This window comes from Parasteatoda tepidariorum, chromosome 4 (assembly GCF_982258835.1).
Source record: "Parasteatoda tepidariorum strain Cologne lab strain chromosome 4, Ptep-v5.0, whole genome shotgun sequence".
NCBI lineage: Eukaryota > Metazoa > Arthropoda > Arachnida > Araneae > Theridiidae > Parasteatoda > Parasteatoda tepidariorum.
Genome location: NC_141758.1, coordinates 99,809,566 through 99,881,654, shown reverse-complemented (window position 1 = coordinate 99,881,654; position 72,089 = coordinate 99,809,566). Strand labels below are relative to the sequence as shown.

General features: G+C 28.6%; 1 protein-coding gene across 9 annotated transcripts; it reads right to left on the bottom strand.

Moving 5' to 3' along the window:
* Positions 1-15,615: 15,615 nt before the first annotated feature.
* LOC107449699 (uncharacterized) lies at positions 15,616-55,127 on the bottom strand. Of its 9 annotated transcripts, none has more exons than XR_015433223.1 (9): positions 54,853-55,127; positions 53,439-53,601; positions 51,620-51,747; positions 44,407-44,528; positions 42,557-42,651; positions 35,651-35,734; positions 31,067-31,331; positions 29,941-30,113; positions 15,616-15,843 (listed from the first exon to the last, which is right to left on the bottom strand). XR_015433223.1 is itself a non-coding variant. In XM_087161817.1 (7 exons), exons 5-7 carry the CDS (start codon positions 35,679-35,681, stop codon positions 30,074-30,076), a joined length of 336 nt encoding a protein of 111 aa, XP_087017943.1. In that variant the 5' UTR covers positions 35,682-35,734; positions 42,506-42,651; positions 44,407-44,528; positions 51,620-51,747; positions 53,439-55,080; the 3' UTR covers positions 29,936-30,073. The 9 variants fall into 9 exon arrangements, 1 of the variants encoding a protein (XP_087017943.1); XR_015433220.1 differs by having other exon boundaries at positions 42,506-42,651; positions 54,853-55,080; XR_015433221.1 differs by lacking the exon at positions 53,439-53,601 and adding an exon at positions 53,265-53,407 and having other exon boundaries at positions 42,506-42,651; positions 54,853-55,078.
* Between the last annotated feature and the right edge of the window lie 16,962 nt (positions 55,128-72,089).

Below are 72,089 nucleotides of genomic sequence, written 5' to 3'. Positions count from 1 at the left end.
AATAACTAATACTTAATAATACTTTTTTGTATTCAATAAAATAAATATTTTTTTTGATCCCCTTAATAATTATTTTGCATTTCACCTACCTAAATAAAAAATAATAAAAAAACTCCCATAACTATTTTAACTCAAAAAGTCGATATGATTGACAATAGGTAATGCAATCCGAACGACAATTAAGAATATAAAAAAAAAAAACAATCTCAAGGAATACAGTCAGGTGAGAGAGAGAGATAAAGGTATATTTTATGAAAAGAAATGGAAATAGAGATGATTGTGAAAGGTTCTTCTTGTATCACTTCTTCTTCGTTAAAATTTGTCTTCCGGTTCGTCGCTCTTCTCTCCTGAAACTCAAACAAAAAGGGACTCTTTAAAAATGCATGACGAACCTCCCCCACCCCATCCCCTCTGCCCCTCCTCCCCATTAGAGATGGCCAAACATCAGACAACAGAGACCGAGATTTTCCATTTCTAACTCCTCTCACTCGTTTTACATTTATAACGCTTTAAACAAACTTCCAACTGACTTTTCTTTTCGCATTCCTTTCTAGCGAATCGATCACCCTTCGTTTATGAGACTTTTCCAACTCTAACAACACTTTTTTTTTTCTTTCCAACTCCCCCTTATTTTCCCGGTTTTATTCCAGTAGGTGCGCTATTCATATCCACCTGCTGCTGGAATATTTAAAATTGCGAACAAGATCTTCCAAATGAACTTTAAGTTAGATATTATGGCACGCAAAAGCTTTTATTCGCATTTTAAAATGTTCTTTTTTTTCCCTACGTCGACCGTATCCGCCATTTTCGTTTTAGTTGCCCAGAACAAAAGTAATATTCGTGGTTGTCAATTGTCAAGAAATTAGTATTGTTCAGAGATGGGCGAACTGACAAGTGGTTAAAGTTCATAGCCACTCTTACAGAGCCTAGTCGAAAATGGCTACTTTACAGGGTACTGGTGTACCCCTCCAGAGGAAATAATTATAGGCTTATTAGGGGGTACACAATGTGGTCCTATACTGCGAAGGCAATTCTGAAGATAGTCATGTTCATCAATAAATCTGAAAAATTGAACAAAATAATATTTGAAGATATATAGCAATTTAAAATATTTGAAATTATGCACAGTATAACTCGCTTATAACTTCCCCTGATTTAACGAGAACCCGCCGTAGCAACAAGTTTACCTTGGGCCCCAATTAGGTTCAAAATTGGCTCTATATTGTTCCTATAAGAACGTGCACCGAGGGACCAATATTGGGATGTCTAGATTTTTTAATATTGGTCCTAGAATGCCCTATATAGAGCCTACATTGGCCAATATAGGACCTACATAGGCTAAATAATGGATATAAAATATCGGGTGAATCTGACAATTCTATATAGAACCGATATTGGTTGCAAAGTAGCTGTAAAATGTCAGAGGAATCGGAAAATTGTATGAAGAGCCAATATCGGAAAAATAGAGGACCTTTGAATCCTTACTAGTGAGCCAATATTCATGAATATTGGCTCATGAAATAATTTCATGAATATTGACTCATGAAATAATTTCATGAATATTCAGGAAATTATTGGGTCAATATTCATGAATATTGGCCCAAGTTATTTTGCTGCTGGGGGGGGGGGGATTTAACAAAGAAATCGGAAATCGACACAGAAATCACTGATGGATTTTGAAAATCAATATAAAAAAAGGTACGAAAAGCGATAAAAATGCATGGTATGCGACATTATGTTTAGGAAATAAGCAATATTTCATCTCACCAAATTGCACATTTAGTTAAACTTCTCGCCAATAGGTGGCGCTACAGAATAGATTTGAATTCTGTGTACCAGGTTGTGACTCACCAAAACTGTAAAAATTCACTGTTCTAAAGTATAAAAAGTTATCAAAATCCTTCACTAGCGTTCGCTAATTATGTGGGGAAATAACGACTAGAGATGGATTCAATTTCTCTGTAGCTCTCGCATGCCTGCGGCGTCATCTATTGGCAGGAAGTTTACTTAATTTGCAATTCATTAAGATGAAATTCCTTGTTTCCCAAGCATAATTCCACAAAGCATACATTTTTAACGAGCTCTTTTTTATTGATTTTAAAAAATCCGTCAGTTTCAGCGGACCATTATTTGTGTGATTCATAAAATTTCAACTAATTCGAGCCAATTTAATCTTTTCTTAAAAAAAAATTCCTTTTTGATGTCGATGTTTCTTGGGCCGTGAATCTTCTGCGAAGAATAATGCAGCAAAAAGACTGTTGAAAGCAAATTTACTGCTCTTTTCCACTGTACAGAAGTAAAAAATATATGAAGTAAGTATTGTATTAATAATTTAGTAAATAAGTTTGAACTTTATGATTTTTTTTCACATACCCGTTTTTTGACAAACACTTGGAGGAAACTAGCAAGAATTGCTATTCATTCCGTTTGTTATAAGCTAGTTCGATTGTATATCAGCAGCACTTTCACTTTAAGTAATTAGGTACTTAAATTGAAAAATAATAGTCTATCATGAGCAAATAGAATACTTCTGTTTTTCATTAAGTAAAAAATACCCTGATCAGCCAATTAATCTACAATTAAATCCTGTAATATTGCTCAATTCCTATCTTTTAATTTTCTAAACTATAAAGGAACAACTTACTTCTAAATTTGTCCATTTGCTAAAAAGGAGACTATATTAATTTAGAAACCTTCATGGAACTTGCCTGACTAATTTACAATTTAAAGTACAGAAAAAGAGAGTTGAGGTAAACCTTGAATTAACAAGAAAATTCATATGCTAAAAATGTTTTTTTCTTCTTCCTAATATTAAAATGCAAACAAATCAAGGCAGTTCAAATAATTGCAGTGGGGAAGAATTCCTGCAATAATGTGTTTGCATTTTGATATTTTAAAAGCATTTGAAGCTTTCTAACTAGGTTGACCAGAACTCACTTTTCATGTACTTTTTTGTAGTTGTTGCCACAGGCCATTAAGGCAAGGGGTGTGATTGTTCTTGCTTTCCAGTGGCGCCATCTATGGCCAAGAATTCGACTTCTGCTTCACCCATATATCATACATCCATTCATTCATCCACTGATTGTCTTTTTGATCTGAACCAGAGAAAAATCAATTTCCAATTCAGTTCCCCCAGAGGTATAATTTGTTATGGGAACATGAAGGGTTTTGTAACCTGACAGATTTCATGTACCCCAATCACCATTTACAATGCAGGGAGTTCTTCCTCCTGCTGGATTCGAACTCCTGTTCTCACGAACATAAGGCCAGCACCCTTCCAACCAGGCTATCCCAGCCCTTATATACTTTAAATAACTTATATTGGCGGTAGAGGAAGGGTTCCTCCTCTTAACCAATAGAGTTTTAAACAAAGAGAAGTGAATAACTGAAGTGGCAAGATTCATGGCACAGTAACATAGCGAGAAATAGACGCAATCATCAATGTGGGGCATGAAATAAACGTGTCCATTAGGACAGGGTGGTAAAATTTTGCTGTAACGGGATATGGCAACAGAAGATTGACTAAAGTACCTTTAGTAACAGCACGATATCATGGCACACTCTTATTCTGGGCTTGTGATGATATTGGTTGGACCCTAGAACATTAGAAAACTGTTGCTTGAAGAGATGAATCACGACTTCAGGTGGTCAGTGCTGATTAGAGAATTCGAGTGTGGCACAGACACGACGAAGCCATGAACTCAGGCTGTCAACAATGCAATGTGCAATCTGGTGGCGGTTAAATAATGGTGGTTGCTTTTTCATGGCTGTCTTATGATACGATTGTACCGATCATTGACTGGAAATGGTTACGTTCAGATACTTATAGACCACTTGCAGTCCTTGATGTACCAAAACAACGATTAAATTTTTACAGACGAGAATGCGCCGTGTCGACGTACCTTAATAATTCGTGATTGGTTTGCAGAACATTCTGGACTATTCCAGCGAATGATTTGGCTGCCTAGATCATCCGACATGAATCCCATCAAACATTTATGAGATATAATCTAAAGATCAGTTCGGGCACGAAATCCTGCACCTGCAACACTTTCGCAGTGATGGATAAAACAGCTTTATTGTTTTTACGCGGTTTGCACTTGTCTACGTTCATGTATCAATTATTTCAATTATGCGATATATAATGTAAATTTGACGATTGGATAAATTAGACGATATATTACAGTATATATTACAGACGATATATTTTGTAGAACATTCATTATATCAGGCATTATATTGTAATAATTAGATCAAATTATTAGACGCACTGTAGTTTTTTAATAATTATGTTTTGCGTACAATACTTTTATATTTAAACACAAATGTAATGGGTTTTAATTCAGGAGATATTTTTACATACTTCCTATTTGTATTTATTTTTAACGTATAGCATTACAATATTAACCAATTGATATACGAGCGTAAACAAGTACAAACCGGTTTCAGCAGCGCAAAAATGAATTAGAAAATTAAAAATCTTAAATCGATAATAATTTCCGTGATGGACTTATCATAAAGAAGCGGTTCCCAGTACAACACCGAAAGCAACCATCACTGGCTGTGTTCAGTAAGCGAGTGGGTGACCACTTTGATCAGTCTGCGTAGGAGCCGAGGGTGCACGGTACCGGTCCTCGTTAAACTGTTTTACCCTTAAAGTGCTCGACTTCGTGCGCAGGTCGTCGGGCTAACGAAGCAGGGGAGCCATCCCCTCTACAGAGAATCAAAATTACAATGACATGTCTTCGGATCATCCTCGGGAATGTTTCTCAGACCGTCGCCAATAGCTCAATGCGTATATAGCTCTAGTCTAGTGCGAAGTAAATAAAGCACCTATCTAAATCTATAATAATGAAATGAAGAGTTTGTCTGAGCGTGAGTGATGCGTGTCTGCGTAAACAGTCGAAATTTCCATATCACTAACCCACAATCAATTTTAGAAAATTCATATACAACAACAGAAAATTTGCGAAGTCAATACTAACTAGTTTTATATCCTCGGAGGACTGCTGAATTTGAGTAAAAAATGCGTATAGCAGTCACTGTTTTATAAAGATTTACTGATTTTAGTGCAAACTTTGGCAATAGGGTGTAAATTTTTACCTAAGTGTTTGTTTGTTTATTTTTTTAAAACATATTTTTAATATGTTACATGTGCAAAATTTTGGTTTTTGTCGCAAATCAAAGCAAAATATGTATCACAACTTCGAACAATTTGTATTTGACAGTAAATTAAAAAGTATAAATTATATACATAATCTCAAAATTAATTGTTAATTCCAAATAAAATTTTGTCAAATTTATTATGCGTTTACCATAACAAAAAGTAAGGTCTTACCCATGTCGTGTTAAAAACCGTTTTTGAAATCAAAAACCCAACCCTGGTTTTCTTTAAAAACTCTAAACTTTAACTTTCAATTCGATTCAGGGCGTTGAGCTCAAATTTAATGTAATTATATTTCTCCTATTATAGTATATTTTCAATTTTTTTTAGGCATCAGTCCTTATGCATACTTTCTTCATGTGGGGTTAATATATTATAATATTCTTATTTGTAAAAATGGCATTTCAATTTCAAGAAGTTTATATTTATTAAACTCAAATACAATAAACTTTTTGTTGCCAAATATCAATAATGATTATTTTAGTTTTTAACTCAAATTTTTATTTCTCTAATCATATTATTATGCTTTAAATGAAAATATCATAGAATTTATAAGAATAATACAAATTTTTAATAGCGAGAGGTTAGTCATCTCCTGCTATTGTCAACAGTGGTTAAAAGCATTAAACTTAGATAAATTGCATGTTTGTGCGTTCACATATAATGCCTAGAAAAATTAAGTCTTAAGAACCCCGAGGCTGAATTGCGGCGACATTCTCGTCGAACGTTACAGAGTTTTTGCAGAAAATTTTTAATTTGGAAAGGAAAAAAAATTCCCTTTTGCATAATTTTTCGAAATGCTTTTTCTGCAAAAAATTTTTTCTTTCAAAAATGTCTTGCTTGCGCGTCAGGGAGGAAATAAATAATCATTATTTTTTTCAATTCTCATTTGAGATTTGAGCTTCAGCTGGAATTTAAAATTAATAATATAAAATTTTAAAAAAGATCAGAAATCGCGAAATTTTAAAAGATAGTTCGATCTAGAAATGACGTTCTTTCTTACATTTTTTCTTCTTCTTTTCTAAAGAACACCATGTTTTATATTTTAATGAATTATGACTGAGTGATTATTTTGTTACAAATTCAGATTTGTAGCAAATGAGCATCGCGGTACATAAGTCGCTTTCTTTTTAAATTTAGTTGAAATGAAATCGATTCAATATTTTTAATATGATATGACTCACATGAAAAATTTAAATCTCGCATTTGAGTCTTCATCGCTCACAACTTGCGACGATTCCATCTCAAATTTATACGTTTTGATAATTTTTTTGTGGCAATTATTGCTATTAATTTTCATTTAGTTTCTTAAAATCCCAATAAAATTAATTACTCAGTTATTAATATTTACGGGACTTTTTTTAATACTGACGTTGTTACAACAAGTGAAATTTAAATCGAGCATTCGAGCAGGAAATCACTCCTTGTTACACTCGGTTCGCACCGATATCATCGTTAATCCATGCGGTGTTGCAATCGTTTGTTCAACAGTGATAGCTGCTGATTCACTTTTTTTCAAAATATAATAATAAATAAATAAATTGTCGTAGTTGTACGTCGCACTAGAGCTGCACAATGGGCTATTGGCGACGGTCTGGGAAACAGCCCTGAGGATGATCCGAAGACATGCCATCACAATTTTGATCCTCTGCAGAGGGGATGCGAACCCCGCTTCGGTAGCCCAACGACCTGCACGCGAAGTCGAGCACTTTACGGTAGAACAGTTTAACGAGGTCCCATACCGCACACCCTCGGTCCCTACGCGGACTGATTCAAGTGGTCACCCACCCGCAGCCAGTGATGCTTGACTTCGGTGATCTTCTGGGAATCGCGTCTTAACGATCAGTTCACTGCGGGACATAAATAAAAAATCAAAAAAAAAAATCTGATATTTTTGTATAAAAATTTATTACACAGGAAATTTAAATCGCTAGTTCAATTATTTACTTTTAAGCCGACCAGGTGGCCGAGTGGTTAGCGTGTCTGACTGAGGAGCCATTGACCGCGGGTTCGAATCCTGCTCAGGACATGGATGTTTCTTTCTCTCTTTGTGTTCTATGTCCTTTCCTCTTTGTGTGAATGTGACCCGCCTTATAAACGGGTTTGTGGTTGTGTGACGTGGGTAACGCCCACTGGGTAACGAGAAGAGAGTAGCAGTTCTGGCATTTCTGTGGCCATTGGGACGAACCCAAAGTCCCAATGGACAAACCCATTTAAAAAAAAATTTATTTTTAATGTGACGGTTTAATCACTTTCTCGGCAGTTTTTGCTAGTGCTTCTGATTTCCAAGTAGTTTTTAAAATTCTGGTATTTCTCCATTGATATAATTTTGACAAGTGAAATTCGAATCGCGCATTTAAATAATCACTTTTTGAAGCGCTCAATTTACGCTAATAGTATCATTAATCCATGTGGTGTTTCGATTGTATATTCGGCGGGTGTATTTTTGTAGTAGTTATTTATTAAATTACCATCCGCTAAAATAAATTAGCATATGTGAGGTGAAACTCTTGAACCATCGTCCCAGAATGTAAAGATCCGATCATTAGATGAAATTGGTCCGTTTTTTCTTCGGGGGGGGGGGGGCACTGTTCATACATAATTACATTCATTCTTACATGCACTGTACGTAAAAGTACAAAATGTATCATTATGCAATGTATCATATATATGGTATACAATCGTTTTTACTTGTAATAATATACTTCAGATTACTTGTAATCATATATTTTGATTACAGTTGTAATCGAAATTTATGATTGAGTAATTGATTACTGTAATCAAAGGATGTAATCTGCTATATTTTTGTCCGTCTTTGATGTAATCAGAGATGATTAGCTGTGATCGCAATTACCTGTAATCGTGATTACAAGTAATTCATTACATAGTAACAATTATCTGTAATCAATTACTGTTGTAATTGATGTTCAACTCTGCTTTGCGGTGTAGTGTACCGATCAGTGATGTCACTTCAGCGGAGTGATGTGGAGTCATTTTGAGTTTCTTTCTTTTTTGTCGTATGCCTGTTTAGGCAGTGGGGGTGCGCTTGTTCCTGTTTTTCAGTGGCGCCATCTATGGCCAGGAATTCGACTTCTGCCACGCCATTCACACAACTACAACCCGTTTATAGGGCGGGTCACATTCACACACAAAGGAGAAAGGACATAGAACTCACAGAGAGAGAAAGAAACATACATGCCTTGCCCGGGATTCGAACCCAGGACCTTTCTGATGCAAGGACAGTTCCCTGCCCCCTACACAGGCCGGTCGGCTACATTAACGATGTCTATTTTATAAGGTAAAAGAACTTATTAATATTTGGGGAAAACATAGGATAAAATACATATTAAAACGTTATAAATAATTAATTAAATAAGAAATAAAATAAACTGGAAATGCGAGAACAAGTTTTTTGTTGAAAATAAAATTTCATTTAAATTTCACAAGAATTGTCAGAAACTTCCCTCTTTAGCAGCATAGCTGATAAAGACATGAGGAAGAGGGTTAAAACAAAATTTTTTTATCAACAATATTTCCCAATATGTTTTCCAAGTAGGATTTTCATTTTATTATTTGATAAAACATGCTTTTTTTCCCACGATTTTTATAATGCTAGGAAGCTCCGCCCCTTGCTCACCAACCTTTCGTAATAGCCACTCATACATCTTAGTTTGTTTTTCTCTACATCGATATTTTTTTTAATCAGAAAAAAAGAAAGGAAGAAAATATATAAATTTTAAGTAAGAAAATTTTGTTAATATGTCAATAGCAACAAAATTAATGGTTACCTGCATATGAAAAAGAATCATCTGAGCTTGAAAAAATAAATATATAAACACAGGAAATATATAAATTTTTGATAAAACAAGAAGTAATTTTACTAGCTAATTATCTAAAATATTTGTGTTTTTCTGATTAAATTCATTGTAGTGTTATCATTGTACAAGTTTGTTCCTTTTCTTTTTTTTTTGGACAAGATTTTAAACTGTATTAATGCGTATTCTCATTGAGGGGGAACATTACAGATGAATAATTTTCTTTTGATCGACAGAGAATTTTTGCAGCTGAAATGGCCTGTTAACAAAAATACGTTGTGAATGAAATGACCTATCGACCACGTGGTTTCATTATCTCAGATTCATTATATACCAGGACTAAAAAGAATAGAAGGGCTGGTTCACTCCTTTGAAGTAGCACTCGCAGCGCCAATCCTCCGATTTTCTCTAGTGACGTCACTTTGGCGCAAAGCTCGCACTTTTACTTCAAGAACGGAGCGTTCGGCCTTACTAGCTCTAACTAATATTGGAGCATTTCTTTTTGCGAGATATTCTAAGACATTTGTTATTTTCTTTAATGACTTTCCTCAGTTTTTGCAGTGAATTTACAAGAATTTAAAACTATTATCGAAATGCCAGTTTGCGCGATTGCAACTTGAAAAAATTTTGATAGAAAAACAAAAGGAAAAAATATAATTTTCGGCGTGTTCCCTAAAGTAAATGAACTACTATGTAAAGAATGGATTCCGAAATGACACAGTTAATATAAAACAGCAATACGTTTATTCTGTCGTTAAGAACTTTTATAAAAATTCATTATCTAAATTGAAACCGCCTCGTTACTTCAAAAAGAAAGGCAGGTGAAAAAAATTTAAAATTGGATCAAGTCAAAGAAAATTAAAATGTAAATAAAAAGTATAAATAAAATATATAGTATATAGTTGAAATTCTCCTAATTTCATAACATATTTCTTAATGTAGTTATTCTAAATATTTATGATTTTTTTTAAAAATTATATTCTCTTAAATTTAAATATCTCTAAATTATATCATCGTAAATTTAAATATCTATAAACAATTGTAAAATTTCTAATGTCATTATGAACCTAAATTATTATTTTGTTTCAGTAATTAGCGTTTAAGGTTGATGTTTCCTAATGATTAAGTATGAACAAATTGCTGTTAACGGCATATTTTAAAATCAGGGATTCTAAATTTAACTCAACTTATTGTTATAAAAGAATATGTAGATAAAAAAAGTGTCGATATATGCTTTCATTTTTCTTAATAATTAAAGTTAAAACTGAACTTTTTAAAATAAAGTATTTATAGTGTCATTTTCGCCAACTAGTAAAACATTTTTATAAGTTTAAAATGGTATTTTTTTTTAATATAATGGCCAAGAAAGTTTTTTTGAACTATGTTTATGAACGGAAATATGTGTTAATTACCTAAAGTTTGAAAGCTAATTACCAGAAAAAGTCTAACTTATTTTTACAAGGAGAAAGATGCAAAGTTATCATAATATCTTTGCTTGCGATCTCCGAGATCTGTGGACACAGTAACGTCATGAGGAGGGAAATCGTAGCTTCAGCTCTAAGAGCGGAATGAACTAGCCCTTCTATTCTCTTTAGCCCTGTTATATATTGTCTTTTTTTAATTGCTAATTTCATCCTTCATTCACTCCCTACATCAAGAATCATTCACGATGGTTATTGCAATTGTTTTTGCGATGATGATCTATACTAATGTACATTAAAAATTAATCTTAGAAATAAACGTGTTAAATATGACTAGAAAAAAATTGTGTAATATACAACTTAAATGTGTAAAATACAATTAGAACATCAAATGTAAAAAATTTTTCGTTTTTGCAACATGATGCGAATAGAGGAGTAGGCAATTTTCAAATAAAATGCTTCTTTTCTGGCAACTTCAACAAACTATTAAGATTTTGCATCAGGCTAGGTTTAAAAAATTTCAACACAAATATACTAAATTACGGAGAAGTGCAAGGGGCATAACTTCTAATGTAAAAAATCATAAACTTCGTTTCAAAATTACGCATGACTTTGCCTACGAATAACTTTTTCTACGAACTGTCGACGAAATGACCCTGTCGGGGAAACGGCCTGTTGACGAAATGAATGCGACCCATATACAGGATTATTCACAATTCCCTCCCGGGTGGACTCACGGAAATGCTCACGATTTCGGCACCACTTGGCGCGGTCGAGAATAAGAGCTCTGAAAACCGCAAAATTGGTAACCCGACCGATCTCTGCGTCACATCTTGCTACAGCGTGCAACCCTCTTTCGTTGATTGAGTAGGAAAATGATTGTTCTATTCTATTTATAAATTTCTTTCTTATTCACTTCTATCTTCACACCGCTCTTATATTTTTTATAAGCAGTTTTCGTTTTGAATGAAAAATTCATACTTAATTTAATGTTTATGTCTCAGAATTTTATTTAAAAATAGATTCTTGTAAAAATTTTATTTTACAACTGTTTTTTTTATTATTGTTCTTGAAAGTGTAAAATGTATTCTGTTTTTTTTCTACTACTTGCTAAGACAGTTTACTATTCTTTACTATGTTATATACTAAGGCATATTGCATTCAGTTTGCAATTCCGTTTCTTATAACACTACTAAATAAGATATTATATAATAGTATAAGAAAAAAAAGGAATGATAGATTCAAAATAAATAATTTAAAAAAAATCTTCACAGAAAAATCGATATTTCTACACAAATAATAATTAATTGGGGAATATTTTAGGAAACGGATCTACAAAAGCAAATTATGCATTTAAAATAATTTATCCTTAGAAGGCAACAGTGAACTGTTTTGTTAATATGAAATATATTTCAGATGTTTTTGTATATAGTTTTAAAAACTTAAATAAATATGTATTATAAAATTAGTTACAGTGAGTGCCTTGACATAAGAGTTTCTCTATTTTTTCAGTTTGATTGTACCAACCTGCACTTTAGTATACATAAAAGTAAAATATATTTTATATTTTAGGGCTTTAAGAGAACGTTCGCTTTTATTTGTTCTTTAGCATTTATGCTATTTTTAACCTAATTGATTTGTTTTATCCATCATGATTGCTTGCATCTTAAAAAATATCTATAGTTGATTCATCGAGAAAATTACATTGTCAACAATGTCAACTTTCATCATAATTAACAACACTTAAACTCGGAAAAAAAGTTGTTCGCAAGTATAACACTAGTTTCAATTGCACGTATTTCAGTTATAAATTTGGAGTTTAATTTGAAAAAAACTATAACTTTAAACGCGATAAAAAGATTTTGTTAAAATTTAAATCAAATGAGTAAAAAAAATATTTTAATTATTTATTTTATTTTTTTTTAAACTAAGAAATTGAAAATAAAAAACACTCCTGAGAAAACTCCAAACAAGTCAATACAATCAATGCATCATCAATACGACATCAGTTCAATGCTCTTCACAGTCATAAAATTTTAAAATTAAATTCCAGCTTAGAAGTTAAGATTAAAACTAAATTTGAAAGATTTAATTAAAATTATTACTAAATATTGCAAAGAGAATTTTGTGTTTTAATATTTGTGTTACATGATCTTATGAAAACACAAAACAATGAAAACCATTGTAACAAAATAGTGAAAACAATTCTATCCCTTGTTTAAAAACGCTACGCAAAAGCAATTTGGCGACAGAGCAGGTATGACTTAAAAGTTTTCGCCAAGAATGCCAAAATCGTGAGCATTTCCGTGAGTGCCTCCGGGGTTTCGAAGCGTTATAGTAAAAAAAAAGAAGACGAATATTAAAAAAAAAACATATGAAATTATTCCGAAACTATATAAGTTTTACTTGCATGCATTACAGGTGTTCTATGTGTGAACCCTTGGCCACACGGCATACATCAATGCGATAGTCCAGTTCCTGTCCGGAGGGAATTATGAATAACCCTGTATACTATATATATGTATTTCCTAAGAATGTAGAAGAAATATATAATCTAGAAATTGTTTGAAACGTTCCTCAAAATATGAGGAAATTTTATTTCTAAAATTGAATGGGAGCCATAACTAACAAAGGCTTTATTTAGAATTTATTTGTTTATTATTTTTTAAAAATTCTAATTGGCTCCCATGTATATTATTTCTTTAATACATATCTTATTCTTTTTCTATTTTAGAAGCAAAAAATTTAAAGAGATAATTTTTCACTTTAAAAACTATGTTATGTTAAAATATGTAACTTACTTGTTTTTTTTTTTTTCTGTAATTTTACAACTTCAAAAGACGATGCATAATAAGCTAATTACTTTAGATGTAGACCCGTCCTTTAACTTTTCCCATACAATTCCTGACTAAATTTCATAGTATTTGACAAGATCATCAGTAGTTAAAAGAAGGTAAGAACATAGTAAAACGATATTTTGTCTCAGCGTCATGAATTTTATAACCCATAATTCGCGAAATATATTTCATAAATTCATTATAAAACATTTGCATTTGCACAGAATACATTCTTAATAATTTGTATAATTTAAGATAATTAATAGTTTATAATTTTGAAGAAAAGAATTTTTGTAAAATTATTAATAATTTTCTATTAAATCACATATTTTTGATTTGCAAAAAAGCTTTTTTAAAATGTCTTTTAATATATTTTTGACATTTTTGGAATGTTATAGCGTGTTTATTAAAATAATATCGATACTAGATTTATTCATATTTCGTGGGAGGAAAAAATTTTTTAGTCAAGTAATTTAATTTTATCATAGTTTAAGACATTTTTGCATATTAATTTAAATCAGGGTTGAGTTTTTGCCGTCAAAAACTGGTTTTTGACATGACAGTGGTAAAAACCGTCAAAAACCTACTATTTTCTTTCATTTATGGCATATAGCGAACAATATATTATTTTCACATAATTGCCTTTATAAATGAATGTTGTAAATGATTGCTATTGATTTTGCAACTATATACATGTATTCTTATAGAAGGATATACATTCATACAGAAATATTGTAATATACTTGTTGAAAATAGTGATACTTACTTTTATCATTATAGCTTGATTTACAAAGGATTCAAAACTTTGCACTTCTTAATTGTTAGAAATAAACAAAAAAGCTTGGAACTATTAATAAATTCAAAATTTGGCATTTCTTAAATATTAGAAATAAACTAAACAAAACTTTCAAAACTTGTAACTACTAACAAACTCTAAGTCAAGAATGACTTGACATTCTTCAGTAATGTAATATGCCAAACAAAATGATGCTTGGAAATGTTGAAAATTTTGTTCAGTATCTTAATATTTTACTTCAAATAGTATGTTTTGATATAATCATGTTGGGAAAATGCAAGAATCTGTTCTTAAATATCTTTTAACAACTTTTTTCCAATTTTATTGCCCAAAAATCAATTAATTTTAAATTATAAGCAGTTAAACTGAAATAAAAATACAGTTTTACCAAAACTATGGGTTTTTGACAGAGAGGTTTTTGACATGACGGTAAAAACCATGGTATAAACCAGTAAAAACCGTCATGTGTCAAAAACTTGCCAACCCTGATTTAAATAAAAATAATTTTCATATTTTTTAATATTAAAAAATTATATTGTATTGTATATTATAAATATTATTGTATATTATAAATATAAATTGTATATTATAAATTTTAACAATATAATAACAAGTCATTAATAGCTATAATTTATAATAGTAAGGATGCTTTATTTTTAATGGGAAAAAAAAGCTTTTTTTTTTGTATCAAATGCTTTATTTAGAATTCATGTTTTTGTTCAATAATGAAATGGATTGATTGATCTATTGTTGAGGGTAATCAATGAATCAACAATTGATTGCCAGCAATCTGTATGTTTATTGAGGGTTACTAGAGGTCATTGAAGTAGTTACCCCTAATTGAAAACCTCAAATCTGATTATTTTTATTTAATCTCATGAAAAATATGAATTCAATTAATTAACAATTAGCTAAATGAATATTTAGCTATCTAGGTAATTAATACAACTTTGAATAAATTATTAATAAATAAACTAAGAAAATTTTTTAAAGTAATTTTTACATTTAAATTATTACCCTTACCTAAATTACAACCCCTTATTCCAGAATATGTACCATGCATAAGCCACTTATTAAGTCACGTTTTCACTTATTAATACATTTTTAAACTAGGTAAACATATATAATAGTTTTTCTTTTACTGCGCTATACTACTTAAAAGCAGAATAATAAAACTGCTGTCCAGATTTATAAAAAATTCTGTATCTCACAAGTAATTGTGCAAATTTTAACTTGTAGACAATACAAATGTATATAAATTACAAAACATAAAATAAATATATAATAAAGCTGAAAATAGAGTTTTAAAATAAAATTTGTGCGTTTTTAAGGAATCTTAAGTTATACTATCGTATCCTATACAGAAATAAATACAACCTACAGCAGATAATATAAAGAAGCTGCATACAGATGTATTTAGTGCAGTATTGATCATGAATTCATGTTTTACTGATTATATTATGTCTTGTAGCAAATTTAGCAAAAAGAAAGTGTATTGTACAAAAGTGCACAAATGTAGCCACCTGGTTATCCAATGAAATTAATTTAATGTACCCTGAAATTAGTTAAATATATAATTAACGCTGTTTCTTGCATACATTTTATTTTAATACAAAGACATATCCATAAACAATACAAAAATGACACAAATTTCTATTTATACTTCACATTCAATTTTAAAAATAATAAAGACAACAGAGAATTTAAATATCATTGTCCACATAGAATCTCTTGAACTTTACCTTAGAAGAGTTCTGAAGAACTTCAATAAAACAACTGCAACAAACAATGCTTGACATTATTCAAAATCCTGAAAGAGAGGATATTAAAATAAAAATTATGCAAATCACAGATTTTAAACAACATTTTTGTGAAAATGAGCTTTCAAAACTAAAATTTCTATCTTGAAAAGTTTTTGCTTACGCCATTTCATCGATAAATCTTGACTCATTAAAATACCTATTGTAAAACCATGCAGACAAACACCTGTTTTATAATTTAGAAAGATTTTGAACATAAAAATCCTTTTTGAATCAAATTATTGAATATTGACTTACAAACCCATTAAGATTGGTACCTAGTATATGAAAATCTGACTGTTAAATGAAAAGTTATTCAGGGTGTTCACTTTTTTATTTTGCACACACCTTTTCTCAGAAAATATTTAATTAATTTTCAAAAACTTACTGATTTTTTTCCTTCTTTATTTATAATGCTCAATTTTATTGCTTTTAATATTTAAAATAATTACGATATTCTAATGTAAATTATTGTTTCAAGGAAATGAAGAGAAGAAAAATTACTTTTAAATATATACTACTTACATACTGATACGAATTTATCAATCATATTTCTTTTTCGCTTTACTTTCATAATTACATTTTTAATTGTATTCCTTTGACAAAAAAATTTCGAAATTTACAATATTTTTCAAATTAAAATATTCATTAAAACAATAATATGTAATGAAACTGAAAGCAGTTCAGCAATAAATAAAAACTTTTTGCTCAAAATTTGTTAGTCGAAAAAGCAGATAATTTTCAAATACTGTAATAACTTTATATTTTAATACATTTCTGAAATTCATATGTTTTCCTTACATAAAAAGTACAAGAATTAGATAAGAACAGTTGTAATAATAAGATAAAATAAAAACTATCAATGACAGATTCGACCAAGTCACGATTTCTGTAATGTCTCTATATAACTGGTATAGATGTAAGACAAAAAATGACAAGTTTACATAAATATTATATATAACATTATTTACACCTCTGAAGAAATTTTTTTTCTATTTATTTAGTTACTTTTTTAACTAAAAATTTTTGTTATATACTCCATTACCACGCCTACTACAGAGCTCTCCTATAGAATAAAAAAGGGCAAGGTGCTTTCCTCACAGAAATGAGTACATTGAGTTTTGAAAGGGCTCTTACTTAACACCGTAAATATTTAACAAAATTTGTAATATCATTTAATAGCTGAATTTCATCCTCAACGATTGTTAAATTACCATCTTATACTATTTTGGGTATTTCAAAAAGGAATTCTTACTCATCATCAAAATGAGAGAAAATTTGTAGTTTATGGAGAAAAAAAAAGACATGCTAAAAGAGAATCACTGTGCACACATTTTTCAAAAAAAAAAAAAATAATAATAATAATAATAAATAAAAAAAAATTTTAAATATACAAAAATATTTATTTAAAAAATCCCCTAATAAATTAATTAATACTCCTTCCTTCCAAAAAGAGAAACTTAAAAATTTAACCACTTGAGAATAATCAATATTTATACTGGTATCAGAATCAAAACTATTAACACAGATAATTTTAAAAGTGTGTAATTATCATTTAAACATTTAATTTTTTTAATGGAATATGAACAAAAAAACAGTGTCATCAAAGAGCAGTGAGGGCAGGTGGCCCTTCCCTAGGAAGTACACTGCATACTTCATGCAATTTCATTTGATACAGAAAAATTAGTTGCTATTTTCTGTATATTGGTGTAGCAGGTGTTCCATACATGGGTGCCACAGTAAAAAAAAATTCAAGACTGAACTTATTTTTTGACCATTTAACACAGTCAGAATATTTAGAAAATTATAGCTTACCATGAGATTGGTCTATTTATTAAATCAATGACTTGATTATTTTTTCTGAAATTTTTTTTTCTTTATTTTATTAACTTATTTTTCACAGCGAACAAATCAAAAATAACAACTAAACTCTTTACACCAATCGCTAAATTTCTGACTTTTTCTTGGAGGCCTATCTATTTTTCACTGCATCATTTTCTCCTAGATCATTTTTCAAAAATAATTCAATCTAGCAAAGCATCTTAAAATATGCAGAGAAACCATTTAAACTCAAGCAGATTCTGATTTAACAATACAAATTTTATTTACATAAGTTCAGTCAATAACACTCAATATAAAAATAGTTTTCAAAAAAAAAGTAATCAATTTTTTTATATTTCTTTTAACATAAGTTTTTTTTCAAAAAATTCTGTTAGAAAACAATTATCTTTTTTGAAAGCTTAATTTTAAAAATATAAAATAGAGATATAAATTAAATGGGGGACTGAATTCAATCCCCTGGATCTTTTCCAAAGACTGATTTCAGTCCTCAGGACTGAATAATGGGCACCCATGTCAATGAACCACTTTTACTATATACTTTTCAAATTTCAGTAAAAACCTTTGCAAAAATAATCACACATTAAGGGTCACAAACGAAAAGAAACAAAACTTATTGAAATCTAAGGAATAATTCGGAGGAAAGCTGGACTGAAAACATTTAAACCTGTTTGATTGCCAGAGATCACAAAAGTTGAAAAACAATCATTTAAAACTTCAACATTTCAATATGGAATTAAATTGGTTCTGATATTTTTCATCTCCCCTAACTTATAAGAGAATCATGAGATATCTGTAATTTTTTTGCTTCTTTGGCACTTAAATGTCAGTTTTGAGACTCCAAATGTGTTTAATTTTTAAACTTCGGTTTCAAGAAAACTTTTTTTTTCTCGAAAGGGTGTATTTTTGCCTTAAATAAAAGGATTTTCTTCCATTTAAGAATCGATAAATAAGCGAAATGTAGGTGTTTCACTTCTTTTTAGTTATCATAAATTAAATTTATTTACACATTTTATTTTTTTAAGAATTTTTAATCTTTATGAGACACTTCATGTGCTTGGACTAAAAATAGATTTTCTTAACGGGAAAAATTGTTCTGACAAATTACGTCTTTGAAGGCATTCAATACTGCACAGGCTAGTTTCAAGATGCTTCAAATCGGTACTTTATCGTTAATTGTTTTCTTCTCTAACCTAAATTCAATCAAAATTTTATTGTACTTAATATAAAAAAATATTTTACATACATTAATTTAAAATTTGGAAATATAACACGTTTTTTCATTGAATAGGGGAGAGAACTATTAAAATGAAAATTAATAACCATTATTAAAATATAAAACAACATACCGTGACCTATCACTCTTTTATGTGCCTTTTGCATATATAAAAAGGTTTTCAAAGGTCCTTGATCTTTAGACACGAAAATAATGATAATTCGTTTATGCATCGCGCAGAAAATAAACATTTCAATTGTGTGAGCAATTTTTTTTAAAAATAGACAAAAATGCTTTTTTCTTTAAATAGGAAAAAATAATCACATTTTTTTTACAAAAAAGTTTTTAGATTAAAAATTAAAGCAAATAAACAATCTTCGTAGCAGATAAAATGAAATATGTTACTGGATCTAGTGAAATAGTTCATTTTTCTTCCCCTCGGGACTTTTTCACGTTCATTGTTTCTAGGAAGACATTTTTTCTTTGAATTTGAATAAGGTGGCTTATCTGTACAACACTCATATTGAAACCACCATATATATAGCACCCATATGCTTTAAAAATTTATCATGCACAGTTTCTTTCCCACCACTGATTAAAACATTAGCTTTTGGTAAAGGAATGTTAAGTTATAGCGATTACTATTATTCAGTTTCAGCAAAAACAGAGATGAAAAAGTTCCTCAAAATCATAAAAAAGAGTTAGAAGGCTTAGCCACTATTCATGACTATTTATAGTTTAATTCCAGCTATTTAAACTTTTCTTATTTGTATGAAATTACTATTTTTGAAATCTTATGCGCTTTTTCTCTTGGTCCCAAAGACTGGAGCATATGAGCATTCACTGTATTCTATTAATGAATTCGCTTAATATATTAAATAGTTCCTAATCCTTCTTTAAAATCATAATTAAAATATATAAAACTTCTCAAAATAATATTAAATTACTTATGCACATCAAAGATTCTCATAACTGCCAACATGGATAGGAAAAAATCCAGTAGATTTTACGAAATAATATAAATTTCATGATAATTGGTGCAGAATTATGATAATTGTTCCATATATTTTACACAATGGGAATTTTATAGTCATCAAAACAGAAAAACTGCAATATTTTCCAGTTATGATTGACATTAAACACACTTGAAATGTTATGTATTATCTTTACTCATAATTTCGAATATTAATAGGCATCAATCGTAAAAGATAGATAATCATATGATTAGCATATCATAAAAGATAGATAAAATACTTTTTAATTTAAAAAAAGTTCTGAATAAAAAAAAAAATTTATATTCTATAACGAAAAAAGTTTTGAACCGATTTCTGTAAATCAGGTTTGCATCATTATGCATTAGTAATAATCATTTAAATATTCCAGCAAGCAATAATCTGTACAAAAATTATATTTCAATACTGATTTTTTTAGGAAGCTTACTCAATTTTAGGGAATTTTTTAAAATAGGCAAAAACCAGGAGAATTTTAATTAAACCAGTAGACCAGGAGAAACTAGCAAAATCCAGTAGTCTACTGGAAAATCCAGTAGAGTTGGCAGCTATGGATTCTGAACACGATAAAAAAGGTAAGTTAAATGGTAAATCATCTATTAATGAATTTAAAAACTCGCCTGTATCAGTTAAATTGGTTGGTAACAGTTGTTTTTCTTAATTTAATTGATTAAAATAGAAGAGTTTCACATAAAAGCTGTTTTTTAAATTTAATTGATTTTGAAGAAAATTCTTCCAATTGATTATAATTAAATTTTTGTCTTTTGTATACCGTACGCCACCTATTACAATCATTTTTAAGAATTTGCGTGTTAACTCTCACTGTGTTGCAGTATTTGTTATTTTTATTGATTAGTAATTATGTTTTCATACGGTATTGAACTATACTTTGCATTCACTGTAAAAACTCTTTAAAATTCTATGCTTTTTTTATGTGAACATTAACTTGAGATCTAAAATAATTTTCACTTATCTTTTAGCAAAATTTAAAAAGCATTACGCAATGGACACACAGAAAATTCGAATAAAATTTTTTAGGAATCAGAATGAGAAAAATAACTTGTGGGCCAGGAATTTTTTTTTAACAGAATAGTCAACAATAAAGCAAAAAGATTTTCAAAGTTCAGCTCTAGGATCCCAAAATATAAAGTAAGCATTGAAAATCTTTCAAATAGTTAATTGAAAAATTTAATTTCCACTAAACGATTCTGTGCAAAAAATGACTATAAATTTAGCTTTCAGTGACTTGAAAGCAATTATAACTTGTCGTTTTTATTTAAGTTAACATTCTCTGTTTTGCCAGTATTTATGTAAAGAGTCAGATAAGGATAAGAAATCAAGTTTTTTCTAGATAAATCAAAAAATAAATTATTAAGTTTTTTTCAATGAAATTTTTGATCTCAGAGGATGTTGGCTTGTGTGTAAGAGGATGCCAATTTAGACAGCTGAAATATTTCTGTTTTTTTTTTTTTTTTTTTTTTTTTTTTACTGAAATTTTTTTTTTTTTAAATGTGACAGATTAACAAAATAGTTCTAATTGTAATCTAATTCATAGGAATAAAATAAATAAAAGAGCATCATTTTAAATTAAAAATCTAAACAATAACTTTTTTTTAAAAAAAGAGGAAATTTTGAAAATTTTTTTAAAATAATGTATATGCTTATCAAAATTATGTTAACTTAGTATGTATTTCTCTCACACAGTCTTTATTAATAATAGCAGGAAAATGATAACATTTAAAAATTAAGATTACAAGTTTTTAAAAATTAAGCTTACGAGTTTTGATATTACTCATATGGGCATTAGTATTGATATTTTTACCATATCCTTATTGAGTTTAGTAATTTTTTAAAAAGATTTTGTTTTCCATGATAAATGTGCTATATGAATGTATAACGTTTTGATAAAGGTTTAAAGATGTGCTGATAATTTTACATCATTATGATATTTCATTACTTTTTTGCTCTGTTTTTATTACATGCCTGTTATAAATTTTTTTTTCATCATTCTTATTTTTTCTAAACTCATTAGAAAACAAAATTTTAAAATAAATTATTTTTTACTGTCAAAATAACTACGTAAGGTTATAAATGAATAACTAAATATTTTTCGTTATTTTATTGACATGTTCAATATTATACAACATTTAGTTCTTCCATCAGTTTCTACAGCATATGATATTCGTATTAAAGCAATTATTTTGGAAAATATTTTTGACTTAAAAAAAATTAGAACTTTTTAATAATGATAAAAAAATATGTTAATAAAATTAAAAACTTTAATGAACACGTAAAGATTTTAATTTATAAGCACATCATTATCTTCGGACGAATTTGAAATTTTTGTGCTAATGCGGCTACTCCAAATTTGGAATGAAAGGCTGATTGATTTTTTTTACTTAATTAAGCATCCATTTAAAAAAAACTATTATAAAAGGTTTTAAATTAATTAAATTTTTTTTCTTTCTTTTAAATAAGTTAATAAATAAGTCCTAAATATATCTTTAATAATTTGGTTTATAGGTAGAATTTATGTATCTCCTCCTATGCCTAATTATTTAAATATATTTAACAAAATGTAATTAACTTAAAAAATAAAGTGTTCGGATTTGATTTCAAAGTATATTTCATTCAGCAGTACTAAAAAATACAGCAGTTGATTGCAAATTGACTTAATAACAATCTTAATAACATCACTGATTTTTATTTAAATTTTTTGAACAATATTTAAAAAGTAATAATATATAATTCAGCATTTAGTTTTAACAGCATAATGATATGCTAAACTGATTTTAATGCATACACTTTAAAATTTTACATGAGTTATTTTCATCAAAATTAACATAGAAGTGTTTCCAATGCAAATAAATTGGTTATTATGTATATTTTCAGTTATATAAATGCATAGTTATAGAAGTGTATCATAAGAAAAATATCAAAATATCTCAAATGGAACAGTACATATTATTTACTATTATCATGATAGATTTTTTCCCCTTCAATATTGAAAAGTTTTTGACTTAAAAGAGAGCATTGATTCAAAAATAGGTTATAAATCGATGAGCTACACTCGCATTTTACCAAATTTCAGAAAAAATTCATTATAAATAGAAATTTAAAATTATGTATTTCTTAGCATTCTCTATAAATCTGTTCTTTAAATGTTCCCCTACAAGCCTGTGCTAGTTTTATTGTATTTACCAATTCACATTTAATTCCTCAAACATACCACATGCTTAAAGTATAAACAAGATAAATGGTAAACAATAGACTTATTGTCATTCACCATAACTGAAATAAAAATATTTGCCACTATCTTCATAAATGATTCTTCTCTTTAATTTCATTGAAAAAAAATAATTGACATAAATTATAAAAGGTAAATTTCTTAGAAACATTTGTTTTAAAATGTATTGTTTTAATTTTTTTATTTTTGTTTTAACTGTTTTTACTATCATATTCTAATTATAATTTTTTTTTTCTGTCATGGAGATACAGAACGGAAGATCAACAAGGAAGATGAAACTCAAAATTTAAAAAACAACAGTGGCCATCAACAAAAAAGATGGTAAGAAATAAAATTTAATTTTACCTCAGTTTCATCCAGGGATGAAAAAAAAATCAGTAAACCAGGTTTTTTTCAAAAAAAAAAATAATAATAATAAAACTATACTATAAGCCCTTAATTGAAATTACCCGAACCAATCGAAAGTCTTTCATAGCATTTAACTATTCATTAATATTTTCAATAACCAAATAAAAAATAACCACTCTTCTTTAAATATAATAACAAAATATGTAAAACAAAAAGGAAAGAACTGAATACTTTAAGAATACAGCTTCACTTAGCACGAAAATAAATATTCAACATTTAAATTTTAGTTTAGTAATACATTAAAGAATGATTATCTCCCTTGCTTCTCTGTAATAATACAAAAATGCTATATTTCAGTATTGTTTAATTAATATCATTATTTAGCTTTATGCAATTTATAATATTAGTATGAAATTAAATTTCATGAAACACATGTTTTTTAATCCATTGATTTAATACAAATTTTAATATATTTAAGACAATGTACCATCTATATTTTACATGACTAAAAACTAAACTCAGTGGCGCGACAGCCCATAGAAGGCCAAGGCCTACTGTGCCCATCTCAGTTTTCTTGACCTTGGGCTCTGGGGTGCAGGAGCAGATGTTCCGGTCAGGTGGTCAACAGAACGCAGAACCCCAGTGTTTAGTTCTCAAGCATGCTCGGTACTCATTTATCGACCCACTGAAGGGATAAAAGGCTGAGTCAACCTTGCCCGGCCCGAGGATCGAACCAGGGACCTGTGGCACGACAGCGCGAGGCGCTGCCGCTCAGCCACCGGGCGTCATATTTAATATGAATAATAATTAAAAAGTGTTTTGTAATAATTATTTCATGAAAACATACAAAAATGATATGAAAAGCATGTAAAATAGTAAAAGTTTTTAGCATTAATAGTTTAATAATAAATAAAGCATAAACTTTTTTTTTCCATTTATTTTAACATAATAGAGCTTATAATAATATCAGAGTTAGTAGTCCTGAAATTTCTGAATTCCTGATAAACATGTTTTATCCAAATTTATATTTAGCTTTTTGCTCTGATTTGTTCGTGCTCAGAACATTACATTTTCTACCAATACTAATGCAGTTCCTAAAACTATTAGTTTGAATAATCAAAAGATTTGTATTTCCAATATATTATTTTATTTTAATTAGTAGTTCATGCATAAAATTACTTTTGAATACAAATGATAAGACACATATTTACTTTGCCCTCTTTTTCAAAATTATTGATACCCCACTTAAAAGTAGTTTATTAAAGGCGTAATGAATTTAATTGCAGATTTAAATAAATATTGGTATAAAATAATATTAAATGGATTGATACTGATTATTTTTAATGCAGAAGTACTATTAAAATTTCCTAATTATAGATCTCAAACTGTTACAAATTGTTCAGTAATAGAATTAGAAAAGTTGTTTGAAATTAAAAAAGTATATATGGGTCATTCTCACGAAAAGTGTCATTTTTCAGTTCATAAAATCCCAAAAAAGTAAAGTGAATAAAAAGTTCTGAAACTTTTTATATTAATAGAAATATGTAATGGCATTATAAAGAAAGTATATATCCTATAAATTATACTTACTATTTAAATTAATTAATTTTTTAAATAATTAATTTATAATTAATTAATTTATAACAATTTATAATTAATTAATTAATTAATTTAATTAATTAATTTAATAAATTAATTTATTAATTTTTTAATTTATTTTTCAAACTAATTAATAAGTAAATTAATTATTTGTACTATTTAAAAAGTGAGAGAATGACACTAATAGTGAGGGAATGATATCTTATTTTAATACATGTTTTAATCTAAGTTACGTCTACCTAAAGTTTGAAAATGATAACATACTAAGTATATCTAATATTTATTATGATTTAGTCTTATATATTTAATAGTTTTTACAGGTTTGGGAAATAAAATTGGCTGACACGATTGAACAAAAAAAAATTTGATAATATACTCATCTTGAATCATTCCCTCACTTCAGCGTCATTCCCTCACTTTATACACTAGTGAGGGAATGACGAATTCAATGAAATTTAAAAATAATAGTTAGGCCTAATTAATTTCTGAAGTCAATCACATACAATTATGTTCATACAAGAAAGCCACATATAATTATCCACTTTCTCGATGAAGTTGTATTTTATTTTACTCTAAAAAATGACATGAGGGAATGACAAATGTAAAGAATTTTACCTGGTTTGATTCATTCAAATTTATTCCACAGCAAAGCTTCTTTAAGTTGAAGATGGAAACATACTGCAATTTTGTTCTATGATGCCAGTTGTTAACTTCTGAAGTTTTTATTAAAATATTTTTATTCTAAGAAGATTGCAGGTGATAAGAACATTGTTGTGAGGGAATGACGCGAAACACTGGGGACAAAGTTTAAAATAGTGCTGTGTTAATATTTTTATCAGAAATTAAATATGAAATTGATTTTCTGAATTCTATATTTCAGTATTCTGAAATAAAAAACACGAATTTGTAAAAAAAAAAAATTTATTTCAGAAACAATTTTTTTCTTTTTTTAAATCAGCAGTGGGGACAAGTGAGGGAATGACATATTGGTATATTTTAATTACCTAAAATAAATAAAAAATAAAAATTGATAATTTTATTTTTATTCTTCTGTGAGCTTGCATTCCGAAGGACACTTTCCCTGAATTTTTTTTTTTTCGTAAGCTGTAAAAAAAACATAAAATATACTGGGGACATGAAAATGACTGTTTTTGTGAGAATGACCCATATATATATATATTAGGTAAATTTAATCTTATTGTACTTAGAGACAATTATGCTTTCTTTAATTTGTTGTTTGCTTTTTTTTAAAAAGTAAACTGGTACATGTATATTGTACAGAAAAATGCACTGGTTTTTCATTTAGCTCACTAACCGGCCTGCAATTTGCTTATTAATAAAATGCTGCATTGAATAAAATAAAATACAATATGAATATTGTTAATAAATTGCAGGGTTTAAAAAAATCCTTTAAAAAAAAAGATTTTACTCAAATTATATTTCTTTATAAATCTTTTTTCTACATTTACCATTCAAAACACTTCATAAATTGTTTTAATAATACCTAACATTACCTAAAAACATTATTACAGCTAGAATAGTTAACATTTCTAACTAAGATGGTTAAAATTATTTAATTATTAGAAAACTAATAATTAAAAAAATAAAATTATAGTTATGTTTTTCATGCTCAACTTGCTAATGAATGTTAAAGTTTGGGGATATTATTTATCAATTAGATGTCTAAAGAAGATTAAATTAGTTTAGATCAGACTACATAGTTGAAAAAAAATATTTTAAGTTACGTTGTGTAGAATAAGTATTGATATCCATGAGCTATGTATATGAACTGCATTAAGTAAGCATAAAATTAAATGTGTATAATTGAAATATGTATTTTGACCGCTAATCTATTTTGGAATATAATAATTTGCTAGCATATTCCTTATATCTTTTATTAGTAAATAACCTTATTAATGAAAAAAGACTTAAAAAAACATACTCTAAATAATGTTTTTTTTAAAGTTTTTTTTTAAAAAAAAGTTTTACACTTGAATTAATAAATTTTTCCAAACCACTTTCTTTAAATCAATGCTTTTATTAAGGATAATAATTAAAGGGGACATGTGACTAATAATTTAAATGCGTATCATATTTATTATTTCTTAGTGAAATACCATCATTATAACTGAAATCAGACCTTTTGTTAAAAAAAAGGAATCATAACCTAAAGAATGCATTTATTAAATTTTATAACACATTTTTATAATTAAATTATTAATTTTTATTTTAAAAAAAATCAGCTTGTCTTAATGGCTTTTAAAAAATCAGTCAATTTAAATCAATTATTTTTTTTAATTGCTATTTTCTGTACATATCATTTAATATATACATAGTAAAATAAATTGCTTTATTTTTTGCAGGAAAACTAGGTTTATTGATCAGTTTTATTAAAAAGTATAGCTTCTGATATGGGGCGTATATGAAGAAATTATTATAATAGTCTACAGTATTGATTTGTTACACATACATAACTCTTTTCATAAGAACATATCTTATTTTAAGCTTTATGTATTTTATACTTGTTAAAACTCTTGCTTTATTTATTTAAAATTATTAAATTGGTGTATTATTTGCAGGTATACAAAAAAATTTTATGAACAAAAGTATTTACAATACATCTTGTTTTTCTAATATGCATATATAATATGTTTAGAAAAATAATGACTTTATAAATGGGCACATACTTCAAGGCTGAATAAACTTTAGTGTGTAAGTTTCTATCAAGAAAAATTAGTTGTAGGTTTCAAATATATAAGCATTGCTTTATGACAATATAAATAGCTAAAATACAATGAATTACAATCGCTGATATCAGCAGAGTAAGACAAACACTCGCGACAATTTATGTTCCATAAATAAGAATTGTTATCAACAACATGCAATAAAAGTTAAGCAATAAAGTTATAGCATTTTAAATTAAAAGTTAGGATAAGTTGTAATAAAGGCAATTAAGTAACGAAAAAAAAAATTGACACACCTAAAATAAAGGTGTACTTATTTTAGTTTGTTTGGTTCATATCAGAATTGTTTGCATACACAAATGCAGCACATAACATGCATTAATGAACAAAAAAAATTATTTTCATGATGTATTAGATAAAATAAAATTCAGTTAACAAGAAATAATTGTGATAGTCCCGCCAATTTCGCGTTAGCGAGGTTTGACTGAATAATTATAATCATAAATTTCATAACAATAAATAAATAATAAAATCATAACAATAAAACCATAACAATAAATTTCATTACAATAAATTTCAAACAATACGACTGCATTAAAAATTATTTTATTGATGGTTACCATCAAGATTTTGTTGGTCCACCAATAGAAAATCATAAAAAGTTTTGACTTGGGTCAAAAGTGACCATAGTTAAAAAATTATGCAGCTGCTCAGTGGCCAGTGAACAAATTTTTAAATTTTGCACTGCAGCAAACAGATTACTATTAAAGATAGAATATTGACTAACCCTTGGAGAAATTATCAGAATTTTTTTTCTTGCCACACATTTTTCTTTTTTCATGAATCAGATGTGTTAAAAAAGGGTTAATTAAATGTATGTTTTTAGATTCATGTGTTGTGAAAAATATCGTATTAAAAACAGTGATATTTTAAAAAGTATACGAAACTAGTACTGATAACTGCCCAAAAATTGATTAAAAAACTGCAAAGTTATTGCATCAAATAGTGAACAATCAGTTGCACAATTTGAATTTTCAGTAACAAATAACGGGATTTTTAAAAAACATGTGGAAATGAAGAAAATAAAAAGAGATCGAAATGTTGCATGGATTTACCACAAATCATCTTGTATTAAGTAATTACACAAAAGTGCAATTAAAATTTTGCATCTCGTTATAATATCGGAATTTTAAAAACTATGAGAAAACCAATAGCATTAACTGCCAGATTAACTATAATTTACGATGCAATAGAGCGCATTGAAAAGTGAAATGCAGAAATCAAACTGAAACGAACCACGTCGTAAACAGATATTAAGCATTAATTTGTTCGAATTGTAGCCAAATATAAAAGGGAGAAATTATACCACAATGATTAAATAGTTCTTCGGTTACAAATCGAAATTTGCAACAAACTTGCTACTCATTTAAATACAAGTTTTAAAAAAACATTTCTTTCTGGCGAAACAATCTTTTAAATATTTGTCGTTTCGGAATTACTTTTCAGACTACCAATTTTACATATTTGTGTTAGCTTCTTAATTTTGACCAAAATTATCATGATTTTTTTTTCAGTCTCTTGTTTTCGAAGTTTATCCAAAGCTGTGTTTTCCTTTAACAAATCTGCGTAAAAAACAGTAGTTATCGCACGTGAATAAGAACTTAAGAAGAAAAACAAAGGGTGCTGGTAAGAGCGGAATAAATGTGACTCGTTAACGAGACTTTTGTGGATTTAGATTGGAGTTGATTAGATTAGATAAACGAGATTTTTTGTGGATTTAGATTAGTGGAACTCAGAGTAAATTTCGTCTGGATATAAATGATTGATTTTTGGAAGTCTGCGAATTAGAGGAAGAATCACACGCATGGAAATGGATTGGTAGTGTTCTAGATAAACAAGTTTTTAATTGGAACCTTCAGGGCAATAAAAAAAGAGGAAGACCTAAAAATACTTGGTGTAGAACGATATAAGTGAGTTGAAAACAATATAGAGGCAAAATATCTGGCCACAAATAGAGTGAGATAGAGAGCTATGATGGAAGTTCTGATTCGGAGTTAAGTATTATTTTTGTAATTGTATTAAGATGACAGAACTATCGCTTTTGGTCCTCTTAATAAATTTGAACCTCTTTAAACCAATTTAGGATTTTCAATGAAAATGCTTACCTAAAGAGTTCACAAAATCTATGTTGACAGCATCAAAAGTCAAGTAGGATGAAAGTTTTTCTGATACAAATATGGTGATGAATTAATTCTCCTTCCAGGAAACGCACAGGTTCTAGAGCCAGTAGATGGTCCATTAAAATGTATTGGGATCACCAAGGGAGGTCACAATACACCTATAAATTCAAACAAAGGCTTTTAATGTATTGTACAAACATTTCTGATGAAATAAGAATTGCGAATAATTTAACAAAGCTAATAATAAAAGGAATTAATTACTTTTCAAACTCAGAAATTTTAAAATTTGTCATAAGATATAATTAGTGTTTAATGTTATCCTTGTGGTACGTACAATATTCCCAGGTCTATGATGGTACAAAATAGAACTGTTTCAGTCATTTTTGTTTGCAACTAGCTTTGTGCCATTACACAAATCATCTGCTACGCATAAATTTCTAACACGACAATTGCACCATTTATGCAATGGTAGTCCAAGGACACTCATTTTTGAGTTATTCTGGTTGAAATCTTACAAAAAATGTTTAATCATCAGCATCCAAACATGAGACTTTGTATTAACAAGGGAGTCACTCTAAAAAATTTTCAACACTTAACTTTTTTAACTAATCAACACAGTCTAGCGTTATTAGAAGAATTTTCAGAAATAAATAGCTCACTGACAGAAAAATGTACTTATCCATGAGAATGGCACTCATATTATTTCAAAGACTTTTTTTATTTTTTCTTAAGAAAATTTTTATTTTTATTCATCTTTTTTTTAATTTTAATAAATTTAAAAAAAAAAAATTTTTTTTTTTGATCTCTACTTATTTTTCACTTTACCATCATTAATCTTTTTACCTTAATTCCATAAATTCCGTTAAAAAAATAAATAAATAAAAACAATCTGAATTTAACTTTCCACATCCCTTTAAAACATCAACAAAAGGATACAGCAATAATTATGAAAAAGTAATAATTTCTTTATTTACTTCTTACAAATATTATTTTTATAATTTTTTTAAGATAAAAAAAAAACATTTTTGGAAAAATTAATTGAAAGATAAATTGAAAATAGATATTAATTGGAGGACAAAATTTAGATCACTGACTTTTTCTCAAGACTCACTTCAGTCCTGAAGAGTGGTACCCATGGTCAGGTGGCCGAGCGGTCAGCGTGCCTGACTGTGAAGCCAATGGTAGCGGGTTCGAATCCCGCTCAGGGCATGGATGTTTCTCTTTGTGGGTGTTCTCTATTGTGTGATGTGTGAATGTGGCCCACTCTATAAACGGGTATGTGGCAGTGTGGCGTGGGTAATGTTGCTCGCCTCCATGACTTAGGTTCACAGGTGCCCACTGGGTAACGTTAAATGAGTAACACCTCCTGCATCTTCCTAGGCAAAGAACGAAAGTTCAGTGCCTGCCGTTAAAAAAAAAAATATGAATAGCATTCTACAATGTCACCTGGTAATCTGTTCAGATATGTTCAATTGATTCACCTGATAATTAACAAGAGCTAACAACATTCTAACTAAATTAGCACTTCATAAACCAAATGTTTCAAAATCAAAAATTAAACGCTACGAGCCATGATTAATGTGCAACCACAATAAAAGGGTTTTACAGTACCCAGGCTTGTCACTCGAATCTGGAAAAAAAAAAATTCCGTGTTTTTCCTGTACAAAATATATTATGAGGAAATACAATTGCTGTGCTTTTGAGTGAGCTATATAGGGTTAACTATTCTAGTTTTAATTGCTGGAAAAACTTATGAGAAAAAAAAGGGAACAGCTGAACATACTTAAACAATGCCATGCCGTAGTATAGCTGGAACATTCTTAAATACCCCATAGATTACGCTTTGAGTGGTCATCATCCTTTAAAAGACAAAAATAAGAAACAAAATTCTCTGTTTGTATATATCCCCTTTTGTATGGAAGAACTAAAAATTCCCTGCATTTTCACTGTTATTTTAGTTGCTTTTTTAATTCCCTATATTTTCCATGTTGTCCCTATAAAGTGACAAAGAGTAAGTTGCCTGTGTGTCATTCGTGTTATTTGTTTTGCTTTTTTGGAAATCAAGATTTCTAGATACCTGACGCCTATCATTGATGGGTTGACAGTTATATTCATAAAATCTATTTCTCTTTCGAACAAGTCTTGGTCGATCTGCACCAGAATCAACGCGACTCTTCAGATCAAGACTGTTATTTTTCCTTATTGATAATAAAACAAATAGCAACAAATAATAATAACAAACATGATGTAGGAAACAAATAACTTGAACTAAAAATTAAAATTCTATAAATAATTAAAAATAAAGAAAGTATTCTAGTATCGCGAGTAAACAAAGATTCGAAAAGGATTGAGGGAAGTTGAGATGTAGTCAGAAAATGCAGCAAAAAATATTAAAACTGCTGTTGGTAGAATTCAAAAATTGTTAGTCAACAAAATGATCCAAGTACAATTTGAGAAAACGCTTTTTAAAATGCAGCATAAAATATTAAAACTGCTGTTGGTAGAATTCAAAAATTGTTAGTCAACAAAATGATCTAAGTACAATATGAGAAAACGCTTTTTATTATATGTATTGAAATTAAGTACTTTTTCACATTGACCATTTGTGAGTCACAAGTTGTGCAACACAGCACTACAATAAAAATGCCATTTTTAAATTGAACAAGTTGATGACATCATGAATCTCATATAAGGTTGCTATTAAAAGAAAAGGACAGCACTATTTTCACTTCAAAAATTTTTTTTCTTCGTTTTATTTGCAACCCACATCTCATATTCTACTACAGAGGAGCGGAAATTGTGAGATTCCTGTAATTACAACAGTTAACTTTATCTAATACTCAATAATTGAAGCTCAAATATTTTGTCCCCTACCAAACCTAGCCAAATTATTAGACGCACTGTATTTTTTTAATAATTACATGTTTTACACGAGTTTATATGCGATAATTTTATATTCAAACAGACATGTAATGGGTTTTTATTCAGATTTTTTATATACTTCCTATTTATATTTGTTTTTAACATATTGCATTACAATGTTAAAAAATTAATTCACCAACGTAAGCAAGTGCAAAAAAGGTTTCAGTCACAGGTTTTCCAGTTTTATACAGGGTATCTGCTACATTTTAGATTTTCTAATTCATGACTTTCCATGACTTAACGAAGTTATTATTTTCTACATATAATAACATTCATTGAAATGATAGGTAAAACCAAAACTGTTATGCTCTGCATCTTCATATGTATAGATTTCAAATTTAAAAAACAGAGTAGAGAAAGAGTTGAAGAAATAAAATAACTGAAAAAAATAAAAAATAAAAAAAAAACTTTTTTTTCCTGCAGAATTACATTCTAATGATACTTTTCTTGTTCATCAGAAAGGAAAGAAATACTCCTGTTTTTTCTGTTCTCATTAGGGAATAAAAAAAATTCGCCAATGACTGGCTTGCTTCAGCTAGAATTAAAAAAATAAAAATAAAAAATAATAACAAAAATTCTGAAATCACAGAAGTTTAAAAGATAATTCGCTCTATAAATGTGTTTTCTTTCATTTCTTGAAAGAACACCATAATTTTTAAAGAACACGATAAAAACATTTTATATTTTAATCAAATATGACTGTGAGTGGGGATTTTGTTACAAATTCAGATATTTAAAACACCATTAAATTGGGGGGAGTAACTTCCTTTTTAAAAATTAGATTTTTCGGTGACCTAAATCCATGAATTTTTATGACTTTTTTTAAAAAATAGTTAAAATCATGACATTTCACGACAAATTTTGTTCAATACTGAAATTCATGACTTTCCATGATTTTTCATGACTTTCCAGGTGCGCGGATACCCTGTTTGTTCTACTCAGTTATTTGTTTATTTTGTGTGCAGGGTTTAAATAATCAAATGGAACATTTTCATAATTCGAAAAAAAAAAGGCAAAATTTCACTACGAAAAAAAAGTTAAGTAGCCCTCATGAATGCTAAAATATTTTCCAACACCAAAATATTACAAAAAGGTTTCTAGCGTACAACGCATAAAGAAGAAAAGAGAGTCACAGGACAAAATGAGTCCGAAACGAAAGAAAAGATACGACAGAATCTTATAGTGCGTCCAATAATACAGCCAGGTACTGTATTATTCCTTGAGCCCTTTTTTCTTTTCACTGTCTCTGCAATTCTACAGCAGAATAAAAAAACTAAGTAAAGGTGCTGTTTGTAAAATAAAGAAAATGTCTAGATAGCCAAATAAATTTTTTTGTGATTATAGTGACTGAATTATATTTGTAAGTTGCTGTTTAATTGTGTCTAGTAAAATATTATATTTTATAATTTAAATTTATAAGCTCCAAAAATAAAAAAATAAACTAAGAATCAAAAGGCACTACAACCACAACAGAAAAATCTCCTGGAAAGAATTAAGAAAAATTAAACCTTTAATTAAAATCTTATTCTAAACCATAAATTTTTCTTTGCTGACAACCAACCCGTTTATTATTTTTTTTATGCTGACTAGTGGAAAAACAAGTCACTTCTTTCCAACAATAATGATTTCTAAGAACCTAGTATAAATCTCGTGGCAGAATCGCAGCGACATTGTCGCAGAATGTTACAGACTTCTTGCAGAAAGATTTTTCTTTTTAAGAATAAAAAATTTACTCCTAAAAAGAAAAATCTTTCTTTTTAAGAGTAAATTTACTTTTATTTTCTACAGAAACGTACACATAATATTTGAATCACGCATTTAGATAAGTAATTTTTGACGCGTTCAATTTAGGCTGATTGTATTGTAAATCGAAATAATGTTTTGATTGTATTTTTGGCAGTCATCGATATTGATTTTCACATGGTTTTTAAATATCCCGATATCTTTTAAACAATAAAAATATTAGAATCGTGCATTTGAGTATTTACTTTTCAAGGAAGGCACTGATTCTATCAAATTTTTAGCAGTTATTGCTTTTGATTTCTCCATAGTTTTCAAATCTGATATTTTTTAATACAACAACTCAATCTGGAAACGAAACATGCATTTGAGGAGTCTGATTCGTGTGATTTCATCATTGAACTTTTTTATTGCAATGACCACTACGGATTTCATTATTTTTAATGCCATGATTATTTACAAAATGTGAAGAAGGAAATAATTTGTGCGTTCCCCACCAACAAAATGCAAGAATATCACTCATAATATTAGAATAAAAAATTATTACATGTTCAATTAAAAAAGTACATATTCAGGGGTCTGCCCAGGCCTAATTTACTACCGTTTAGCGGTTCTTCACAAATTCAACTTTACGAAAAACGATAGTTTCACAAAATACTTTTTCTTAAAATTTTATTTTTTTATACCTTAAAAAACGATAAATTCATATTTTTACTACATTTTTGTGATGATTTTTCAATATAATTTTTCACAAAATATGTCTAAATTTTTGCAAAATAGGTACCTCTCCGAAAAACCTAGACAGACCTCAGATATTATAGTTTTTTTTTGTAAACACAACGTTTTTGTTACTTAAATTAGTAGCATATATGCTTGTTATTATTAAAAGTGTCTTGCAGATAGATATCAGTGCTAGAAAGTTTTGTTACAGATAACTCAAAAAAATTCTGCCGCAGGGAACTAATCCACATTCAATTCAAATAGTGTTATAATTATGCGATACACTAAAAACTTAAGAATGTACATAGCTTACTTATAAGTATCATCTCCAGCTTGAGAAGCATTGTCTTTAGTGTAAGTTCCAAGTAATTCAATCCTTACTTTGGCAGCCAACTCACTAATGAAATAAACACACTAATTTTTATTAAAATAGTAACTAACTATTTTCAACTCTTAATTAGTTATTTTGTTAATGATTGAAGAATCTACTCAATACAAAAAAAAAGGAGAATAAATTTAAATTCAAATAAGTATAAAGCTTAGTTCACCAGACATTATTTACATCAAAGAAAATACAGTCAAATTCCAAAATAGCAAAAATTTCAATGAATATTTTAAGAATCCCTAAATGAATCTCTATAGAAACAATGAATTAAAAATACCGATTTTACGAAATTGGTAATCCGATTTAACAAAGATGAAAGTAAGCAACATTTCTCATTTTCTCTCATGATCAAAACACATATCCATTCTTCAAATTTAAACAATGATCTCAGAATTCAAATTTCTTTGCACTTCAAAATAAAAAGTTTTAGATATGAAAGGGATGTGTCAAAAAGGACGATTTACTCGGAAGGGACTACCATAAGCTGACTAAATCCTAACCCATGATCGTGTTTGAAGAAGTAAAAATACATGGGGCTTTTCAAAAGAGTGATTTCCATTTTAGTTGTTTGAAAATGCACATAATTTTGAGAAGTTGGTTATTTCTAATGTTTCTAAATCACTTGTACGAAAAAAAATTATGGATTACGTAATTTCTGATAGGTAAGTGATAATAAATCCATTGTTCGCATTAATTCAATTGTTTTCGTGAGCTCTTAAAACATTGATTTGATATTTTCTACAAGTAGAGTACAAATAGATAAAAACTGAAAACAAATGCAATGTTTATTATTTTTTTATGCAAAAAATTCCAATGTAACAAAATAATTTTGGTTAATGTTGAAATTCATAATATCGGTTTAATGTATTTTTTGTTATTGATTAGCAATTGCTTCGGCCCCCAGGGAATTCGCTAAAATGGGATTTGACTGTATTTAATAAAGTACAAACAAAATGAATAAAGTGTCACTCATTTTCAGGAAAAAATCCCTGATTTTTCTAGGTATATCAGGAAAATTTCAATGAAAATGCCGCGAATATTTTATTTATACCATGCAATCATTACATCATTTTTACTTTGAATTTTTTTATTTATAATGCCAAATATTAGATTTTGTGAGCAAAAAAAAAATCATTAAATTAAGGATAGGAACAAGTCATCAGTTTGACTAAACTGTGAAATTTTTACAACAAATAATTGTAATAATTATTTATCTCCAATTTCAATAACTGATTATTGTTATAGACAATTCAAAGACTAGTTATTTTCCAGGTATGATTTAGGAATTTTCCAGATGTTTGCAAAAAATTGCATTCTTACCCGATTTTTGGAGTTAAAATAAAATTACTTGACAATTCCAGGTTTTCCCTGTTCTCCCGATGACCAGACTTAGTTTACAAAGAACATTTTTTTAACTTGAAACACATTCAGTAAAGTATGAAGCTTAATTCACCTTCACTTTCTAATTAGTAAATAAGAAAAATTGTAAATAAATTTTAACTTATATTACATTAAGTAAAGTTTGAAGCTAGTTCACCAGACATTGTTTACACTGAAGAATATGTTTACTAGGAAAAGTATTCGGAAAAAAATGTCGATTTAAGAAATGTTAACTTAAAATAAGCTCAGTAAAGTATGACATTTTGCTCATCATACACATTTGTTTTTTTTAGAAGGAATGAAAGTAAAGGAAAAAAAAGAAATCATAAACAGTCGAGAACAATAAATAAATTGGGATCTATTGGTTTGCATATGATAAATATAAAACTATAAAATCTTATTTACCGACATTACATTACTAATGTAATGCTATTTTGCTGTTTAATTTATTAAAAACAGTAAATAGCTGTGAGAATAAAATTTATAATAACAAAGCTGCTCTGTGACTCAAAAAGTTTGAAAAACTCTGATCTATATTACTACAAGTAGGGGAGTGTCGGGTACCCCGGCCCACTGTCAATTTCATATGTATAGAATATTTTTTCAATTCAATGGGCCATCGGACATTAATTGTTACATTAAAAAAAGATTATTTTCAAAGTTTCAAGTATTTATGCAGCTGGTAACATGGTAAACAATAGTTTTGAATACAGTAGTCATGAAATTAAGAAAAATTGGTTGAATGTTTAGATTAAACTTCATTTTAATACTAAAAAAATAATTTTTTCTATACATACAGCATTAAAGTATGTAGTCTTAAGTTTAATTTGCACAAAGAAAGAAGTTTATATGTGAAAAATTGTTCGAGTAATTACAAATTTACAAAAAAATTGGATGTCGGTTATCACCACCCAATTTTATTTCGTCAATAAATTTACGGTTGCAAAGATTATTATTTTATTGCTTCAAATTTGAATGTTATATGCATTTTTAACAACAAATATTGTTGTTATTAAATTATTGTTACTAAATAATAGAATTCACTAAAAGTATATAAATATGTAATAAATAAAATAATTTTGTAATAAAAATGATAAATGAGGTTTATCTATAGTCAATACATTGGTCATTTTCATTTACACCTGAAAAGACAGTCAAAAAACATAATTTTTGTAAGTGGGCGGGGCTACCCGACATATTTTGAAAAGAGATGAAAAACATATTTTTTTAAATTTCTATTTTTACTATATTTTTAAGTTAAACTATTTTTTTTTGGTTTATTCTTTTTGCATTATTTAATTAGATGATAAAACAATAGAAACATACAAAAATATTGATTATTACTCAGTATTAAACGGAAATATAAGCAATACTCCTTAAGTGGGCGGGGCTACCCGACTCACCCCTATATATTTATTTTTTTGAGATTTCTTTCTAGAAAAACAAAGCTCTTAATTTATGAAACTATTGTTTTGACATATGCTTCTGAAGCTTGGACAATGACTAAACAGGAGGAAAATTGTATCACACTATTTGAGAGAAAGATTTTGTGGAGTATAATTGGAGGTGTAAATGAAAACAATAATTAGAGGAGAAGATTTAATTTTAAACTGTACAAGATTTATAAGCAACCTGATATTATTAAATAGACAAAAAATAAATAGAATGAATTGGATGTCTCATGTGATTCTAATGTGTGATGACAATACAGGAAAAAGATATTGCTTTATAGACTCATAGGAACAAGAAAGTGGGAAAGACAGTCAGTGGTTGAAATGGGCTGATTCGGTGCAGTCTGATTTTCTGGCAATTAATGAAAAGAATTGGAAACAAACATGAATTGGAAGTCGTTATGGAGAAATCTTCAGAGGAAGGCATTGGCCCACATTGGGCTGTCTGACCCACTAAGATGATGATATTTATCACTTCTTCAATAAATTAAATAAAACAATACTTATATGCAATTATTTGGTATGATTAAACCAACTAAAAATAAATTTACAATAGTTATTACCATGTTAATTTCTACCAATGTGGATCAATTGTTTAAAATCAGCACCCTAAATCATGATTTTAATCATTTGATATTTATAAAAAACAATGATAAAATTAAATCATTTAAGTAAAAAAAAAAAGTAAGATCATATATCATCCATAAAAGAAAGTGGAAGCATGAACTTAAAAAAGTAGAATCATAAATAAATAAACTTTCCTGAGTAATAAAATATTAAAAATTTTTTACAAATGTATTAAAACACATTTATAAAATAAAAAAAAATTACAACTTTTAAAAAGCAGAGCAAAGATATATGATAAATAAACACAGATGACACACACTATGTGTTTTTTTTATAATCTCTTAGATTGATGACAACATTTGCCTTAAAAACATTTTCTTTCTATGATAGTAAAGCATACCTGCCAACATTGGAGAAACAAAATAACAGACATTTTACTAGCAACATTTTTTAGGCTAAGAGTACATTTTTGATACACCATGCATAATCATGTAAGTCAAAATCGGAAATAATTTATGCACTTATATTTAGTGAAGTAAAAAATAGGTATATAAATCTTAATCTAAAGAAGATTTTTTAAACCATTATTTATAATTACTTAAACTACTAACACCCAACATACTGCAGTACTGGCAATAGCACCATCTATAAAGGAATAAGAAGTATTTGTGCCATCAGAGGATATTTCATCGCCAAATTTCTGCAACAAATACGGAGAAATTTGAGAATATACGGGTAAACAGGGGATAATTGTGAAATACAGGAGTCTTCATTAAAAAACAGGAAACTTGGCAGGTATGGTAAAAGTCTCTTTTTGTATTTCTGAAGAAAAAAAATTTGAAGATTAAAATATTTAATAATTCAACATTAAAAAAAAGGAAAAAAGTCAACTTAAATTGAAAAAAAAAAGTTTTTTTTTAAAAATTCATCACCATTTAATAGAATAATTCTTTCATAACTAATGTTATTCTCAATAAATAGTTCCACTTAAATAAATAAATAACAATATTCAGGGCTCAGTGCGAGTCATAGTAGAAAAAGTAGTGAAAAAAGTGACTAAAATTTTTTAAAAAGTGACAAATAGTGACTTAATTAAAAACATTGTTAATATTCAGGCAACATCCCGCCTGAATATTAACATCCCAACTAAAAAAAAAAGTTGCATGTTTGACTTTAGCTGCTATAGCTTAAAGCATTATATTAAAGAAGCAGTGAAAGTATACAACAAAAATATTGTTGCTATCATCTAAAGTCAAAACACATTTATTGAGATGTTTTCTCTTCAGGAGTCAAAAAACTATGTATTTTTAAATACAATGTGAAGAACTGAAAAAAAAATTTTAAATAACTATTATTGCAACAAAAAAAAGGTACTTTTACAATAGAAATGGTGCAAAACGAATGTGGCACAAAGCGATTGATGAAATGAAAAATAATATTGTATTTAAAGTATCAAAATTGGAAACATGTGAGAAACTGGACATATGTGGTCATTATCCTAAAGGGGTTAAATTCGAAATATGCATATCTAATAACATTGTTTAAAAAATATTATTAAAAAAATAAATATGGCTGAAAAAACTCTCATGGAAAAAAAGTGGAATCATGATAGAACCGCCAAAAGTGATTTTTGAATAAATCATTAACACATTGTCGTTACAACATCGCATTAATCAAAAATATAACACCGTATTAATATGAAATTAAATTAATGCAAAAACTGTCAGAAAACAACATTAATTTACAACATAATCGCCTTGAATAAAGTGTTTAAAAAAAGTTAACTTTAAGGTGAAAAAGGCAAGTAGTAATAACATCGTACTTAAAAACCACGAGGAAAGGGCTGAAAAAATTATAAAAATTCGCCAGAATACGACTGGAAATAAGACTATAAGAAATCCCAATGAAATCAAATACGTCCAGGAATGATTTTCGTATAAATCATTAACAAATAGCTGTTACTGTAATACATGTCACATAATAAACATCATATTAATTAAAACATGGAGATTTGAAAAAACCATGGGAGAAAAAAACTGGGAGAAACTTTGTCGATCATTTGACAGATAAAACAATTATAAAACCAAGTAAATTTATGGTGAATCAATTTGAAATTCTTTTATTTAAAATTAGTGTGTCATAATATTGTATAAAAAACAGCACAATTTAAAAAACCACATAGAAAAGACAGAAAAAATTCTTAAAAACAACTGATATAAAAAAACATCAAACGGAGTAAAATTACAAGTCAAAAAGAGATTACTCAAATTCGCATGACATAATAACATCTTACTAAAAAAAAAAAAAAATCTGAATATTTGAAACGGGAAAAAAATAATAATAAACACAGGTTAACCGTTGGCAAAATTGTTGTTGTCTAATTTTTTTTTTTCCTTCCTCATTTTGATATTCGCCTAAATTAGTATTTAAAACGATCCAGTTTGAACTGTAGGTAAGAATTTTTGATTCTTAATTAAAACAATAAAAACAAAAATATCATTCAAATGATGAAATTCTCTTTTATTCACAACTCAAGAAGTATTTATGGAATCTCTCTGATCCCATATCACAAAAATAAACTCACCAACTTAATGCATAACAAAATTAAATAATAAGTGAAAAAAATAATTCTAAAAAGTTATCAAACAGTAGCAATGCATGCAATAACGACACATGCACACCGTTAACTATTATTCTAGAGCACAGCTGAAGAGTGTGATGACGTCCAAATAAGGTGTGCACGACATCAAACCCAAAACAACACCCATTCTGCCAATGGGCAATAAAAGATAAAATTTCATTTACGTTTTTTCTTCTGAAGAAAAGCTTTAAAGCACTTTTAATGTAAAATAAGAACTTTTGCGAGTGCTTAATTTCTATGATGCAAAAATATGCTCTATTAACCACATTTAAGGTAAGTATGAACCCTACAGGAAAAGAAAATTCAATTCAAGGAGAAATACAAAAAATTTCATGTACTGCATACTTCACAGTAGATAGAAAAATGAAACTTATGATAGATGATGACTAAAATCATTCCTCTATATAGTGAATGGCTCTCTTGCATTTCAAGAGGAATTCATTTGAAAGTGGAAATTGCCTATTTTTCTTCACATATTCAATACTCTTCTATGCCCCACCCATAGTCCTTCTTTACGAGAGCAAGAGGATTGTAATATCACAGGTTTAGGGAAATGTGATTGATTTCTTTTGATTGAAATGGGGGGGAGTTGTGAAATTAAATTTAAAAAAAGTGAGACAAGTCTTAAAAATATTGAATAAAAATTACAATTTTTAAGATAGTGATATTAAGTGAGAAAAGTGACTCAGCCTAGCCCTGCAATATTTGATCGAAATTTTTAAACACATTAAATAAAAATCATACATTTGAATCTAATACTGTTCCTATTCAATGCAGGTAAACCAGTTACGCAACCTTTGACTCAAGCAATACTTCAAACGTAGCAAAAGACATAGCAGTTTCTGGAGTTTCTCAGTACTCACATTCAGGTCAGTTAACCATGACTTTAACTAGAAGAAAAAGAAATTTAAAGCCTTTTAGTAATAAAAATTACAATTGGTGATAGGTAGATAAAAATTTTAATTCAATAAATGTGCAATGCACACAAAAAAAGACCACCCAGTGTTTTCACTACAGCGCGAGAATCTCGCATATTTTTTTCTTTTCTCGCATTAAAAAATGATTACCGCAAGAAATTCGCGCACTCTATAAATCAATTTCAAAATTCGCGAAATTCTCGCATTTTGGAAAAAGCTTCGAATTACGTCATTTAGAATAAAATCAGTTTCGCTTTTCTTCCTGGATCTTTCATTATTTTAAACACTTGCCCCGTTATCTAGCTTCCCTATTTACCAGTAGGTATTGTTCAGAACCTTTTCGAACAACAGAACACAACCCCTCCGAATCACGGAACCCCTTTCAGAACACATTTCTCTGCAACCACGTGTTTACTGTAGGTATGGTTTTTCAAATTTTTTTATGCACTAATGTAAGATGGACAAATACCTAGTAAAGGCAAAATCTTCTATGATGATGCAGCAAAAATATTCAATGCTGTAAAAAATAGAAGACGTTAAAAATGTATTATAATAAAAGAAATGATTTTTTTTCCAAGTCTATTTGTATTTTTTCAGTTTTTAGAAATCTCACTTAACTTTCTGAAATCTCACCCTGTTTTTGAGAAAGGGTGAGAAATTGTCACCCATTTTTTTTCTATGATGAAAACACTGCCACCCCGAGAATAAATTTTGATCTAATGAGAGCAGACAATATTTTAAGAAACGAAATCAGATACAAAAACTTAATTTCTCTAAATAAACATACCTTTTTTTCGATAGATTCAGATTTCTGACCACTAAAATATATGGAGTAACTGTAATCTAGGAAATATGGACCCCATAGTTTGGTCAGGGCAGAAATCCATAGATTTTAAATATATGACTTTTCTGAAATTCAATTAATTTCTCTATTCAACCAATTTCACACAAATATTGCATTTTACTATGTAAAATTAGATACTCTAAAATGACATAAAAAAATTTTAAACCTTACAATTCAAAATTTCTTCGACTATTTTTAAATAAAATATTAAAAATTAATAAATATTTACTAAAATTTATTTTGTGCTGTGCATGCAATTATCTTATGACACACAAATTGTATAATTGTGTGCAAAATTTTTTTGATTTACTTGAAAAGTTCCCGAAATATGGCATTAACATAAAGAGGTTCAAAATTTGGATCGTTCTGCTGACCAAACTTTAAAGTGTAAGCGTAATCTTGACTGGTATCGTCTCCAAAAGGTGCTCTTCCCCCCACCCTTCTTACAGTTTAGATTTGCCATCTTACCTGAGAGTGCATTTTACATTCGTCTCTTACAAATGAAAATAAGACTATTTCATAGTTTTATATTACACGTTTAAAACAAAGTAAGGAACAGCTATGATAGTTTATACAGTAGGGAATCGATTATCTGGTTATTTGGAGTATATTTGGAAATAATCTTGAAAAAACGAAGTAATACACTAATGATTATTTCCAAAATGATGGTAAGGTAAACCTCTTTCAAAAGAGAAAGAAAAATCCTAAAATCTTATGAGGAAAAAAAGATTTTAAAAAAAAAAATTGCCGGAAAATTTATTGAATTTTGTTTCGGTTTTTTGGTTTTCCGGTTTACTGATTTCCGGATAACAGGTTTTGTACTGTACATGAAAAGTGAGCAAAAAATTAGTTAATCAGTGAACATGAAGAAAAGAAATGCATACTTTACTTAAATCTTAAAACACCATGTGAATGCCATCAGTTTGTCTAGTTACTCGAACCCAATTGTAATAGACATCATAACACAGAAGAGTTTTCTCCTATACCAGCAAATAAATTTTGCAACCTGTGGGAAGATTATCAACTTAATTCATCATTATTTTATACAGCAACATTCAATTGTAAGATGTCTATGACATTTTGTGATGGTGTTAAAGGGTTCCCACTTTTTTAACAAAGCCAAAATTAAGAGCTTTTGAGGACTTTTTTTTTTAAAAAAAATTAAGGATTTCTTTAAAAAATTAAGGACCCTAAACATAGAATAATAATTGTTTATCCTTAAGTTTACTTATACCCCTAGTGACAGAGCCAATTATTTAACTTTTTTTTTTTAAAAAATAAATAACTAAACAATTATAATGCAAGTAATGATACAATTATATTTACAGGATATCTGCTATATTTTAGATTTTATACAGCAATTATACAGATTTTCAAATCCATGACTTTTCATGACTAATTCCAAGAATTTTTCATGACCTAACGAAGTTACTTTTTTTTTGCGACAAAAACACAACAATAAATTCACAAAAGCATTATAATAATTTTAATTGAAATGATAGGTATAACCAAATCTATTATACTCTGCATCTTCATGTTTATAGATTTTAAATTTAAAAAACAAAGTAAAGAAAGAGTTGAAGCAATAAAATAGCTGAAAAAAATACAAAAGCAAATAATTTTTTTCCTTTTTCCTACAGAATTATACTCTAAAGATACTTTTCTTGTGCATCGGAAAGGAAAGAAATACTCCTGATTTTTCTATTCTCATTTCGAAATAAATAAAAAAATTCGTCAATGACTGGCTTGCTTCAGCTAGAATTTTAAATTGATAAAATAAAAAATAAATAAATACTAATAAAAATTCAAAAATCACAAAAGTTTAAAAGATAATTCGCTCTAGAATTGATGTCTTTTCTTTAAGTTTTTGAAAGAACATCATAATTTTCAAAGAACATGATAAAAACATTTTATATTTTAATAAAATATGAGTGTGAGTGGGGATTTTGTTAGAAATTCAGATATTCGGAACACCGTGAAATGGGGGGGGGGGATTCTATTTCAAAAATTTGATTTTTCGGCGACTTAAATCCATGACTTTCCATGATTTTTTTTCAAAAATAGTTAAAATCATGACAAATTTTGTCCAATACCGAAATTCATGACTTTCTATGATTTTCACGACTTTCCATATCCAGTATTTATCAACAGGCTTTGCCAAAGTGGGCGAATTTTGCGAACCCAGATCGGGCTTGTTCGAGTGGACCCACTTAAAGAAACTGACTTCTTTCCAAGGTGGGTTTTTCAAAATTTATTGAACAAGATCAGTAGTTTTTGCTTAAAAAGTAAAATAATTGAGCTTAGAACAAGATTTTCAAATAATTAAAGAAAAATTAACTTAAAACATAAATTGATATTTATTCAACTAATTTTAAGAGCATATTAACATAAAAATAAAATTGATACACTTTAATCAAAATTGAAAATAACTGTTCTTTAAAGGACAATGGGGGTCCTTAAACCCTACGAACATTTTTTATTTATATAAAATTATATAATTATTGCTGTTATTAATAAAATTTTCATTATAAGTGTCTAACTTTTAGCATGACAGTAATATTGCATTTTTTTAAAGACTGATTACAATGATTTAAATTAGAAATTAAATCAAACTACTTCATGGGTGCAAGTTGGAAAGAAGGCCAAGACTGAAAATTTTTTGACTGAAATACCTAACATACACAATACCCCCTCGACATATGCAAACTATCTAAGAAAGCTTTACCATAATACATCAAGTTTAAATACTGTACAAAAAATATTTATTCATCTGTCTTTTGATAAAATAACAATAGGACATAAGAAAGTAGACCAATGACATAGACCTAAAAAGTATTTTTAAGGACAGAAGAAAAAAAATTCCGATTTCCGTCTTCGAGTCAGTCTTGTTTCCGTCTTACTTCCGTCAGAGGACATTTTCGAAAGACGGAAATCCGTCCTGGGGACAGAAGACTTTCACCCATGAACTACTTCATTTATAAAAAAAGTATCAGTTTTTATGAAATGAAATTATGTAAATTATTTTGCAATTTTTTTCATATATTAAAAAAAAAAACATAAAAAAAGAGATATGGGGAAAGCATTGAAAAAAATTATTAGAACAAGTTTTATATTTCGCTGCTAGACATGCATAACATATTCAGTTGCAGGCTAACCAGCTAAATATTTAGTTACCCCCCCCCCCCAACCAATTTTTTTTCGTCTATTAATAAAATGCTTCATTTATAAGGGTACATAATAAATAGAAAAAAGTTGAATTAGAGTTTCCTTAACTATGTCATGTTAAATTAAGTTCTATCCCAAGTAAATACAAAGGCTCTACTCATATCCAAACACCTAAAATTGTTCCACTTCTTTTTGCATAAATCTTAATTTAATATTTTTTAAATTCATTGCAACAAATAGTTTATGAAAATTTCTTTAGGATAGAAAAACTATTATGCTCGAGAGGCTTTATAATCTTTGAACTAAGCTGTTTCATATATCATTCCATATAAATAAAATGGTCTAAAACTATTTTTCAAAGTTGAGAGCACATTTCTATGGCTAGAAAATTGGGAAGGCTCCTTAATTAAGAAATAATTTTCTTTTCATCATTTAAAAAAATTTACTTGTAATATTTCTTTGTCATCCTTTATTAATATTATTCTTTACCATTGTTATGATTTAATAATTTTTTTATTGCAAATTAAAATTTTAAAGCTACAAGTAGTATTCTTTTATTATAAAGTAATCCTTAATATCACCTTATTATGTAAAATTTTATATTAAAAAAAAAACACATTAAAAACGGAATGTAACTTAACCATTCTGAAATTATAACTAAAAGACAAATATGTTATATTTACTTTTATAATTAGCTTTATATAAAATTATTTCCAGTCATTTCTATCCAAAACTGTTATTTGGAATTATCTTCGCACAATATTACTAAATAATCTGGCAAAGAAGATTAACTAATTTTAAAGTAACCAAAAGCCAAAAATTAAACAGAAAAAAAAAACAGAAAAAAAAACAGAATATTAGTTGCAATGTTATAACCGAACAAAATAATTAATAATAAAATATAAGTTTAAATTTTATTTTAATAGACTATAATAAAAAATTGTGATATTTTAATTGAGTTAGATTTAATTTTCTATATAACAAACTGTTTGTCCTTAAGAAATAAAAATAATAGAGTAACAATGTAAAACCTCTAAAAAATTGTTATAATGCAACAAAACAAGTTATAAATACTAACCATAGTAACTATACATGCAATTTTTCATCAGAAAACTTTGATTTTTTTAAATTTGTAATATCAAAAATTAAATTTTGTGAGCAAAAACCTATAATAGAATGAGAATTGTAAAATAGAAAAGTTTCATTAAAAAGTGAAACTCTATTTTCCAGGTATGATATAGGAATTTTCCTGATTTTTGGAAAAATTGCAACATTCCTTCTTCTCCCAAACCCGTGTAAGCCCTGTTAACTGTCATGTTAGAAGCAAATCATGCATCTAAAAAAAACTGGGTTTTTTTAAATCAAAAAACCTGATAAACCCAAGTGTTTTGAAGGAAAAAACTTAGGTAGGCTGGGAGTTTTCAAAAAAAAATCTCTCTTTTTTTCCAAACCCTGTTTATTACAGCACTGTTTACGTTTTAGTCCAATAGGAAATTTTTAAAAATGATACTGCTTTTTATAAATTTTCAGTCATTAATTACATATTGAAATATTATGCACATTTAATACTTCACAGTTTTCAGAAATATTTTCCGTAATGGATAAATTTTTTGGTTACTTCTTTTTTTAGGGCTTTACTTCGTTACTATGAGTATGTGTGCTACCAGTCGAAATGAATTACCTTAGAATTATCCCCCCCCCCCGAAAAAAGCAGGATCTCCTCCACGTGCAGTATCTTTCTTGTCCACGCCCTATTTTTTTTCTTTTAAAATGATTCCCTTTCTTCGTGGGGTACCATTCTAAACAAAAAGAATTTTTAATAAAAGAAACAATTTATTATTGAAAGAAAAGTATGATTTCTTCCCCATTCCTTGCACTCATCCCTTCTTTTCTCTCTAAAATGCTATACCCTTGATGCAGGGTCTCATTCTTGGTGATAAAAGAACAACTTTTTGTTCTTAATATTCTTGTATGACTGAAAAAAATTTTCTATCAATTAGAGTGACACTGAAAATTAAGGACTTTTAAAAACCTTGTACGAAAATTAAATACTTATAATGGCTGTTATTTTTCATAATAAAAATTAAGCAGTTTTTAAGGACAGTATGAACCCTGTTTTAACAATGAAAAAAAGATTATAGGTCAAACTAGACTACATATTAAAACAAAGACAATCTCACTTATCGATTTAATAGCTTCAAATGGCACGCTAAAATCAGTGTGCTTGAGTTTTTATCTTAAGGAAAGAAAAAAAATTTGTCACTATGATATGTTACATCTCACAGAGAAAGGGAAACATTAGTAGTCAATTCAAAAGGTTAAAGGGAATAATATGGTTCTCACACTTAAAAAAAAGAAAAAACTTAAAGTGTTAATTCATGCATACTTGAATCAAAAATAGAACCAAATACCAGATGTGAATAATAAAATGAGAGAATGGGTCACATTTTGAATAATAGATCAAGGAAAATTTAGGTAAGAAAATAACAGAAATAGATAAATTAAAGCTTTTTATGTTTATATATACACACATTAATATACATATACATATAAATATATATACATATATATATATATATATATATATATATATATATATATATATATATATATATATATATATATATATATATATATATATATATATATATATATATATATATGCATATAAACATAGATACATATATATAAGATGAAAATACTAAGAAAACTAGGTAAGAAATTAAAAAAGAAAATTTTTTTTAAAAGAACAAAAAAAATTCTCATGAAAAAATAATTAAAATTTAAATAAAAAGGTTAGAAAACTAAACAACAAAAATATATAATCTTGTCGTCAGTTCACACAATTATATTCGCAAAACAGCACTCTCTAATGTTATATAAAAAAAAAGAAAGAAAATAAACAAATTAAAAAACAAAGCATATGGAGCAAAAAAACTTGAAACTTTTAAGAAAATTACAAAACAAAACATATCGAGCATTCAAAACACACAAAACTTTAAGAATAAATACAAAATAAAACAAAAATTCAAGAAAAAGTACAAAATATAACACATCGGAAAAAAAATACAAAATTTTAAGAATGAATATAAAATAAAACAAAAATTCAATGAAAATAGGACCCAAAATAAAACATAAATAGGAGCATATAAGTGAGGAACAAGAATCAACGCTCGTGCACTTACCGACATCATGCAAAAATGATTTAAAAGTATTTTGGTAACTAAGTTGACAGATTACAAAATATGAAACAAAAGTATTGATAGAGAGAAGTGGAATAGGCCTGTTTTTACGAATATACAGAATTGCATTTCATTTGTTTGTCACCCTGAGTTCAATCAAATTTGCCTGTCACCATGAATGTTGTTATGCATATTTAAAATTCTAACAGCCTGATTCGTATACAGTTAATTTAAAATTCAAGCAGTGCGATTCATATTCACGTGATTTAAAAATCAAACATTGCGATTCGTATTCACAAGAGTTCAGATGTTTTATTTTAAAGTTTTTGCAAATAGAAATGGTTGTAATTAAATTAAATCGTATGTTTTTCTTTTGTGTTTATTCCATTTAAAAAAAAATTTTACTTTCACACTAATTGCATTTTTTTATATAATATATTATTATATGAAAATTATTCTATGATAGATTAGTTATATGATATATTTATATATGATAGATATTATCTCATAAAAAACAAAAGCTGGTCTCATTTAGTCAAAACCACATACTAACAAGACATTTGACAAAATGACCAGATGTTAAGGCCTGCTTACAAGGTTCTTGACTTTGAGAACTTGGAAGAATTTCTATCTTCAAGAAATTGGATGATTCGCTGACACTATCCAAGTTCTTGAATGTCACTGATTGGTCGGATGAAAAATTTGCGCAAGAGCAACGCTGAACAATATAAAATTGCTAAATAAATTCAAAGAAAATCTTAACAACACAAATAGAATAAATTTATGAAAACGGACAACAAAATGGCATAATCTGATGCCTGCTTGTTGATGTCATAAACTTTAGAAGCTGATTGGTTAAGAGAGGAATATGGAAAGTAGAACATGCTCTACTGTCTTCCAAGGACTTGAATGATTGTTTACATGATCCAAGTTCCAAACAAAACAAGTTTTCCTCAATTTCAAACAATTTTCATCGAAAAACTTAGATCAAATAAGCAGGCTTTAAAACCAGGAATGGCACAACTATAGAAACAAACTGTAGAAGTATGAGTCAACAGGTGTCTGTTTAGAAGAAATTTGGGTCCATTATGGACCCTTCACAATATCTTTTCATAAAAACTGGCCCTTCACAAAATATTTTAATTTAAAAACGGACCCTTCACAAAATGATTTTTCTTCTAATCGGACCCTTCACAAATTTGTTTATCTTCATTATTGTTTTGTTTATCGAATAAACCATTCCAGGGCAAAAAACAAGAAGGATGGATGTAAACGAATTAAGTTTTGTCTTCGGCAGATGATTCTTCCATTATTCGTCTAAAATGAATATTCTGCATTCAGCAGTATAGGCTAAATACCAAATATTTGTATGTTGCATCTCTAATTTAGGAGCAGCAATTGCTATTTATTTTTGAAAATTTAATTTTTTTAATTATAATTTTACAGTTCCGAGCATAATCTTGTATCGATTTACAATTTAAAAACTTCTTGAAAAAGATTTTTGCAATAACAGGACCCTATTTGCACGAATTCATAACAGCGGATCCTGGTTGAAAGAATGTGAGTAATTTTATCACAATTTCACGAAAACCGGACCTTTCACAAAATGTCTGGACAGACCCCTGGTCAAGATCCTTCTTCACACTAAATTTGTAACAAAAACTTTTTTTAAGGTACATCGATACATAAACATTCAGATTCATAAACATATCCAGACATTTTCAGAGCTCAGCACTAAAATAAAACTTACACTTTCAGGCAAACTGCAGCCATTTTTGAGGAAGGTGGTTTTGTAAGCTTTTCGCAAAATGTGTGAATAAGTAGTTCACTCTCATTTTGTAGAACCATTATAAGGAGAGTTTAAAGTATATTCTGCATCTGAAAAAAAAGATTCAGCATCAATAAAATGAATGACAATCAAATTGATCACTGACATGGGTTAAAACTTTAAAAGCTATCAGGAATGAATTTGATAAGTAGAAATACAAATTTAGCGGAAAATAATTGGTTTGAATCCAGTGCTTTTTATCCAGATAATTTCTTCAAAAATATTTTCTTAATTTACCATAATTAAAGCTATATTATGTTCATTAAATAGTCATTGTAAAGAAATTTTTAGTCTAAATATCTTCTTACGAGTAATTGCATATGTAAATACTACTTAAATGTTATGTGTGTATACTTCTGATTAAACGCAGAAGGCAACATTAAGCTCTGATCTAAACAATTATAAGCACTGACAGAAGATCAAGAGTTATATTTATACTATTAAATGCAAAATTATGCTTAAGAGGAGACCATACTATGTGGGAAACTTTTCGTTGCAAATTCCCTTTCACCTTAATAACTATTTTAAACTAAAGAAAAAGTGAGTTTAGACAAACCTAGAGTAAGCCATAAAGTTTCAAATACTGGTAATAAAGTATTAAAAGTATCAAAATGAAAATAAATTATGAGAAGATAACTTTTGATTACGCAATGGTTACTTCCAAAAATTTGTTAGCATTTCGAAATTTAGGAAGAAAAAGTTTTTAGCGATTTAAACTTGATTGCTTACTTTAGATTTGTCTGAACTCACTTTTTCTTCACTTTAAATTAGTTATGGAGATGAAAGAGAACTTTCAATGAAAAGTTTCCTTAAGAATATGGCATTCTCTTAAGTAATTTTTCAAAACAAAATATAAATGCAGGAAAAATGTACAAACCCAAAACAATAAGTGCAATGTTAGTGAGAAGAGAAAATTTGGCATTCCATGCAAACTAAATTAAGTTTTGAATTAAAATTTAAAATGTTTCAAATAAGCAATGTGTAAATTTTTATTCATTAATGTAATGGTTCCAATTTCAGTTTTGAAAAACTTTTTACTTACTTCTAGTTTACATTATTTCTCATAACATGCAGTGGTTAATCGTTGAAACAATTTAATAGAATTAGTGAGTTCAAAGAAATTAATACAAACCGTTTATTTTTACACTACAGTGCTTTTTAATACTTATGCCACATTCACGATTTTTTTTTAAAAAAAAGCTTTATCTTGCTTTAAAAACAATTATATTATCCATAAAAAAAAAATTTTTTTTTTTAAACAGATGGGACCAAAATTAATGTTAAAGTATCATAAAACATTATAAAAAAAATAAATAATAATTTATAGAAAGTAAAAATAATGAGATGCAATTGTAATAATAATTATAAAAAAAAATCTTTTCATTTCAATGAGAAAAAATACTTTCAAGAATACATTTTAAATGAGAATTTAATTTGAGTCTATTTTAATAATTCTTTATAGAAAACACTATCATATAATCATTTGTAATTTCAGAAAAATAAAACCATGTGTGAACGGTGGTTTTATTTTTTACTCTGAATTATGCTTATATTTGTAGGCATTAACCTTGAACCGGTAGATTGCTTTATGATTTTAAAGAGTGTAGAGCTCTTGTAGTTTTGTCTGTTATTTTGATTGTCTATGCATCAGCGTTTTCCCTATCAAATGTGTCTGTGAACGTCTGGTACTTGTTTTTCTTATATGTGGACCTGCAATGAAAAAATCAGACAGATATTTAACCATTAAGATATATTTGGAGCTGCCCACACGCAGCAATTATTCTTTAAAGAAAACTCCCAATCAACAGCAACTCTACAAGATTAATTTGCAACAGCCAATCACATCTTCTAAATAAGCCAGAAATCCTTCCTCTGAATTCTTCTCTCAAATATTGCCCTAAAAACTATTCAAATAGCTACAAAGATCTGGATACTAAAGAATAAAATTATAAATATCAATAATGGGCAGAAAAAAGTTATTTAATTTTTTAATTCAGTAATACATTTCTACCCTTAGAGTTGTTTTCGAAAACTGATCTTTTTGGAATCAAACGCTTTTTCAATAGCTGGAACACTCAAATAACATTTGGAATTATATGGTTAAGGTTAAATTTTAATAACCAGTTTTACCATAATATGATAAAGAGTAGGTCTTTAGCAGCAAAAAAAAAAAGAGGAAAATAATGAAAACCTGTCAAAAATTAGCAGCCCATAATTTATTTTCATGTTTACTACTTATAGCTGATATAAATAATATATATATTTTATAGTTAATACTTGTCAGTAATGTATAATATATGATTAAAAAAAGCAATTAAAGATACTTAAACATGTTCATTAAACTATCATTTTAAACATATTTATGACTAAAATTATTATTCTCTTACCATGTTATCATAAACTCACTTAAATAAAAACTTAAAATAATGAAAGCATTTTTTTAATATTAACTGAGACTGCTATTTTTCTTGTTCAGTACCTTATCCTTTAACTTATTACAGAAAATTATTAATTTCTGACAATTTTTTGCTGTTGTTCCAACCTGAAACTAGCCAATTTGTAGGGAATAACCCATGTACTATTTACAAGCAACTATACATTAGATGCATGATCATAACTAATTGTTTACAAAAGAAAAAGCCGACAATTTTTTTCACTGCTGAGAAAAACTTAAGGACACTGACTAGCACCAAACAGGCACCAATATGAAAATATTTCCAAGTTATTCTACACCAATATTTTGTCTTCAAAATAGATCCATTACAATATTTTTTGATTTAAAATCCAGTTTTTTTAGAAAATTAATTTTAATAATTTATGCACTTAATTTTAATGAATTAACGCAAAATTCAGTGAAAATCGATAGTTTTATAAAAAATTTTGACAGACCACTAAAAAGATATGAGTGTCATTTGACGTGAAACTATATCATTTACTATAAAAAAAATATAACAGTAAGGTTCGTTACAATTGTTACAACCGATTCACATTTTTTCGACTTTAATATGAAATCAAATTAATAATATAATTAGATTTTATATTAAAGTCGAATGATTCAATAAAAATCACTGAGATACCATCATTAAAAGAAATATCAGAAAAACAGTTCCATACCCACAGGATGATCACAGAATACAAAAAAATTTAAACTCAACCTGATCTTCATCAGCTACATCATTAAAAGTAGGAGCACTTATCCGAATTCCGAACAATATTTATAAGAAGAGACAATGTCTTAAATTCATTTTAGAAAGACTAAATAATACATAAAATCTTGAATCACAAAGACTTCAGATAGTTTGTTTTGGTCAGTAAGCTTGCTGCTGCGCATGTCTGTGCGATTTAAAACAAGCTTAGAACTTTCATGGAGACGTAGTAGCTACAGGTGGCGTAGGTAGGTACTTTATTTACATCGCACTAGAGCTGCACGATGTGCTATTGGCAACGGTCTGGGAAACATACATGAGGAAGATACGAAGACATGCCATTGCAAATTTTATCCTATGCAGAGGGGATGGCTAACCAGCTTTGATAGACCGGCGACCAGCGCGAAATTGAATACTTTGCGGCAGAACAGCTTTACGGGAACCGATACCGTGCACCCTCGGTCCCTTCTCAAACTAATCAGAATAGTGACCCACACACTTATTCACCGCAGCCAGTTCGCCTTGACTTCGGTGGTCTACTGAGAACCGTGTCTTTACTTTCAGTCCACTGCGGCACAAAGGTGGCGTAGAACCAGAGGCGTATCTATGGAAAGAAGCGCCTATGGCAAATCTCTTACTGGCGCCCTTCCTAAAATATTAATATTCTCTTTTTTTTTCTTAAATTTTTTTTTTGTCCAATGCAAAATAAAAGCATTGTTTGAAGTATTTAACTCTTTTGACAATATTGCAAAAAGATTGCATTAAATTTATAGAGAAAAAAAAACGAATTGATAAATAAATAAATATTAAATATAGCAATAAAATTATTTCTTTTTAATTGTTATGCGTTCACGTGTATTCGAAATTCTCCTAGGTAAGAAATAAAAATACCTTTTCTATCATATTTATAGAAGGTTCACCCTGATAACTTTTGATCTAATGATCAGATCTTTACTTTCTTCTTATCTCAATGGTTCAAGGGGTGACTTGAAATAGGATAATTAATGCAGGTAGGATATTTTAAGTTACGAAATCAGATACTAAAACGTACTTTCTCTGAAGTTTCTATTTATACATGCCATTTTTTCGACGAATTTGGATTTCTGAACCCCAAAATATAGGAGTAATCGCAATTTGAGAAGTACCTAGAGAGATTTTCAAACAAAGCGAAAAAAAAAATAATAATAAATTGCACAATTATTATATTGTTTATTGCACAATTATTAAAATCGTTCATAATTTTGAAAATTGTTTAAAAAAAAATTTTTTTTAGTAAATATTTATTATTTTATTTAATATTTGTCTTAAAAATTTGAATTTTAAGGTAAAAATTTTTTACGTCATTTTAAAAGAAGGTAATTTAACATGGGAAAATACAATAGTTCAGCAAAATTGATCGAACAGTTAATGAGAAATCAAATTTCAAATATCCGACTTCTTTAAAATTCGATTTCTCAGAAAATCGAACTCCATATTCGAACTATATGAATATAGACTAACCTGCAGAACAGGTTTTTCAAAAAACTTTATAAAACTAATCAAAATTAATTGGATTTAAAAGTTGTTTTTAAGGAAAAAGAAAAATATAAATCATTGAAATATTTGAGGAGAAGATGACTTTTCGCATCTTTATGAAAATACATTATAAGAATGCGTATGCTTCATAACTAAAAAGACTCGAGTTTTTCATTAGATGCTTTTTTTATGTATATATTCTTAAAATAAAGATAATTATTTAACGAAAAAATATTATTGTGATTATCATTTTATTGATAACTTTTTTTCTCAAGTTACTAAACTGTTGTAATGATTGGGTTATAAACTACATATTATACCCTTAATATTATTTTGTTACCATTTTACTTTGATTATAAGAAATAAATATAATATATAAATGTAATATATAAATAGAGGACACTTTAAACCCATTTAAAAGCAGTACACTAATTTTTTTCAAGCAATATGATATGGAGTGACATAAATGTAATGTGATATATATTGCAAAGACTTAAAAATTAAAAAAATTAGCACTTATATAAAATTAAAAGAGTAGTATTTATTTAATCTATTTTTTTTTTTTTTTTTGTTTGAAGGAAGAAAATGGCAATCTGAAATAAAAGAAAAAATATAGGAGAAAGATTTGCAAAATGTTGTGCCTGAGAAATAAGGAAGCGTGCTCCATAGCTCGAAGACAGTTTGATAAATATTAAATAAGTATAATTTAAAAATTCAAAACAAACATGTCTTTAAAAATTAAAAATTCTTTTTTCAATTTGTAGGTAGAAGGATTATTGAAATTCACATTTAAAGCATCAAAATATAATAAAAATTGTGAGTGAATAATACTTCTGTAAAAAAAAAGAAAGAAAAAAAATGCCAGCAACTGACGATATGTTTCTTAATCTAACTATTCAAAGGAAAGAAAAAAAAATCGAACTTTCCAGTGGTTAAATTCAAAATTTATTTATTATGAATAAAAAGAAAAACATTTTTAGGTAGTTGGCAACTGCTGAACTTAATGAACGTTACTTACTTAATTTACACAAAAGTATTTACCTATCGCAATTAATTTTCAGGAAATTTAAAAAATTATGTCCCCAATAACATTTGAAATTTTGACATTTGTTTTTTTTATTATATATTATTTTTAATAATCAAGCATTAACAAGTATTTAATTATACAATATATAATTATTAATACCAAAAAATCAATAATTACTTACAATCAAGGAAGAAAATCCTACCACTTAAATAGTTGAATGAATCATAAAGAGCTGTAACTTATTAAATTAGATTATAAAATTCCAAACTAGACTTTAAATATTTATTCTCTTGAATTAAATTTTGAAATAACAACTAGAACAAGCAGAATTTTTCATATGTGCCTGAACACCTAACAACTTACAATTACGACTGTCTTTATTTTTCAAAATAGTGGGGTGTATTCATTGTTAATCGCTTCATTGGTTCAAAATAGTTGATGAGCCAGGCAGAGGCTCCTCCTATTTTTAGTATTTCACACTTTTGTGGAGGTGGTTCCCACCATGGGTGGCAAATATTTCCTGTTTTGGAAGGATTTACGCTAATTTACAGCAGGGGTTCTTTTTGAAATCTATTCAACAGATTCGGAAAACGTTTTTCAAAGAGATTTTAACCCCTGATGAAACTGAAGATTTACAAGCATGAGACACCCTATAGTTTTTACATTTCTCTGTCCTCTGGTCATCAGCAAAGATCTATCTCTGCCTGAAGGGGTTCCATCCATTCCCCCCCCCCCGGTTAATTGCCTTTTTAGAAGGACTACAGTCTTGCAATGTGATACGAAAAGGAGGAACAAATTGTTTATCTTTTCTCTTTGCTTATGGTAGTGGAAAAATAAAGAAAATAAAAATTTATTCAGAGATTCTCTGCATTCTGGTCTTTCTTTTAATCTTTTCCAGTTTAAGAACGGGGGGCTTCTTCAAAAGAGTCATGGTGGGCTGCGCTATGGGAGGTCTCACTTTCCTTTAGATATAAGGGGGAAAAAGTTTCTTTACATTTTCCACCTACTTTTAAACATCCTAAGTTTCGTTCTTTCGCCTTTCATTTTTTTAGTCTGTTATATTTTTGGTAATTTTTTCATATAGATAAATATTTTAAATTTAAAGATTCAGCTTCTTTATTATAGTTTAGTTTTAACGTATGGTGTTTTCAAATATGCATAAATAATATCAAACAATCTCAGACGAAAAGCATTTTTTTAAGTAAATTATTTTAAATTGAAATGAATATCAGACTAAACTATTCTACATAAAAATCAATAAATATTTTTAGGATTTGTTTTCTGTTCTTATTATTGAAAAGTACATGATTTTAAATAAATACGTTATGCATTGCAGAGGAAAAAGACATTGATTTATATCGATATATTACTACTCAAGAGCTATAACATCATACATTGTACAGGCTATATAAACATTTGAAATATGGCATTAACAACATACATTCTTAATACTAGTATATGCTCTATACCTTTGTAATTTAAATTTCTTTATTTACTGAATTATTTTATTTTTATAAATATTTTGATTATTAACCATGATATTTTGAGGCTATTTCAATGTTTTTTTCCTTATGCAATATTACAGTTTGACTCTAAGTTAGTTTCAATAAAGTCTTATCAATAGTGTCTTGTTTGTTTATAAGATTGTGAACTTTAAAACTCTTATGCGCGAATAAACCTTTTGAATGAACATTATTAAACTGTTTATTTTATGATCGTTTATTCCTGAAAAAAATATTTTTTTTTTCGTTTCTTCAAACAATTTTACGTTTAGTTTGTGCTTTATTTTTCATTTTTAATTGAAAAAAATGAAATACATAATACACTGAAAAGAAAGAAAAAAATTAAAATCTCTGTAATTTTCTATGGATGGGTGATCGTGTAAAGCTAAGGGTGGTGGCGCTAGTGGTAAAATTGCTCTTTCAAGACTTCCGGGTTACTGCTTCCGATATATTTTTACGCCGCAGATTGAAAAAACGCGCCATCATATTATTGCATCATATCTTTTGCAGTATTTCACATGTACCGAGTTCTTTCTTTCAGCCCTTAAACTTCAGCATTATCATATTAATATTATAATCATTAGAATATTGTCTAATTAGGCTAACTTAAAAAGATATTTTTAGAGACATTTTATTCAAATGCAGCCAAATAAGGGATAAAATACAAAACATGGCAAACCTTAAGAATTATTCACTATGAGATATTACTTTCCAAAATTTTTTTTGGCCTTACGATCTCTGAGAAGCAATACATTTCTGAAAGCTCTTATGAATGGTATAATTATGTTTAGATTTGAACCCAAATTACAATAACAAAACTGCATAGAATATTAGGCTTGTTCACACATCGCCTCGTAGTCATAACATAAGCGGTGGGATACACCGGAAGTTTTCTAAATTTCTTCCGGTTTAAGGACGCTTGTTATTGTTTACATTCGATCACCCATACATAATGAATAATGAGCTTATATTTTGTTTCCTTTTTTTCCGTATCGGCTATAACTTAAATTCTTTCTATTACAGCTTTGACTTGTAAAGCAATGATAAGCTACATTTTCGAAAATTTAAAATTCATTTGAAATTATATATGTGGTTAAAAGACTTTTCGTAAAAAAAATTAAAAATATTTTCATTTGAATGTATTAAAAAGTTAGCAAAGGGAGTAATAATAATTATTAAAAACTAAGCATTATTCTTTAAATTATGATTTTGTAATTAAAATTTGGTTTTTCACATAATCGTCGTAAATATAACAGCAGAAAGGACGAAGCTATTTTTTTCATTTGTTTATTTTAGTATTCATCGTGAATGTATTCATGAACATTAACAAATTATATTTAATCTGAATTGTTTGACGTTCGTCACCAACTTTGTTTACGATTAGCGGTTCCCTTTCATACTTCACTGCCCCAGTGACAAAAAGAGTCCCTCAAAAAACGATGTTTTCTTTTCGAGCCCAGGTGAAAAGTTTAAATGTTGTACGCTTTAATGCTGTATGCTTTCTCTCTCTCTCTCTCTCTAAATATATATATATATATATTTTTTTTTTTTTGAACTTAATGAAATTTGTAAGTAAAAAATTTTTTTATGTTGATCGATTTTGCGCCTTTTTGAAATAATGCGCCCATGGCATTCGCCATACTTGCCATACCCTAGATACGCCACTGCGTAGAACAGAACTCCTTACCTATGACAATACTTCGCTTGCCTTCACCAATAACGTGTGCAGAGTCATACGAGAATAACATGATGTCGTAATTTTCAAAAGATTAAAAACTATGAAGTTAGGAAGCTACATGGAAATAAACACTACATTGAAAATATTACTAAAACAAAGCGTCTTGGAAATTTTAGAAAAAAAAATGTTGACAAATATTAAGGGCGATATAGGCTCTTGTTATAATAAAGAATATTGACTTCGAATATCTTCATTGTAGAGTTAATTAACACACTCTTATATGTATATATATATATATAGGATAGGAAATATGTAGGAAATATATATAGGATAGGAATATATATAGGATATATATATATAGGTGTATAGGAAATTTGAAGGGAATTTTTTTTTCTTCGAGATATCGAAAAATTCGTGAAATCGAGGTTCGAGTTAGCGAGGTTCGACTGCATATATATATATATATATATATATATATATATATATATATATATATATATACATATACAACGCAACCTGTAAGACCAAATTGAGGGCCCCCTAAAAAGCCTATAATTCTTTCCCCAGGTAGGGTAAACTAGTACACGGTAATATAAGGTCCACTATCCCAGTATATGCAACGGTTAAGACCATGTGCTAGTGACTTTCGCCCGGAACGAGTGGGTGGGTTCGAATCCCGGGCTGTGGTAAATTTTTAAAATATTTTATTTTTTCTTCTTTTATTTATTTTACATCATATTATTTATTTAATTTGATTTACGATATATAGAAGGATCCTATATATAAAAAGAAATTTTTTTTGGTTCAGGAAATTTTAAATAATGCTTAAAAGCTGGAAAAATCACGAAAATACAGTTTATTTATATTATATTATTTCTTTAAGCTTGTTTTCAAATATTTTCACGATACTTTAGCATACCAAAGTTGGTCTATGCATAAAATCAATTGTCTTTCTCTGTGAAAGAACGCATAATGAAATAAAAAATAAAATAAAATAAAATGGCGGAAAAATTTTGAAATTTCAAGACCGACTAACTCCCTTTAATATTAAGCTATAATTTTCAAACTCGGACGCAAAATAGGCCTCTATGAGCTGGACCACCCTATCAAAGGATATTTTTATAGATAAATTAGGGGGGCAGTAGTGGCCCCTTAAGTCTTTTGTTTAGCTAGCAGCTAGAGCGAACTTGAAGCTATGTAGTAGCACGATCCCAGTATAAGCGTGGTCCAACGGTTAAGACCATGTGCTAGTGACTTGCGCCCGGAACGAGTGGGTGGGTTCGAATCCCGGCTGTGGTAAATTTTTAAAATATTTTATTTTTTCTTCTTTTATTTATTTTACATTATATTATTTATTTAATTTGATTTTCGATATATAAAAGGATCCTATATATAAAAAGTAATTTTTTTATGTTCAGGAAATTTTAAATAATGCTTAAAAGCTGGAAAAATCACGAAATACAGTTTATTTATATTATATTATTTCTTTAAGCTTGTTTTCAAATATTTTCACGATACTTTAGCATACCAAAGTTGGTCTATGCATAAAATCAATTGTCTTTCTCTGTGAAAGAACGCATATTGAAATAAAAAATAAAATAAAATAAAATGGCGGGAAAAATGTTGAAATTTCAAGACCGACTAACTCCCTTTAATATTAAGCTATAATTTTCAAACTCGGACGCAAAATAGGCCTCTATGAGCTGGACAACCCTATCAAAGGATATTTTTATAGATAAATTAGGGGGGCAGTAGTGGCCCCTTAAGTCTTTTGTTTAGCTAACAGCTAGAGCGAACTTGAAGCTATGTAGTAGCACGATCCCAGTATAAGCGTGGTCCAACGGTTAAGACCATGTGCTAGTGACTTTTGCCCGGAACGAGTGGGTGGGTTCGAATCCCGGCTGTGGTCAATTTTTAAAATATTTTATTTTTTCTTCTTTTATTTATTTTACATTATATTATTTATTTAATTTGATTTTCGATATATAAAAGGATCCTATATATAAAAAGTAATTTTTTTTTGTTCAGGAAATTTTAAATAATGCTTAAAAGCTGGAAAAATCACGAAAATACAGTTTATTTATATTATATTATTTTTTTAAGCTTGTTTTCAAATATTTTCACGATACTTTAGCATACCAAAGTTGGTCTATGCATAAAATCAATTGTCTTTCTCTGTGAAAGAACGCATATTGAAATAAAAAATAAAATAAAATAAAATGTCGGGAAAAATATTCAAATTTCAAAACCGACTAACTCCCTTTAATATTAAGCTATAATTTTCAAAATCGGACGCAAAATAGGACTCTATGAGCTGGACCACCCTATAAAAGGATATTTTTATAGAAAAATTAGGGGGGCAGTAGTGGCCCCTTAAGTCTTTTGTTTAGCTAGCAGCTAGAGCGAACTTGAAGCTATGTAGTAGCACGATCCCAGCATAAGCGTGGTCCAACGGTTAAGACCATGTGCTAGTGACTCTCGACCGGAACGAGTGGGTGGGTTCGAATCCCGGCTGTGGTCAATTTTTAAAATATTTTATTTTTTCTTCTTTTATTTATGTTACATTATATTATTTATTTAATTTGATTTTCGATATATAAAAGGATCCTATATATAAAAAGTAATTTTTTTTTGTTCAGGAAATTTTAAATAATGCTTAAAAGCTGGAAAAATCACGAAAATACAGTTTATTCATATTATATTATTTTTTTAAGCTTGTTTTCAAATATTTTCACGATACTTTAGCATACCAAAGTTGGTCTATGCATAAAATCAGTTGTCTTTCTCTGTGAAAGAACGCATATTGAAATAAAAAATAAAATAAAATAAAATGGCGGGAAAAATATTGAAATTTCAAGACCGACTAACTCCCTTTAATATTAAGCTATAATTTTCAAACTCGGACGCAATATAGGCCTCTATGAGCTGGACCACCCTATCAAAGGATATTTTTATAGAAAAATTAGGGGGGCAGTAGTGGCCCCTTAAGTCTTTTGTTTAGCTAGCAGCTAGAGCGAACTTGAAGCTATGTAGTAGCACGATCCCAGTATAAGCGTGGTCCAACGGTTAAGACCATGTGCTAGTGACTCTCGACCGGAACGAGTGGGTGGGTTTGAATCCCGGCTGTGGTCAATTTTTAAAATATTTTATTTTTTCTTCTTTTATTTATGTTACATTATATTATTTTTTTAATTTGATTTTCGATATATAAAAGGATCCTATATATAAAAAGTAATTTTTTTTTGTTCAGGAAATTTTAAATAGTGCTTAAAAGCTGGAAAAATCACGAAAATACAGTTTATTCATATTATATTATTTTTTTAAGCTTGTTTTCAAATATTTTCACGATACTTTAGCATACCAAAGTTGGTCTATGCATAAAATCAATTGTCTTTCTCTGTGAAAGAACGCATGATGAAATGAAAAATAAAATAAAATAAAATGGCGGGAAAAATGTTGAAATTTCAAGACCGACTAACTCCCTTTCATATCAAGCTATAATTTTCAAACTCGGACGCAAAATAGGCCTCTATGAGCTGGACCACCCTATCAAAGGATATTTTTATAGATAAATTAGCGGGGCAGTAGTGGCCCCTTAAGTCTTTTGTTTAGCTAGCAGCTAGAACGAACTTGAAGCTATGTGGTATCACGATCCCAGTATAAGCGTTGTCCAACGGTTAAGACCATGTGCTAGTGACTTTCGCCCGGAACGAGTGGTTGGGTTCGAATCCCGGCTGTGGTTAATTTTTAAAATATTTTATTTTTGCTTCTTTTATTTATTTTACATTATATTATTTATTTAATTTGATTTTCGATATATAAAAGGATCCTATATATAAAAAGTAATTTTTTTTTGTTCAGGAAATTTTAAATAATGCTTAAAAGCTGGAAAAATCACGAAAATACAGTTTATTTATATTATATTATTTTTTTAAGCTTGTTTTCAAATATTTTCACGATACTTTAGCATACCAAAGTTGTTCTATGCATAAAATCAATTGTCTTTCTCTGTGAAAGAACGCATAATGAAATGAAAAATAAAATAAAATAAAATGGCGGGAAAAATGTTCAAATTTCAAGACCGACTAACTCCCTTTAATATTAATCTATAATTTTCAGACTTGGACGCAAAATAGGCCTCTATGAGCTGGACCACCCTATCAAAGGATATTTTTATAGATAAATTAGGGGGGCAGTAGTGACCCCTTAAGTCTTTTGTTTAGCTAGCAGCTAGAACGAACTTGAAGCTATGTAGTAGCACGATCCCAGTATAAGCGTGGTCCAACGGTTAAGACCATGTGCTAGTGACTCTCGCCCGGAACGAGTGGGTGGGTTCGAATCCCGGCTGTGGTCAATTTTTAAAATATTTTATTTTTTCTTCTTTTATTTATTTTACATTATATTATTTATTTAATTTGATTTTCGATATATAAAAGGATCCTATATATAAAAAGTAATTTTTTTTTGTTCAGGATATTTTAAATAATGCTTAAAAGCTGGAAAAATCATGAAAATACAGTTTATTTATATTATATTATTTTTTTAAGCTTGTTTTCAAATATTTTCACGATACTTTAGCATACCAAAGTTGGTCTATGCATAAAATCAATTGTCTTTCTCTGTGAAAGAACGCATATTGAAATAAAAAATAAAATAAAATAAAATGGCGGGAAAAATATTGAAATTTCAAGACCGACTAACTCCCTTTAATATTAAGCTATAATTTTCAAACTCGGACGCAAAATAGGCCTCTATGAGCTGGACCACCCTATCAAAGGATATTTTTATAGAAAAATTAGGGGGGCAGTAGTGGCCCCTTAAGTCTTTTGTTTAGCTAGCAGCTAGAGCGAACTTGAAGCTATGTAGTAGCACGATCCCAGTATAAGCGTGGTCCAACGGTTAAGACCATGTGCTAGTGACTCTCGACCGGAACGAGTGGGTGGGGTCGAATCCCGGCTGTGGTCAATTTTTAAAATATTTTATTTTTTCTTCTTTTATTTATGTTACATTATATTATTTATTTAATTTGATTTTCGATATATAAAAGGATCCTATATATAAAAAGTAATTTTTTTTTGTTCAGGAAATTTTTAATAGTGCTTAAACGCTGGAAAAATCACGAAAATACAGTTTATTCATGTTATATTATTTTTTTAAGCTTGTTTTCAAATATTTTCACGATACTTTAGCATACCAAAGTTGGTCTATGCATAAAATCAGTTGTCTTTCTCTGTGAAAGAACGCATATTGAAATAAAAAATAAAATAAAATAAAATGGCGGGAAAAATATTGAAATTTCAAGACCGACTAACTCCCTTTAATATTAAGCTATAATTTTCAAACTCGGACGCAATATAGGCCTCTATGAGCTGGACCACCCTATCAAAGGATATTTTTATAGAAAAATTAGGGGGGCAGTAGTGGCCCCTTAAGTCTTTTGTTTAGCTAGCAGCTAGAGCGAACTTGAAGCTATGTAGTAGCACGATCCCAGTATAAGCGTGGTCCAACGGTTAAGACCATGTGCTAGTGACTCTCGACCGGAACGAGTGGGTGGGTTCGAATCCCGGCTGTGGTCAATTTTTAAAATATTTTATTTTTTCTTCTTTTATTTATGTTACATTATATTATTTTTTTAATTTGATTTTCGATATATAAAAGGATCCTATATATAAAAAGTAATTTTTTTTTGTTCAGGAAATTTTAAATAGTGCTTAAAAGCTGGAAAAATCACGAAAATACAGTTTATTCATATTATATTATTTTTTTAAGCTTGTTTTCAAATATTTTCACGATACTTTAGCATACCAAAGTTGGTCTATGCATAAAATCAATTGTCTTTCTCTGTGAAAGAACGCATGATGAAATGAAAAATAAAATAAAATAAAATGGCGGGAAAAATGTTGAAATTTCAAGACCGACTAACTCCCTTTAATATCAAGCTATAATTTTCAAACTCGGACGCAAAATAGGCCTCTATGAGCTGGACCACCCTATCAAAGGATATTTTTATAGATAAATTAGCGGGGCAGTAGTGGCCCCTTAAGTCTTTTGTTTAGCTAGCAGCTAGAACGAACTTGAAGCTATGTGGTATCACGATCCCAGTATAAGCGTTGTCCAACGGTTAAGACCATGTGCTAGTGACTTTCGCCCGGAACGAGTGGTTGGGTTCGAATCCCGGCTGTGGTTAATTTTTAAAATATTTTATTTTTGCTTCTTTTATTTATTTTACATTATATTATTTATTTAATTTGATTTTCGATATATAAAAGGATCCTATATATAAAAAGTAATTTTTTTTTGTTCAGGAAATTTTAAATAATGCTTAAAAGCTGGAAAAATCACGAAAATACAGTTTATTTATATTATATTATTTTTTTAAGCTTGTTTTCAAATATTTTCACGATACTTTAGCATACCAAAGTTGTTCTATGCATAAAATCAATTGTCTTTCTCTGTGAAAGAACGCATAATGAAATGAAAAATAAAATAAAATAAAATGGCGGGAAAAATGTTCAAATTTCAAGACCGACTAACTCCCTTTAATATTAATCTATAATTTTCAGACTTGGACGCAAAATAGGCCTCTATGAGCTGGACCACCCTATCAAAGGATATTTTTATAGATAAATTAGGGGGGCAGTAGTGACCCCTTAAGTCTTTTGTTTAGCTAGCAGCTAGAACGAACTTGAAGCTATGTAGTAGCACGATCCCAGTATAAGCGTGGTCCAACGGTTAAGACCATGTGCTAGTGACTCTCGCCCGGAACGAGTGGGTGGGTTCGAATCCCGGCTGTGGTCAATTTTTAAAATATTTTATTTTTTCTTCTTTTATTTATTTTACATTATATTATTTATTTAATTTGATTTTCGATATATAAAAGGATCCTATATATAAAAAGTAATTTTTTTTTGTTCAGGATATTTTAAATAATGCTTAAAAGCTGGAAAAATCATGAAAATACAGTTTATTTATATTATATTATTTTTTTAAGCTTGTTTTCAAATATTTTCACGATACTTTAGCATACCAAAGTTGGTCTATGCATAAAATCAATTGTCTTTCTCTGTGAAAGAACGCATATTGAAATAAAAAATAAAATAAAATAAAATGGCGGGAAAAATATTGAAATTTCAAGACCGACTAACTCCCTTTAATATTAAGCTATAATTTTCAAACTCGGACGCAAAATAGGCCTCTATGAGCTGGACCACCCTATCAAAGGATATTTTTATAGAAAAATTAGGGGGGCAGTAGTGGCCCCTTAAGTCTTTTGTTTAGCTAGCAGCTAGAGCGAACTTGAAGCTATGTAGTAGCACGATCCCAGTATAAGCGTGGTCCAACGGTTAAGACCATGTGCTAGTGACTCTCGACCGGAACGAGTGGGTGGGGTCGAATCCCGGCTGTGGTCAATTTTTAAAATATTTTATTTTTTCTTCTTTTATTTATGTTACATTATATTATTTATTTAATTTGATTTTCGATATATAAAAGGATCCTATATATAAAAAGTAATTTTTTTTTGTTCAGGAAATTTTTAATAGTGCTTAAACGCTGGAAAAATCACGAAAATACAGTTTATTCATGTTATATTATTTTTTTAAGCTTGTTTTCAAATATTTTCACGATACTTTAGCATACCAAAGTTGGTCTATGCATAAAATCAGTTGTCTTTCTCTGTGAAAGAACGCATATTGAAATAAAAAATAAAATAAAATAAAATGGCGGGAAAAATATTGAAATTTCAAGACCGACTAACTCCCTTTAATATTAAGCTATAATTTTCAAACTCGGACGCAATATAGGCCTCTATGAGCTGGACCACCCTATCAAAGGATATTTTTATAGAAAAATTAGGGGGGCAGTAGTGGCCCCTTAAGTCTTTTGTTTAGCTAGCAGCTAGAGCGAACTTGAAGCTATGTAGTAGCACGATCCCAGTATAAGCGTGGTCCAACGGTTAAGACCATGTGCTAGTGACTCTCGACCGGAACGAGTGGGTGGGTTCGAATCCCGGCTGTGGTCAATTTTTAAAATATTTTATTTTTTCTTCTTTTATTTATGTTACATTATATTATTTTTTTAATTTGATTTTCGATATATAAAAGGATCCTATATATAAAAAGTAATTTTTTTTTGTTCAGGAAATTTTAAATAGTGCTTAAAAGCTGGAAAAATCACGAAAATACAGTTTATTCATATTATATTATTTTTTTAAGCTTGTTTTCAAATATTTTCACGATACTTTAGCATACCAAAGTTGGTCTATGCATAAAATCAATTGTCTTTCTCTGTGAAAGAACGCATGATGAAATGAAAAATAAAATAAAATAAAATGGCGGGAAAAATGTTGAAATTTCAAGACCGACTAACTCCCTTTAATATCAAGTTATAATTTTCAAACTCGGACGCAAAATAGGCCTCTATGAGCTGGACCACCCTATCAAAGGATATTTTTATAGATAAATTAGCGGGGCAGTAGTGGCCCCTTAAGTCTTTTGTTTAGCTAGCAGCTAGAACGAACTTGAAGCTATGTGGTATCACGATCCCAGTATAAGCGTTGTCCAACGGTTAAGACCATGTGCTAGTGACTTTCGCCCGGAACGAGTGGTTGGGTTCGAATCCCGGCTGTGGTTAATTTTTAAAATATTTTATTTTTGCTTCTTTTATTTATTTTACATTATATTATTTATTTAATTTGATTTTCGATATATAAAAGGATCCTATATATAAAAAGTAATTTTTTTTTGTTCAGGAAATTTTAAATAATGCTTAAAATCTGGAAAAATCACGAAAATACAGTTTATTTATATTATATTATTTTTTTAAGCTTGTTTTCAAATATTTTCACGATACTTTAGCATACCAAAGTTGGTCTATGCATAAAATCAATTGTCTTTCTCTGTGAATGAACGCATGATGAAATGAAAAATAAAATAAAATAAAATGGCGGGAAAAATGTTGAAATTTCAAGACCGACTAACTCCCTTTAATATTAAGCTATAATTTTCAGACTTGGACGCAAAATAGGCCTCTATGAGCTGGACCACCCTATCAAAGGATATTTTTATAGATAAATTAGGGGGGCAGTAGTGACCCCTTAAGTCTTTTGTTTAGCTAGCAGCTGGAGCGAACTTGAAGCTATGTAGTAGCACGACCCCAGTATAAGCGTGGTCCAACGGTTAAGAACATGTGCTAGTGACTTTCGCCCGGAACGAGTGGGTGGGTTCGAACCCGGGCTGTGGTCATTTTTTAAAATATTTTATTTTTCTTCTTTTATTTAATTTACATTATATTATTTATTTAATGTGATTTTCGATATATAAAAGGATCGTATATATAAAAAGTAATTTTTTTTTGTTCAGGAAATTTTAAATAATGCTTAAAAGCTGGAAAAATCACGAAAATTCAGTTCATTTATATTATATAATTTTTTTTAGCTTGTTTACCAATATTTTTACGATACTTTAGCATACCAAAGTTGGTCTATGCATAAAATCAATTGTCTTTCTCTGTGAAAGAACGCATAATGAAATGAAAAATAAAATAAAATAAAATGGCGGGAAAAATATTGAAATTTCAAGACCGACTAACTCCCTTTAATATTAAGCTATAATTTTCAGACTTGGACGCAAAATAGGCCTCTATGAGCAGGACCACCCCATCAAAGGATATTTTCATAGATAAAATAGGGGGACAGCAGTGGCCCCTTAAGTCTTTTGTTTAGCTAGCAGCTAGAGCGAACTTGAAGCTATGTAGTAGCACGATCCCAGTATAAGCGTGGTCCAACGGTTAAGACCATGTGCTAGTGACTCTCGCCCGGAACGAGTGGGTGGGTTCGAATCCCGGCTGTGGTCAGTTTTTAAAACATTTTTTTTTCTTCTTTTATTTATTTTACATTATATTATTTATTTAATTTGATTTTCGATTTATAAAAGGATCCTATATATAAAAAGTAATTTTTTTTTGTTCAGGAAAGTTTAAATAATGCTTAAAAGCTTCAAAAATCCCGAAAATACAGTTTATTTATATTATATTATTTTTTCAAGCTTGTTTTCCAATATTTTCACGATACTTTAGCATACCAAAGTTGGTCTATGCATAAAATCAAATGTCTTTCTCTGCGAAAGAACACATTATGAAATAAAAAATAAAATAAAATAAAATGGCGGGAAAAATGTTGAAATTTCAAGACCGACTAACTCCCTTTAATATTAAGCTATAATTCTCAGACTCGCACGCAAAATAGGCTTCTATGAGCTGGACCACCCTATCAAAGGATATATTTATAGATAAATTAGGGGGGCAGCAATGGCCCCTTAAGTCTTTTGTTTAGCTAGCAGCTAGAGCGAAATTGAAGCTATGTAGTAGCACGATTCCAGTATAAGCGTGGTCCAACGGTTAAGAACATGTGCTAGTGACTTTCGCCCGGAACGAGTGGGTGGGTTCGAACCCCGGCAGTGGTCAATTTTTAAAATATTTTATTTTTCTTCTTTTATTTAATTTACATTATATTATTTATTTAATGTGATTTTCGACATATAAAAGGATCCTATATATAAAAAACAATTTTTTTTTGTTCAGGAAATTTTAAATAATGCTTAAAAGCTTCAAAAATCCCGAAAATACAGTTTATTTATATTATATTATTTAAGCTTGTTTTCCAATATTTTCACGATACTTTAGCATACCAAAGTTGTTCTATGCATAAAATCAATTGTCTTTCTCTGCGAAAGAACGCATAATGAAATAAAAAATAAAATAAAATTAAATGGTGGGGAAAATGTTGAAATTTCAAGACCAACTAACTCCCTTTAATATTAAGTTATAATTTTCAAACTCGGACGCAAAATAGGCCTCTCTGAGCTGGACCACTCTATCAAAGGATATTTTTATAGATAAATTAGGGGGGCAGTAGTGGCCCCTTAAGTCTTTTGTTTAGCTAGCAGCTAGAGCGAACTTGAAGCTATGTAGTAGCACGATCCCAGTATAAGCGAGGTGCAACGGTAAAGACCATGTGCTTAAGACTCTTGCCCGGAACGAGTGGGTGGGTTCGAATCCCGGCTGTGGTCAATTTTTAAAATATTTTATTTTTTCTTCTTTTATATATTTTACATTATATTATTTATTTAATTTGATTTTCGATATATAAAAGGATCCTATATATAAAAAGTAATTTTTTTTTGTTCAGGAAATTTTAAATAATGCTTAAAAGCTAGAAAAATCACGAAAATACAGTTTATTTATATTATATTATTTTTTTCAGCTTGTTTTCCAATATTTTCACGATACTTTAGCATACCAAAGTTGGTCTATGCATAAAATCAATTGTCATTCTGTGTGAAAGAACGCATATTGAAATAAAAAATAAAATAACATAAAATGGCGGGAAAAATGTTGAAATTTCAAGACCGACTAACTCCCTTTAATATTAAGCTATAATTTTCAATCTCGGACGCAAAACGGGCCTGTATGAGCTGGACCACCCTATCAAAGGATATTTTTATAGATAAATTAGGGGGGCAGCAGT

Bases quoted from the DNA above. Each gene is read 5' to 3' on its own strand.
- LOC107449699 (XM_087161817.1), bottom strand. From the start codon at position 35,681: ATGCTTCTCAAGCTGGAGATGATACTTATAA. The intron at 31,332-35,650 runs GTAAGCTATGTA...TTCTTTGCCTAG, and splicing joins GCTGGAGATGATACTTATAA to GAAGATGCAGGAGGTGTTAC. The intron at 30,114-31,066 runs GTGAGTCTTGAG...TTGAATTTATAG, and splicing joins TACCACTCTTCAGGACTGAA to GTGTATTGTGACCTCCCTTG.